A 72,089-nucleotide genomic window follows, 5' to 3' on the forward strand; every position below is an offset into this window, starting at 1 on the left:
TGTTTTATTTGTTGTATGCATGGACATTTTTCGACAAAATCATAACAGATTATAATTTACACAGTCCATGCATGGAAAGAAACAGGATGAATAACATTTATTTTCCCTGCCCCTTAATCACTTCATTTTGAAATAAGAACTAGATGGTCATGGTCTGCCTACAAAAAAATAAATAAGTCTGACCAAAAAAAAAAAAAAAGACACAAAAACACAAATATGCAGGACTGGTAAAGAAAAATGTTTAGAGTGGACATTTCTGTGAAGATGTATGTGGTGTTGTGGGTAGCACTAAGATATTTTCGTGCTTTTCATGCTTTTAAAGCAGAGAGGGAGGGACAGGAAATCAGGGCTTGTAACTGAGCCCATGTAGAACGTGTTCTAGCACTGTTGCCTCTCTGCAAGAAGGTCATCGGTTCGAGCCCTGGGTCTGGGGCTTTCTTGGCTCCCAACAGGTTCTCTGGCTTCTGAAAGACACACACACTTGGCCAGTCTGCACATCATTAGCGTACTGTAAATGGGAGTGTGCATGATAGACTCCAACTTGCACAAATATGTGATATCAGCAACCGAAGGATGATCTGTGTTTGTGTATTGAGTTTGTTTTCCCGAAAACCTGATACTGGCAGCTGACGTGATTATCATTCTTGAAGATGTCATATAAAAATGCTAGAGACACAATGGCAACACACACACACACACTCCTCCCTTCAGTGCTCCTTCAGGAGTTTTTCTCATGGATGTGCACTGCCAAAACTCAATGGCAGCCACAGTACAGTATGTACTCTCTGCCATAGCTGTAGCAAAACAAAGCTGATTATATAAAAGAATCAAACAAAAATATGCAGAAAAACAACTTAAAACATCTAAGTAGTGAGTTAGCTGTTTGTTTTGTTTCTACAAAACTACAGTGCTAACAAAAAAAAAGGTGAGTTATGCATTTGACCAAATAAGTCCACTGTGCCAGCAGATAAACAGTCACAGTCAGCTGCTGATTCACTACATTTATACCCTAACTTCTCCGATAGAAGCCCAGGCTTTTATTTGCTTAAATTGCCGAACTGACCCATCTTATATTTGAGACAGGCATATATATATGGGACAGGCTTTTATTTAATTTTGAACAAATCTTATGCTCAGCAAAGATGGAAAATATATAATATAATCAAAATGTTCTTTTCTTACTGTTTAAAAGAGTTAGAGAAGGAAAGAGACAAATCCAGAGTGGCATTCATTTAGAAGTTTAATCGTCACTGATTAAACCAGCCACCAGCCATAGACTGTAGCTCCGGCTCTTTCCTTGGGTTGGTCAAAGTTCTCAATAAGCTGGGCTGAACAACAAGACCGGATGCGCAGGATTCGGGCCGGAAACATTTACTCCGGTCGGGTTGGACCACGGGCTTCCTTTTTTTTGGCTGCGTTCCACCCTTATTGGGTCAGAGCTTCAACACCCGCGGGTCGGACCGGTTTCCATAGGGTTGTGTTTTAATTTTGAGGCCTGTTTAGAATTTTTTAGGACCACAAAGGAAAGAAAATACAGTCGAAGTGAAGCGCTGGAGCGGCGGACCGATACCCGTCCGACAACAGGAGCCTCGAGAATTATGCCGTAACAAGTAGGAGGGCCGTTGTGGTGAGCTGGGAAGCGGGTGCTAGTGACAGATGCTAGCCAGTACCGCTAGCGGAAGTTAGCGGGACTAGCTGCCCTCCTAGGAGCTCTGTCAAAGGCTGGAGAGAAAACATGGCTCTCTCCACCCAGAAGCTTCCCCATGCACAACAAAACAAAGTAAAAGACCAAAATACAGGTGGGGGGAGGGGCATAGACGGATTATCATGACCACGGGCCCTGGACACAAACTCGCCACGGGCCCCTGCCTACACAAGCAAACAGTGCGCGCGCAAAGGCGCTCTTCCCATTACGCACATAACAACACCGGGCAACACACAACAAAGCAAAATCACTGTCATTTTAGGTCTTTTTTGTTTGGCACCTGCCATGTACAGGACAATAGCTATATATGTTTTTGCCCGTGGTGCGCGCGGGGGGTGGGGGGTTTGTGCACCCCTGAACCGGGCTCTACAAACACTGGTGCGCATCATGCCACGTAGCAATGGATTGGATTATTAATAAGAGCCTATTGCACAACTGAAAAACTGTAAATATTGTAGCGACCCCGCAGTAACGTTCTTGTTATGATGTTTAAGTTCTGTGATTTCTGACTGACTGTCAATGTGTACGGGCAGGTAGGGTATGGTTGGATGAGGGGCCAGTGTGAGTGTGAGGATGACAGAGTCCTGTGTGTGTAGGTGAGTGAGTGAGGAGGAGCAGATGAAGAAGTGAGAGCTGTCAGATAAATTTGTGTTATGTTGTAGTTACGTCGGATCGGACGCTACAATATCAATAAAAACGTGAGTTTACCATCGACGTCGGACGTGAAATAGCTGCGGAGCGGAGCCAGTTTCCTTTCTGCGCCGTTAACAGATTGTGCCAGATGCGCCAGAGCGCGCACCTCTGTGCCAGGCTCGCGCTCTGCAGCGGTTTCTATTTATTCATCTTAACAGAGCGCGAGAGAGATTAACACACACACACACACACACACACACACACACACACACACACACACACACAGCTGAGCTGAGGGACCAAGGCGCTTGCCGACCGGCACGGAGAAATGCGCATCTGGTGGCGTGCCCCCCGGGGTGCTCAACCTGGTCAGTGGGTGCTTGAGCACCGGAGCATCCACGGAATCGGCGCCTATGAGTCGGGGTCAGACTGCACTCGGATGCCGAGTAGCCTACTGGAGTACTTGGATATCGGCTACAGCCTATAGAAACTACTCACTAAAACCACCGGCTTTTTCCTGGAAAAGTCCTTGATAAGGTAGTCCAACTCTCGGATCAGTCTGTCCTCTACGGCCCTTACATAGCGCAGTTTCAGCCGTTTCAGCCTTTTCTTTCCTTTGTTTTCGTCTAGTAGCTAACAGCTGATCCACTGAACGCCCGCGTCTCCATTCCAAAAACGCACTGTACATTTGACCTCAGCGTACGTACGTCATTGTGTCATCACACATTACTGATTTATCATTTCTAAAGCATTCAATTGATTTTATAATCATACTACATTTTCAAAACCACATTCATTCCAATATTTTTTTTTTAAATTGTACAAAAAAAAAAAAAAAAAAAACTCTGAAGGCCAAGGGCCCCTATTGGGTCTGGGGCCCTGGGCACACGCCCACTTTGCCCATGCGGTAATCCGTCTATGGGGAGGGGGCAGACACAGTCACCACCACACAGGAATAGAAGCCCATAGGTGATGATTAAGACATATTTAATTTGTATAGCAAAAACCTCCAGACTCTACCTTTAAAGACAATATAAATAGACCTTCTAAAACCTGTAGCCAGAATTTATGGTATGCACAGTATTATTCACAAAACGTAATGACAAACACAATACAGGCAAAAAAACAACAAAACAACCTACAGTAAACAACATGATGCAAGCTAACAGGGTTGCCAACTTTTGGTCCTGGGCTGGAGTGAGATTCTGTTGGCGGGGGGGGGGGGGGTGTAGTATAGAGGGAGGAGAGCTGTCCATAATAATAATGATAATGATAATAATGTTTTTTCTCTTTCTGTCACACAAATACACACACACCATACCTGCAAACTGAGTATTGGTGGAATAAGTGGTAAGTGGCTGATTAAACCCCTCAAGGGGGGTCTGGGGGCACCCCCCCAGACAAAAAATTGTGATTTTAACATGTAAACTAAGCATTCTGGTGTACTCTGAGAAGAAAATAAGGGAAAAACAACATTTGCCTCAGATAAGAGGGGGGAAAAGCAGATCTGTGGTTCCTATCATTGTATGGCTGGGAGTTGTATAGAGGGAGGAGAGCTGTCCATAATAATAATAGTAATGTTTAATGTAGTTTTTCTCTCTGTCACACACATACACACACACCATAACTGCAAACTGAGTAGAGGTGGAATAAGTGGTAAGTGGCAAATTAAACTCCTCTAGGGGGGGCTGGGGGCACACCCCCAGAAAAAAAGTTGTGATTTTAACATGTAAATTAAGCATTCTGGTGTACTCTGAGAAGAAAATATGGGGGAAAAAAACAACATTTGCTTCAGATAAGAGGGAAAAAGCAGATCTGTGGTTCCTATCATTGTATAAAACTGGTCTAGTGGGGAGCTGTGTTTTTTTGGCCTGGACTGGACCAGCCTTTCAAGGCCCCGTTTCCTCTGCTTCACCATGAGCCTCTTTCAGGCCACACTTTACTGTTCCACCACTTCTGCCCTATTCTCATCTCTATCTTGATGTAGGCTACTGTCAGATGTTAATATATGAAAGAACAGAACAGACATGTCCTGTGATTTTCAGCCTTCTATGAGTCTATTACAGCCTGGTGATATAAGCCAGGTCCTGAAATGTCTACTATAATAGGCTAATATAAAAATAATAATATAGCCTAATAATAATAAAATCGGAGTTTGCAGGTATGACACACGTGCACACACACACACACACACACACACACACACACACACACACACACACACACACACACACACACACACACACACACACACACACACACACACACACACACACACACACACACACCTGTTGCTGTGCTGTCTCTCTCTCCTCTGCTCTCTGGACTGAGCTGCCTGCCTGTGCTTTGGGCTACAGTCTGCATGGACCTCCATGGGCTTTGATTTTAGTTCTCAGCGGACCGGACCGGCCCAACCAGCCCGACCGCAGGCGTCAGTTCGAGCTGCATCCGGTCCGAAAACATAACTCGGTCAGGTCGTGCCTCGCTCTCTCTCTTTTTTTTTTTTTTTTGGCCACCATAGATTCGGACCAGGTCGGGTCCGGGCTTTAACACCCGCGGGTCAGCTTTTAACTTTCAAGTCCGTAGAGCTCCAGCTTGATGCAGGAGCAGGACTTCAGGGTTGCACGTCAGTGCTGCGCTGTCTGACCAACACCGAAGCAGCAGGCGGACGTCACTGACGTAATGACGGTAAATGTTTGCAGCGAATCAATCAACAATCAGAGAAAATTGTAAATAACACATTACACTGGAGTGGTTTAGAGTCGATGTAAAACCAGAGCTGGTTTATAGTCATTCGGAAATGAGTACATGATGAGTGGAAAAATTAACAACAAAAAATAAGTCAGATTTGGCGTGAGATTTCTCTCTTGAGCGTGAGAGCGTGAGATTGAGGCTGAATGCGTGACTGTCACGGCCAATGCGTGAGAGTTGGCAACCCAAGGTCTTTAATAAAGAATAAACGTTATAATCTTTAAAATTAATGCAAAAAACATAAAAACGAAACATATTCGTGCATAGATAATTCACTCACACACACACAAAGCCATGGTGTCTAGTGTTAGAGTAGTTGGTCATTTTGTAAAGTTCTCCTTCAGCTCTTTCACTGGTGTTGCCTTGAGCCCAGCCTCGACTCTGCCAGCCACTTTCTTATCTCTAATTACTTGACACTATTTTCACTCACACCCACACACAGCACATGTTACGGCAGCATTGCCAAGACATAAAAGAAGATCCCCAGGGTTTTCGATGACCTCCGCTGGTTTCATTTCTCGCTTTGTCTCCCTTTGCTATAGCGGAAGATGTATCTACCATCCACAGTGCGTGTCATCCTTTTGGTGGAGACTAATAAATACTAATGTGGTGCACAAAGACTGCAAATAATCCACTTTCACACAATATTTGTTCTCAAGGTGGAATGATGCTGTTTAGAAAAGCTTATTGCGAAGTGACATTTCATTACTTATTCATATTCATTCACCCTGAGCATGTTTTTTCAGCTTCCTTTCACTAGGGCAGGTATTCATCTGAGTTTACCTTGGAGGAGAAAACACAGCGTGTCACAGGTGTGAGTATTTTGTGGGAATACAGATGCTTGAAGAGCACAGTGGCAGGTTGTGGCAACACTGCAGTCTGTTTGGGAATAGGGACCCAAGGGCAACACCAGCCCTCTGTGCTTTGATATAGTGTGATGATCAATTGGTCAAGAGGCCTTTGATGTCACAGCAGCAGGTATGTGTGTGCAGCGTGCATGTTTATGTGTGTGTATGTGAGGGAGTGAGTGTGTGTGCTGGTCAGGAGATGAAGGTGAAGTAGTGTACAGATGACACTGCCTGGCAATAACACACAGGATCAAAGGACAGACAGCAGCACTGAATAGATCCATCTCTTTTTTGTGGAGATGTTCATGATCACATGGAGCAGGGTCAGCGACGACACGTTGATGTGCCTGTACAGTAATGGCTCTACAAAAGAAACACTGCAGAGAAGTTACTGCTGAAAAAAGACCTCTGTCAGCCAGACATGAGGAGATAACGAAAACTGGTAGAATTCTGAGTGCCGTACACTCTGTTGCATCTCTTCAAGTTAGAAAATCCAGTCCAGGGCTCAGTGGATGGATAAAACATTTTGAGTTGAAAGGATAAGGTAGATGTAGCTGAAAACGAAAGAACTGCATTATGGCAGCGTAAAGGCCACAATCTAAAGGTCACTTTTTTTTCCTTTTTTTTTTTTTTAGCTTTCCAGTGTTTTATCTGAAGAGAAGAATATATTTTTTGCGATTATAAGAACTAAAAACCCATCTCAGTGTAGTTTTATATTTCCTCTAAACTGGGCTTGGCTCTTGAGCTCTAGTAACAACAGGTCAGTGCACCAGTCCTGTCCTGACAGCTCATTTAAGACATAGTTCTTGACTTAGTGGTATGAAAAGAAAAGTTAAAAAAAAATCTTTAAAAAGAATTACATTACAGTCACAATCTTGGCTCTATTAGTTCAAATTTGATCCATAAATTCCCAAAAATAATATTCCATCGAGAGCATTCTGACTGGGAACATCACCACTTGGTAAGGTAACACCACCATGCAGGACAAAATGGCTCTGCAGCGAGTGGTACATTCAGCTGAAAGTACCATAGGGGAGCACCTTCCCAGTCTAGGGGACATTTATTTCAAAGGGTGCAGGGTCAAGACCACCAGAAGCCACCCAGGTTATGGATTGTTCTCTCCACTCTGTTCAGGAAAAAGATTCCGCAAAGACTGAGAGACTCAGGAAGATTCCTCCAAGCCGTCCAGTATCAAAATGGCACTGATGCACTTGTTATAGAACTATGCACTCTTTACATTTATATATACTATACTGTATATACATACATATATACATATATATATATGTGTGTGTGTTTTTCAATTCCAGAAGATGTTGTTTTCGTTAAAAAAAAGTTTAATTCATGACTCATACCAATGAGTCAATATAACACACTGAGCCCTAAAACAAACTGTATAGCATCATCTACTCACCACCCTGTGTTTTATGCACATGCTCATGTAAAACCTGTTATGAGATACCCTTAAATAAGTAACTACACATGACTCTGAAATCTCTCCATCATTAGGCAGATCATTAAAAACATATTTTCATCAACTATAAATATCTTCTGAGTAAATGGCCTGATGCGACACCAGAAGACTCTCCTGTCTGTTTCCCAGTGGAAGATAATGACTTAGTTTGGGATATGTATAAGCATACCAACCTCACAAATGAAAGATTCCATGTGAAACATGAACATGAAATATTGTTAACACCCACCTGCATCACAAAGCATCATGTGGTCAGCTGTGATGCCAGATCAGACTTGGCCCAGATGTGGAAGTACATGGGCCAGACTCCGGCTGAGGAGTCAGGACTCATTTGTTGGCCAGAGGTGCAGACGCTGCCAGTTAGTGTGCACACTGTGGAGTAGCAGCTGAAGAAGAGCATTTTTCTCACAGAGATTTAAGAAATATCCCAATTTGAACTTTGGTGAAACAATATGCAAAGCTGTGTAGATTTCTATAAAACCTCTTCTTTCATTGCAATTTCTCCTTATAATGTGGCAGCGTTAACAATATAAACAACCTTAACTGCTGCTTATGTTACCCGCTGCTGTGGTATTTCCATTATGCAGCTTATTTTCTTCTCTTTTCTTTTCTTCCTTTTTTCCCCCAATTTGAGTTCAGCACCCTCTGAGCAGTAAATATGTCTCCCTGGTACAGGCATACTTACAGTACACTTACACGGATTTGCTCAATAAGAAATGGATTGTGAAACCTGAGCTGTGTTGCGATATCAAGCCAGTGGAGACCCATTCAACTATTTCCGTACACTCACCTCAGGCAGACACTTTAAATACGGTATCCAGCAAGGCAAGGGAGACTGCGTTTGGATGTGAGCCATCTCATTGTAATTGCTAACAACCACATGGACAGAATCAACTTGAGCTATTGGACTGATTACACTTTGAACCTGTGTCCACCTCCAACCTGTTAGTGTGATTATTGAATGCTGAAATAAAATCATCTGTCTTCCCCAGAGGAATCTAAGTGTAATGTAGCATAGCACATTGTGTACTGCCAGGTCAAGTACTCAGAATTAATAACTGCACGACATATTATTTGCTAATGAACACAACTGCACATCGTGGTTTCTGCAGTACATGTGCCATTAGCAGGCCCGAAACCAGGGAGCAGATAATTAGCAAATCTTTACTTTCTATTTCATATACTGCATCAACCATTATACATATATTAGTATTTTTGCCAGTTCCCACCATACAATTAGAATTTCACTCAAGACACCACTCTCAAGTAGGAATTATTAAACATAAAAAAAGGCTTATATACATGTATTTATAAGTTATTTTATAATATTAAAACTAGAATGTTAGCAGATATACTTTATTTGTCACATGCTTAGGCTGCACAGTGAACTATAAAGTGAGACACAAAAAATGTGCAGTCTTGTACAACAAAAAGGGACAGATGGTGTAAATACGACAATATTGACCTGCACGGCATTTACTAACACTACAGACTGAAATGAGCAACAGACCATCTGATTTGCATGAAATGAAGCTGAGTAAGATCTGGAAAGAACAGAGTGTTACACTGTGTACGAGAGGAAATACGGTGGATAAAAGCTTGATGCTGCTTTCTTAAAATCTGAATTATAAGAAAATCAATGTTGCAGACTTTTGGTAAACCTCTATACACTTTGATTACACTACAATTATAACTAATGACTGAGCTCTGTCCCAAAGGTGAATCAGTCCATGCTACATTTTATCTTAATTAAACAGCTTTGGAGTAATAGTGATGGTTAAATAAATGACTTGTATCTTGTTACAGGGAGATTGGAGGCTCTCTGCCTTCCACTTAGTGTCTTTTGGCTGAAATCCAACCTTGTAAGATCAGAGCCTCCGACCCGGTGTCCCAGCTCTATAGTCACGGCAACACTACAACACAGACCCTGTGCCCTTTAAGTTGTCATCTCTTGTTTATGACAGGTAAGAGACTACACAAATATACATATCATAATGTGTATGACAAATTATGTTATCTATCTTTATTAATTCCTTTCTTACAGGTTTTGTTGTAAACAAATGCACATGGCCCAGAAGTTGCATAGTTCCCCTTTAATGACAACTGTAGGGAATGATTAAAAAAAAAAAAACATTATACAACTGACCTGTTTGAATTTTCTGACACGTTAATTCAGGTCTGAAAAAAAAGTGGAATATGACACACTCCCCTTTGTACTGTGTGTTTGTACAGTGTGTCGCTGCTTCCTCTGAGCCATTGAGCTGCAAAATATAATCTTCCCCTTTATATAAAGCCATTGACTGGTGATATATAATGTTAATAGTAAGTACTAGTGAATATCCCTATAAAAATGATATTGTGTAAAACATATTCTATGTGTAAAATGTCCTTAGGTATGTCTTTTTGGATTTGAAAGCGTGGTTTAACTAAGTTGTCTTGCCCTTCACACAGGTTAACCAGTCTGAAGCTCACATAGCTGCTGGTACAATACTGATAAGAACAGGCAGGAAAAGTATCATTTGATTTACACATCTCTCTTTCCCTCAAGGACGTTATTAAAAAACACATTCATCAACATCATCTAAATAAATATCCACTTGCAGGATGCCAACAGGAGTGTCTTGTGTTAATTAATGAACATACAATCTTATATACTGGCCTCTGGTTAAAGAGAAACTCAACCCAGCATCACAGTGGTGTCATGAGTTTTGTTTTGTTGTATACCTGACTGCAACCAGCTGTGATGTCACAATGTGCCATATGCAGCCTTGTGCATCCAAAAGTATCCCATTCCTCTGGAGTCTGTGTGATGAATATTCCCACTGGATGTATATTCCCAGTCGGAGGTTGCCAGGCATGGTGGACTGACTCACTGACTACTAAGTACCGGTATCACTGTTACTGATTCCTTTGATTACATGCTTTTATTTTCATTTGAGATTTCATGTTTATTTCCTCTCCATAATAAAACCTGGAGTAGCCTTTTGTGTTGACCGAGACACACACTTACCCACACATAAGTTATACATTTACCATTTGCCTCATTGTTAAATATGATTTCCCAGACTGACATTGCTCTTTACATCCATGTGTCAGACCTGCTACACACAAGGCCACATCATTGTCTAGGCATCTACAGTGGCAGGCATACCAGTCTTTGGTTGCCATAGTTACAATAATAAACACACAGACTACTTTTTGTTGGCCCATTTATCCCAACTTCCTCCTGATGTGGTGTCTTTATAGGCTACTACATCACTACGCCTATCCTTTTTGCTCTTGTCATAATTACTTTGGCCACAAGATGTCGCCTAGCAACAAAACATAGCCGTGGGTCATGATAACTAGCCAAGATATGAAATAGATTGATGAGAAGAGAGTAGGACAAGACACTATGACCACAATCACAGAGATACACACAATAAAGCCACAATGACACTTGCAATCTCCTCTGATAGTGACTAAAAAATGTTAATATTGTGCAGATGAAAATGGAAAAACTCAATTCAATTCCTGCCCTGCCTCGCTGCTCTTGCTGACAAGTGGCAGCAAAAGTGGATTACATCTCCAAACCCTGGACTGTAATGAGAGCCGACACTGCCAACAGAGTCGAGGCTGGCCAACTGACCAGCGGGCAGTGGCCTTTTTCATCATCCATTTAAAGATCAATATGAGGGACCATAAGCTCATCAGCTCAACTTTACTGAAGACAGGATAAAATGAAATGTAATAGCTGTGGCTACATCAGAATGAAACTGTAGCAAAGGTTACATAAAAAAAAAACCCTGAGAATAATAAAGTTGTTTGCAATCTTGGGTCAGGTACAAGGAGAGAGTAGATTGCAGTGCTTCCAGTGAGCAGCACTGAATTCATTATGTATCTCAGGAGAACCAGAGAAGAAAGACCAGACCCCAAGACAGCAGTTTGGGAAAGAAACATTTTGTTACTTATGTTTGTTCTGTTGTGATTTTTTTTGGTGGGAGGTTCAAGGCCAGTCTACATCAATAAACCAACAACATAACTTGACCAAGGAGCCATAGAAACTGTCAACATTGAGAAACTGAGACCAAAAATATCGATTGAACAAAAAACATAATGCAACACTTTTGCTTTTGCTTTGCCATTTAAGTGGAAATGAAAGTTTAAGGAGGCGCCTTTCTCCAAATGTGTTTGAATGGCCGTCATTGTCTGCCCTCATCACCGGTGTGGCCAATCAAGATGCTGATTACGCTGCATGATTAGTGCACAGGTGTGTCCTGGCTGCTCACTATAAAAGACCATTTTAAAGGAGCATGCATTTAAGGAGCATTTACATGTTTTATTTACTTGAGTGTTTTGATATTGTTACATAAACTAGTCAGTTTGTTAAGGCTTGGTATTTTCCCTAGTGTTTCCCTTTCCTCTGTCTTCCTATGCAGGGCTGCCTCTGGCCAAATCATATGGAGCTAAAACAGTCTCATAATGAATAAATGCACACAGAAATGAATAAATGCACAAAAGAAGATTCACAAATGTATTTGGGGATTTATATAGGCCTATAGGTGACTCAAAATACATTTTCAATGCACACACAAATATGTTTCATTCCAGAAGTTTAAAAAAAAAAATCACATATATAAAAAAAAAATAAGATTCATAAACATATTTCAGATGCACACCCCATGTTAACTTATATTTCTGAAGAAAACTCTTGTTGTTTAAGTTAAATAATCAGTGCAGTCAAACGTTTAGCAAGCTGCTCATATTCAATCAGTTGACCTCCCCTCTGTCTCTCTCGGCAGGCTGTGTTAATGGCCCAGTAAGAATTCTCTTCATGGGGCCCAAAATCCCTAGCGCCACCCCTGCCGGTCAGTAAGGGATCGATCAGTTGATCTTCAGGTCTGGAGAAACACTGTGTCATGCCACAGCTGCACCGCTGCAGAGTGTGATGGTCCGTCGGCCGAAGCAGACTGGGCACCTCGGAGGTCACTGAGACTGAGACGTCTTAGGACGAACTTCCAACGTGGCGCAGCACCCCACTCCGCGGCGGTGGCATGACACTGTCTGTCTCGAGAAATTAGATGGTCTACCGAGACCCGAGACCCCCCCTGCTCTACCTGATCGGGTCCATGTTGCTAATCAGAGCAGACCAGAGGTCTTGTTAGATATTATTTTTTTGCTTTGACCACATAACTACAATAGTTCAGGAACATCAACTGAATTAAAACCATTGTTTCTCAGTTCGAGAAAGAAATGTTAATTTTGTGCATTATTGTCACCCCATGTACTCAGGGCTCAGTCTTAAATTCATCAGTTGTTCTTCACATTCATCACAGTAACACAGTTGCTAAATACTGCTGCCAGATTGCTGACAGACTCCATTATAACAGAGACTCCATCACTCCCACCTCTGCACCATGGTTACCAGTCAACTTCAGAACTGTGCTTAAAATGTTATTGTTTTCAAAGAGCTCATCCATAAAGTAGGCTCCCTCTTTCCCCTGAGACTGAGTCTGAAACCACTTTCCCCATGGGCCATCTTTATTCCATAATCCCCCTCTGTACACTGCTCATTCTCTACACGTATCCATATGTATGCACGTCCTTATTTTTTGCACCACATGCTCAGAGGCCAAACTGCTTAGCTTAGAATAAAGGCCAGAAGCTACTGTTAACCAAGGACACTTACCACTCCCAGTAATAATGCAACATGTCTGTTTATATACGGATTAAACATACAAGATATAATGTGTTAATTAATAGGAGCCAGGCAAGCGGTTTTCCAGTCTTCATGCTGAGGTAAGCTAATTGCCTCCCAGCTCTCCATCTGTATGGTTTATAGAAACATTAATATTCAACTCTGAGATCTCTGCCTCGAAAATCCAGTTCCAGTCTGGTCCTGATTTTTAAATAGTTTAAAGTACCCACTCTGCTTTAGGTTAAAGGTTTAATCCATCTAAATGATCAAACATTTCAATTCTAGTGGTAGTCATGCAGACAAAGTCAGTAACTGTAATTATAACGACGTTCTACAAAATGGCTTCAAAATAAATAAATAAATGATTAACATAAAAGAAAATAATTTTAAAAATCTGTTTTTGCAGTTTGGGTGAACTGTCCATTCCAACCTGGTCCTTTTTGTAACTGGAAAATATTTGTGACTGAGAGGATCCAGAAAAAAAGGATTTTACTCTCTTTTTTTTCCCTGAAAAGTGCAATTTCAAGTTCAAGTTCTGTTCATGCATGTTTCCACTTGAAGGGGGCTTTTATTGTGAATGTAAATTAAATGAGAAGAGCTTTTTTTTAATTATTGTCTCAGGACAGAAGGACCCAGCACTAGACACTAGAGCTGCTGAAGACTCAGGTGAAAAAGAAAAATTGCTCTCCTCTGTTCTGTCTGCCTCAGTCTGCATGGAGATTAATTTTCAACTCCACATTACATACTGAACATATTCCATCTTCTCATTATCATGTTTCTACAGACACTATTTTTTTCCTGCACTTTGTCAGGATTAAAATATTTTTTACTTGAAAGACAAATATTACTAAAATATAACTTCGGACTTGGATAATGAATGGCAGAGGAGCTCTGCGGGGGTTTTTGTGCTCATATGTTGAGGTGATACTGAAAAGAGATCTACCCCAGTGAAACCCTTTATCTTCCGTCATGACTGCTGGAGGCGCTGCTCTCTTCAAACAACCATGGTTGAAGGAGAGGGAAACACACACACACCTACACACACGTACACACATGCACACTCAAATTCTTTCAACTCGTGCAAAGTTGAGTCTACGAGTAAACTTTTTTTTTTTTTCCAAATCGTGATCACATCCTCATGTTTACCTGTTTCTGGCCTCATGGGGACACGGCAGCATGCTGTAAACACAACACTGAAATATTAACATGCTATAAAATGACATATTCACAAGTTGCTTGTTTACCTCATGTCTCTAAACAGAGGAATTTTTCTCTTCATGGCATTGGAAGGTTTATGACCGCCAACCATACACCAAGGAAAATCTCTTGCAGGCCATGGAACTGGCCTGTAATGATATAGGTGTGGAGGCATGCCAAGCGTGGATCCGGCATATTACAAGTTATTTCCCACATTGTCTGAAAGAATGTGGCCTGTGATGTGGATGAAGTCCTGTGGCCTGACCCAGCATGTCGACATGACGCTGTTGAATGTACGGTAGATAGATTTTTTTTTTTTTTTTTTAACCAAAAGTGCTAAAGTGCATTTTCCTATTATGAACAATTAAGATTCTTTCTACAGCTATGATCTGATCATTGTGTTTTCCTTTTTTCTATGTTGTGTGTAACGACTGTTGAGTGGTGTTTTTCTGTTATCTGTTTGGTTTTGAGCACTGTTTGAATTGTTTTGAGGCAATAGTTTGGTTTCGTAGGTTTTTGTAGTTTAAAAATTGGGTTTTGTGTTTACAGTTTAGAGAAGAGAATGGAAGGTTTTAAGAAATGTGTCTTAGCAATTGAGAAAAACTGTATTAGTCTGTCAGTGAACTCAGCTGCGGTAGAGTCAATTGTCAGTAGACAGGTTTTAGGTAATTGTCAATTTTTTTAGTGAAACGTGAGCACTAAAGGAGAGGAAGATTATAAACAAAAAAAACAACAACAGTGTTTGGTGCCTGGTGTCGTTGTTAGTGTTCTTTTGCACATGCGGGTCTGTTCAGAACCATAAACAGTTCACACTGGAATCTGATATAGGCCACATTTTAAAAGCTAATGTGAACAGCCAAACAAAAAATCTGATCTGAGCAAAAAACCCGAGCTGAGCATTAAGACCTTGCAGTCTGAACGTAGCCTGAGTGGTTTTGATTAGTACTCAGCATAAGACTGTGGTAGAAAACAGCTTTGGCCACACGACTGAGCTGTGTTACATGTGTTTCATATTCGCTTTGTGGTCTGTGACTTCTCAAGTGTGTAAAGACACTACGTGACCGGAGGGTGGAGACAGCCTGGGGTAAGTTGACATATCTGAGCTGAGGCAAAGATGAAACAGTTCAATCTCAAGACTGAGAGAAGACATCCCACAACTGCCCATCAAAGACAATCATGTCCAACAGCAAATATGTTGAACGTAAGTAGGCTACTTACAACTCTAATGCAGACTTTCATTGTGAAAGGTCTAACATCGTTTTCTTTGGTTAATGAAGTATCTGATTAGGTTTGGATAGAGGGTGACACAGCTTTGATTTCTGACCGCCTTGATTAGTTTTCATGATTTTTTTTCCCCAATATGTAACTCTTTTATGTCTTTCACTGTGAAACCAACATGTGATGTAAAGAGAAATAATGAGTCTGAAAAAACAAAAAACAAGGAAATGCTGTTTGTCTTCAGTGGGGGCTTCAACCCAACCTGTTTGCTGTCTGTTAGCTTTGGTCCCAAGTTCCTGAATTAAGCAATATTACCCTCGAGGGTAATATTGCGATTATACAACAATTAGGCTACCAACAAAATAAAGCGTATAATTAAATAAATATTCATGTTGATGGACGTTTTGCTCTCAAAATGTAAAGTTTTTTGCGAGTGTGCTTCCCGTTTCCATGGAAATAAATGGGGTCTGACTAATAACTGAAACACAATCAGTCACGTCAGTAGACTCCTATGTGTAATGGAACCTAGTTCACCTCTACAGCAAATAGTCCGAACCTTAGTAACGAGCTAGCAACAGAAATGATTTTCTAGTCCCAGATGAGTGAACTCTGAGCTGACGTTCATGTTTTAACGCGGTCTTGGACTTTCCCGAACTAAATCAACACTGCACAAACTCGCCCAAGTTATGACAAAGATGCCGTTTTTTTTCCTTTCACAGATGTAGCTTCTACAACCGCAAACTCTGCATGTAAATGAAGTTGTAGCGCCGTGTCGCCAACACAGCTGATAGAGAAAGCCGAACGATTACTCCAGATTATTTAAAAGCCCAAAAGGCGCAAGCGAGAGAGAGTGGGAGAGAGAAACATACAGGTAATCACCTCCGTTTTATCCAATGAAATATTCAGCTCCAGGCCATATTTTTAAAAAACATATTCACCGCGATCACAACTCGTGTCTCTCCGACTTTGTAACGTTAGACAATCCTCTCGACTGTAACGGGGAAGTTTACAATAACAAAAAATAAAATAACATAATTGTTCTATTTATGTGACTTTGGCAGCTGTCAGGAACAACCTACAAGAGGTCAATGTAGTTTGTGATTTATTTTCACGAGTAATAAATGACGTTTTTTAAAATAAAAGGGGAAAAATCCATGTTGCCATGGAGATGTGTAAACAACATGACATGGCGAAGTAATATTTTCAGTGATGAGTCAGCCGTGCTGTAAGCAATATTTTTTTTCGTAGGATGAGTCCGGGAAAGTCCCGCCTTCCCTGCCTCTGATTGGCTGGATGAATTCTCCTTCGATTGACGTCATCTCACAACAGTACTGTAGTAAACTAAAATACACACAAGTGAAGTATGAAATGTAATCAGACGCCATGGCGTAGCGGTTTGCGTTTTCACCTGCGGTGTGGTGAATCCGAGTTCGATCCCCGCTGGTTTCACATTTCAAAAAAATTTAGTTTTTAAATTTATATTCCAAGTTTACATTTTGAGTTTGAGAGTTTGAGTGTAATTGTGCCATTGGTTAGGTTTAGGCAATGAAGAAAGGAGTTGGTTAAGTTTAGTAAAAAGACCAGGTAGAGGCTAGACAGGCCAGATAAGTAGAGAGAGTCCAAATTTACATTTTGAGTTTGAGTGAGAAGTGTAATTGTGCCACTGGTTAGGTTTAGGCAATGAAGAAAGGAGTTGGTTAAGTTTAGTAAAAAGACCAGGTAGAGTGTAGACAGGCCAGATAAGTAGAGAGAGTCCAAGTAGATCCAGGCACTTATCACGCTTTGCCGACAGCCTGCGTTTCACAGCCGTTTCACAGCCGTTTCACAACCAAAACAAACAACCAATCAGGCGAGAGCCCTTCTAGCCAATCAGAGTCGAAAATGGAGCCCATCTAGCCAATCAGAGGCGGGAACGGCGGGAAAGGCGGGACTTTCCCGGACTCATCCTACGAAAAAAAATATCGCGTGCTGTAATGCTGATTTGAGCACGTTCTAAATGTCTTATTGACCAATCAGATTGCTTGGTCGGAACTACTTGTTATTGTGACCCGTTCCATCAAAATGAGTCGGAAGTCGCAACGTTCTATTTTTAGATAATCAGCTGATAACATGGAAAACCCATAGAAAATCAAAAAAATTTTTTTTACCCTAATTTCAAAGCAATAACATTCAAAAACAATCTCCCAAAGTTTCACAGTCCAGATAATTGAGAAAAGGCATGTAAATGATGATTAAAGTTGACCTGCAACTTAAACCCTCTGAAAATGAGTGTTGCTTCGGTGCAAAACATGAAATATCTTCTGAACCGTTCATGATAGAGACGAGCTGTAAACTGCATCTGAATCGCGGGATTCTCCGCTTTCCGACGGTCATTGAATGTTGCCTCTATGACGAGAAGGGACGGATACAGAAACAGATGCTAAACCGAGTAGCATCGACGCTAACAGAGCGTAGCATCGATGCTAAACCGAACGTAGCATCAATGCTAACCCGAACGTACACACTTGCACATGTTTTACAAAATGTCAACAAAACATGACAACTTCTGAACCGTTTATGATAGAAACGAGCTGTAAAAAGCATCTGAATTGTGAGATTCTCTGCTTTCCGAGGGTCATTGAATGCTGCATCTATGACAACAAGGTACCGTATAGGGTGCGTGTAATCACGTGGTACAGCAACAGATGCCAGAGTCACTGGCAAAAACTTCAACTGCTATTTTCTCAGGTTTTAGAACAGAATAAGAGAGTGAAAGATCGTAATTCAAATGGCCACATCTCGAAAACCATCAAATGTATGACTCTGACTAGGGTATAATTTTAAAGCTTATTTTCTAATCTTTCCATTGATACCAAAATCTCAACTTTGAAATGTGGGTCACTGTGACTCATTTCACGTATAATGAAAGTTCAGTTTACCTGTGAGAGCTGACATATTCTTATTGTACGGTTGTGTCACCTGACCATAAAGTACATCCTGCAGAAGATATAGGAGTGCAATAAAAGCCATGTCCACAGCCCATTAAAGGGATACGCCAACATTTTTTGTGTGTCTTGCCTCACTCCCGAGTCCATGACAAGCAGATAGACACCATCCTTTTGACTGTGCGTGCAGTAACAAGGGAGATACGGCAGAGCTGGCGCACCGCTAATTAGCTTAGCTCAAACGCTGGAAGGGTTAGCCTGCCTCCTACCCGAGCCGAAATCAGCAGTCAGAAGCTGATTTCATTTTAGCTCCAAACTCTGTAAATATATCACTTTATCGACATTTCAAACATTTTTGGACGAGAAAGTAGCCGTTTAGATCAGCAGTTTGTCGCTGATTTGTCTAATTACCAGCTGTTTACATTTTTGTTCAGACGTTCAGCGCTGCCAGTGCTCAAGCTAGCCGTTGTGACCAACGCACTTCCAGTACTTTCACAAAATAAAACGGCCGTTGCCCTTTACATACAGAAAACCATGATGATAGAATTTGTGCTTTTACTTTGAAATAGGAAGCTAACCTACCCTCGATGTAACGAGCTTTAACTAAAATAAACCATCTCTGCTTGAACCCTCCATTTTGACTGATCTCGTCCTGTTACCGGCATTTGACCGCTCAAGATGCCTTACCGGAGAGTTTTGTCAGCTTTGAGACGAAGATCGGCCCGCCGGTTTCCGTTTAGAGTTGCTGAAGAATTTCTCTGATGACTTTAGGTGGAGGCAGGCTAACACTACCTATGCACTTCCAGCGTTTGAGCTAAGCTAATTAGAGGTGCGCCAGCTCTGCCCGTATCTCCCTCGTTACTGCACGCACAGTCGAAAGGATGGTGTCTATCTGCTTGTCATGGACTCAGGAGTGAGGCAAGACACGAAAAAACAAACATGAAACATTAAAGATGTTCTGATTACTCCACAGTTGTAATACTTAACTCAGAGTTTGTTCTTCATAACATTAATGTGTTTTGAAATTCTCCAACCGCAGCAGACTTCAGGATTGTGCTCATTGGGAAAACTGGAACTGGGAAAAGTTCAACTGGAAACACCATCTTAAGGAGGAAGGCTTTCCGGTCTCAAATGTGTCCTACTGCAGTGACCCAAGCGTGTCAGAAGGAAACAGTAGTTAAGCTTGATGGTCAAACACTGGCAGTTGTTGATACTCCAGGTCTGTTTGACAAAAAGAAAAATGAAGTGGCCGTGCAGGAAGACTTCGTTACATCCATGTCATTGGCTGCTCCAGGTCCTCATGTGTTCCTGGTTGTGATCCAGCTCAACAGATTCACACCAGAAGATCAACAAACAGTGAAAATCATACAGAACGTGTTTGGAGAAGAGGCAGAACGTTATACCATGATCCTGTTCACCCATGGAGATGATCTGGAGGCAGATGGAGTCTCTATAGAAAACTTCATTCATCAAGACGAGGACCTCAGGGACTTTGTCTATCAGTGTCATGGAAGATACCAGGTTTTCAACAACAGAGATAAACATCCATCTCAGGTCCGTGCGCTGTTGAAGAAGATCAACACAATGGTTCAGGAAAATGGGGAAAGCTACTACACCAATGAAATGTTCAAAGAAAATGAGAAAGCCATAAAAGAAGAGATGGAACATCTTCAGAGAGAAAATCCTGATATTAAGCCTGAGGAGGCAAGAAAATGTGCAGAGAAGGATAACTGGTTCAAGAAGAATTTACTGGAAGTTGTTACTGCAGGAGTAGCTGTTGAAATAGCCCTTGCAGTAGAGCTTGGAGCAGCTGTTGGAACTGTGGGGGGGCCAGTGGGAGCTGCTGTGGGGGCTTTACTGGGAGTTGGAATAGCAACAGTAGGGTTAGCTATAGCTGCAGCAATAAGGATGAGGAGAGAAAATACATTATAATCTTTAATATCAATTAGTGACCATGAGCAGATCATTACAGCAATGTTGAAATGTAGCGTTATCTGGGTAACAGTGTAACTCTTCTTTGATTATGTTTTCTTTTTCGTGAGGTAGTTTCTGCTGGAAAGAATGATGAAATAATCAACTGCTGAGGTCATCACCAGCATTTAGTTTCACTGATAATCGTATTATTTAAAATGTGATTAAAGGTTGGGTAGGAGATCCTGGCTTTTTCCCAGGATCTCCTAAACTACCTCAAAACTGTTTGAGCAGGCTACATTTTGAGTACAATCGCCTTCCTTCAGACTTCTTTCCGAGGCCATGCCTCCAGAGCACAGGAACACATGCTTGTTCTTTCCTGCCATAACATTGCTGCAAGTGTTGAATCTAGCAAGCTAGCTTAAAGGTACAGTATGTAAGAAATCTAAAGCAACTGGCCGTAAAATCCTCCTAATATCCCAGCAAGCCAAATGACGTCCAGTTAACGTCGAGCTGACGTCATTCGGTGACGTTCCGGACTAGGCCAAATCGGCGATGTTTTAGACGTCATTTCCAGGACGTCTTCACCAGGACGTCACCTCGACGGCTTTTTAATGACCCTGACCGACCACTTACCGGTCAAATTTATGTCGTCGAGAGGACGTCCTGGTGACCACGTCCTGGAAGTGACGTCCAAATGTCCCCCTAATCAGCTGTGATCTGGCCTATTACTAAACGTTGCTGAAAAGCAATAACGTTCGCGTCATATTAAAACATCCAGAGCGAGAGAAAAGTGCCAAATCAAATTTTTCATTTTACACTATCATTGTCCAAGTTAAGGCAATATGCAATAGGCTACGTGATGACCAATCATATTTTACAAAATGTAGCATTTAATTAATTTCAGTAGCTACAATATTTTTGAAAAATACAGTATAAACAATATTGAAGACACAAAACATTCAAACTGAACTATTTATTGTTAAACAAATGAACAGAAACAACCTTGAACACAACAACACTAATGAAACAAACAACATTTTACAAATTCAATTAAAAATACTCACTTGTGTAAAAATATGAAACTAAACATTTATTTTAAAAACCTTCACTTCAACATTATAAAACTTTATTTAACTTTCGCCAGTGTTATGGGGAGAGGAGAGGGTTGCAAATGACGCCATTTAAGGGGTATCAAAAGCCACATTGTTTGCCGGGTTCCTTTTGTCGTACCCCCCTCCATCAGACCTTCCTGGGGCATGTTTTTTAACAGCTGATGACAACAGCTGACTTGTCCCAGTGTTTGATGGCATCTGTAATACAAAATCAATAACAATGTCAGAGTTTGAAAACTTTAATTCTAGTAAAGTAAAAACATTAATAACAAACAATATTGTAATTACCCAAGACAACAGCATGTAGAGCCGTAGGCCGGAAGGCCATCTTAATCCCCCTCCCCCTCATGTTCATGCTAGCCATCAGGCTGTTTGTGAGCAATCTGAAATAGAAGAAAGACAAAACAATATAAAACTCAGAACAAGAGGCAATAACTGGGAAAATGATGGTAAAGCTGAGTTTTCATGTAGCATTGTTTTTATTCAGTTTGCATAAAGAACATCAGAATTTCATGTACTGAAGAGAGAAGAAGCGATTTAAAGACCAGATGTAAACAGCACTTAAAAAGTGCAACGTCAAGCCCGGAGAACTGGTGAGCATGTCCGTCCACCAAAACACCTGACGGCAGCTGTGGCCCAGTTACAATCCACCCCCTAAAGACTCGAGGGTTGAACCCTCACTGACTTATGTGACGTCAGCTCTAAGTGACAGAGTGTGAGAGTGTGTGAGGGTCCAGATGCTGTAAACATGAATGGAACAGCACTTACACACTCTCACGACACATTACCATGACAACAACATGTTGTGGACTGATAATTTACCTTACTTTCAACCCGCACAACGTGTGTGAGGGGGGCAGACTCAAAACAAAATGTTCCTGGATCAGATCTGATCAAATCATCATCAATAATCACAAACTGCACGTTAATACTGACAGTAAACTTCTTCTACGTTTCTTTTTCGCTCCTGTACATTAACAATAAAGAGAGCGGCAGAGCTCTCTGACTGCATTTGTTTATTTACTTTTTTTTTTTTTTTTTTTTAACACTCACGTTCAGAAGGCTGCCCCTGTATTTGACTTCACAACGCTATGAACTGTGGGTAATTCCCATACCGTAAGTCAGCACTGCTGACTTATGTTAAGGGGGCAGAACGGGCTCATTCACTGACTCACTGACTTGATGATCTGACAACGGAACAGCCCTCACACACTCAGGGACTTCCCGTGAACGCGCCTCTAAGTCAGTGAGTCCATGAGGGGTTGGATTGGAATTGGGTCTGTGCCTCAATGGGACCCAAACACTTGAGGTGAGGACGGTCCGGATGCAGCAAAAAAGACAAAGACCACCCAACAGACTAACTACTGCCAGCAATACCACCACCATATACACCTGTCCCACCTGCAACAGGACGCTTTGGCCGTGAAGGATGTCCTCAATATCCAGAAGTTTCCTTATGACTTTGCGTTGAAATTCTGAAAAGTAATTGCAAAGAAAATGCATCTTATTACAACTAAAATGTGTGTCTTTAACATATTTCCTTAAATAATAGCTGGTTTTCATATTAAGGCCAGGTCAAAACAAAGAAACAAAAATAATTCCACCACCTGGAACAAACTGACAAGAATATGATCAGAAAATCTCTCAACTTTTCTGGACTATCTATGAAGACTGACAGGAGTGAAGCTAACTTCATCCTCTGCTTCAGAGAGAGACAGCCTTGCACCGCAGGTCTCTGCTCGGACTGCAGTGCACGCTGTGAAAATGTTCCGATTGACCTGAATGGGAGCAAAGTGCTACAGTGTGCACAACGGAGACAGAGACCTAGTTCCGACCACGCAGCGAGGAGAACAGCACGTGAGAAAGATTAAGATGAGCTACTGAACGATGAGATTAGTCACTGATGTGCAAAAAGAAACTGAGGTATTTAGAAAAAAAGGCCATATATACTGAGCAGTTGTGTAAATAAAGGCCCCGGCTACTATTTGAGGAAGTATGGCAATTCAATATTTTAGTTGAGCACTTGAGTACAATATAAGGATGTAACAGACAACAGATGGGAGGGGATCTCGTTATTGATGCAATCAAATCACCTCAAAAACATTACATTTTTATACAATTCAACTCATTGTATATGCATGGCTATACTTACTTTCTTGGGACACTGGGAAGGCCGGTGCTTTTCGTTGGCCTCTGGCTGCCCCTCTTCCCTGGTGATGTGCCCCCTGGCAAGCCAACAGCCGCCTTCTTCCTTGGTGAGGTCAAGGAAGTGGTTGGCTGCTGGCTTTTCCTTGGGGATCTCCTCACTATAGTATAAGCACAATGTGAAAAGTAATTAATTACATTATATTTTCAGCAAGTATACATTTTTTTTGCATGGGACATTAGAGTTAAATGAAAAGTATAACTTTTGCATGTAGCTACACCCATCTTGCCTTTGCGGTCACTGAAATAAAGTACTACTGTTATGGTACACTGAAAAGGTTTACCCTTCTACAGAAACCTCCATGCTTATTCTTACATACTACTTACATTAGTCAAACGTTGCTTTATTTGACAAAGCACAATTCACAGTTGGACAACAAACAATACACATATTCACATATTGTACCTTATGCAAAAAACAATTTCAAATTAAGCCAGTGTCTGTAATTGTGAGAGGCCATCATGTGAAACTTACATGCCGTCGCTTGAGACACACAGCAGTTCTTTTGACTGTACTGAATAAGTTAGAATCAGTTCATTAAAATGACTCATGAACTGCTGCTGTCAGGGGCAGGAGGCCACACAGTTGAGCCCGAGAGGAGGGGCCCAGTTTGAACTGCAACAAGCGCTAATGCTGTTAGCATCTAGCAGCAGGCCTTCGCCACCTAGTCAACGACCTAGTTTTCGTAATTCGGCGAGAAAATAACGAAATAGTTAGTTATTATGGTGTGTATTTTCTTATCTGCTATTTGGCTTATTTCAACATAAAAAACAGTATAGTCAAGGAACTTACATGACTATTTTCTCAGCCTCGCTGTGTTGGACTGAGTGCGGTCAAATGCTGCTAGCAGGCCTTTGTGGCCTAGTTTTTTTTGAGTGCGTGTGTACTCTTCTTAATTCGGCTACCACTTTCAACAGTATTATTTTTACTTCAATCAAACTCCGAAATCATGAAAAGGTTACTTACAGAGCTGGTTTACTCGCTGAGTTGCTGAATCCTGTTGATCGACGTTCATCGTGCAGCACCGTGTGTGCGTGTTGGAGAATTGCATCACGTGCTGGGTCGTAGGTCAGATGACGCCCACTTCACCTTTTTTTGTATTTTCACCATACATCCATGATTTTCACCAAGAAGACTTGGTTGTGTGCTCCTTTTGTGTGATTCTTTTTATTATTACGCACTCCCTGTACTTCACTGTTGTTTCCGCTTGTATAATGTCATGTTTGTTTATGTTAATAAAGTTTGATTGAAAAAAAAAAACTCGGTCGCAATCAATCATAGACTGTATCAAATATTGAATATCTTTGACTGTATCAAAGACGGTTTATCTTTGACTGTATGTCGCAAATACGTTTTTTACCACATCACATGAATAAATAAATACATTAGCCTAATATATTTAGAGATATGGTGATATAGTCTCTGACTGGTCATTATATGACTCGATCACGACCCCACTCTCAATCCGTGCGCAAGTAATTGGTTGTGATAGGGTCATATTCTGGGCCTGATCGGACTAGTTGTGATTTGACGTCATAACGACCCAATCGGGCTCTCTCGAACAGGTCCGGGTCCGTCCGTGTTTGCTGGGATGTCACAGAGACTCAGGAATAATGTTCATATAAAATGATGAACTCACCAACAACAATAGTACAGCCAGAGTATTTGCATTAAAAATCTTTTTTTGCAGACTGCAAATCATGTTTATGTTTTGAATTTACGTGTTGGCATGTTGCGCCACCTAGCCCTCTCTCCCAGTCACGGCGGCGTCTCGGTTGCCGAGAGTTTCCCAGCCAAAGATAGCAATGTGTGTTCATTCAGTACTGTCGCTGTTGGCATAAATGAGTCCATGTTCAATCTAAAACATGTATCGGGATCAGAAGTTGCAAATGTGATCACATCGCTCAAAGCCTCCAGAGCTAGGGATATGTATGGGTTGGACACTTCCTTACTGAAAGAAATCAGCCCCTCAATAACAGGTCCACTAACACAACACCTCACCGAGTCAGGGTAGATTCCCAGAATCATGGAAATCTGCTGCTGTTGTTCCTGTTTTTAAAGGTGGCGATCCTTCCCTTACCTCTAACTATAGACCTATCAGCATTTTACCCATTGTATCAAAAATATTTCAAAAATTGGTTGCTAAGCAAATTACACACCACCTCAACAACCGTTCTTTTATGCAGCATCAAATGCAATTTTTGGGTTTAGGACTAACCACTCTACAGAAACTGCCACATGCCACTTTGTTGAAAAAAAGTCATTAATGGACCGGAGGGGGGCATTGGGGGCTGTTTTTCTTGACCTGCGGAAAGCATTTGATACTGTTAATCATTCTATACTATTAAACAAACTCTTGACTTTTAATTTTAAACTGATTAAATTGTACTTATCGTCTCGCTCTCAGCTTGTCAAAATTGACAACAGTAACTCCAACTTCCTGCTGTTATCAACTGGCGTTCCGCAGGGCTCCGTGTTAGGTCCACTCCTGTTCAGAATCTACATTAATGATCTCCCTTCTGTGTGTGATTCTTGTGATATCCTAATGTACGCTGATGACACGGTCATCCTTGGCCATGGGGAGACGGTGGGGGAGGTTGCGTCCAAGTTGACTGATGCTATGGTAAGAATTACATCCTGGCTGAACCAATGCTGTCTACAGCTAAATCTCTCAAAAACTGTTTGTATGCTTTTTTCCAAAAATAACAAAACAAACATAGAACTAGAAATTTTTATCGCTGATGAGAGGCTACAAGTTGTCACCGAATACAAATATTTAGGAGTAGCCTACACATTGACTCAAATCTCAGCTCACTTGATAAGTTGCTCTAATGCTCATTCCACTGCTTTAAAACCTTTGGAATCACTTAACAAACAAGCACTTAAAACACTAGACAAGAAACCCTTTAGACATCACCATTGCCATACCCTGAAAAAGTATAAACTTTTGAGCTGGGACAACCTAATTACATACAAAAATATCTGTCAAGTATACAAGATCATGCAGGGCTCAGCTCCTCCTCCACTATCCAGTTTTATTAAGTTTAAATCCTCTGCTATTAGAACTACGCGAGGTGGTTAAGGAACACCACATTCAGCCAGGCTGTGTTCTCATTCAAAGCATCACATCAATGGAACACAGTGCCACAATCGATCAGAGAATCTCCATCATATCACTCATTCCAAGCAAATGTTAAGAAAGATGTGAGCACTGATGTTGTTATTGTTGTCCAAATGTGTATTTATTAACGTGGACATGCATCACCTTGTTGTCGTCAAAATGTGTATTAATATTATATTAATATTTTATTCCATTGTTGTTCTTTTTAAAGGTTGCCTTGTACAATCTGGCAGAAGGACAGTCAATGAAAACTAGCTTTTTAAGCTAATTCAGGTGCATTTACATGTGTGTTTTTGTATACAATGTTTATTAATGTGCATTGTCCCTTTTCAAATAAACTCAACTGAAAAACTGATAAACTGATGGTCGCTGATTACGATTGAGTGGATTGTGTTGTCTTGGATACGTTGAGTGAGTGAGTTACTTACAAGGAAAAAAATCAATTCTAGAGAAGGATTGGATGGACCGGGGAAAAATATGAATATTATTTTACTAATGGATTTCTTCCTCTCCAACTATCGCAAAGTCTGTAATCATTCATGTTTTATTATATCTGTGGAGTGCCATTTTCTTAGGTTGCCTGATATATTAGAGCGATCTATTGAGGGGTTGATGACCGTGTTGAAGTCTCCAGCCAATATGTTATTTGTGGAGTCACACAGTAAGGGGAAGAAGCTATGAAAATGGGTTGAATCGTCACTGTTGGGGCCATAAATGTTAGAGCTAGGGTGAAAGTAGTGTGGTTGAGAGATACTGTACATTAATGATGATAAATCTTCCTTCATTCTGGGTCAATGATAGATGAGTTGTGGATAAGAGGAAAATTCTTACTTACTAAAATTGAAACACCTCTTTGTTTACTGTTATAAGCTGATGAAGCATATATGTTAGCCTTCAATTTAATGAGATGATTACGGATTTTTTTTTTTTTTTGCTTGATTACAGATACCACTTACATTGCATGTTACCAAGTTGAGAGTTTGCATGATGAGAGATATGTAAGTCTTATTTTGTCACTTTACATAGAAAAGAGTGGTTTGAACATAGAGTGCAATAAACAAAAATAGTAACGCAGACTTACGCAGAATACAAACATAGACATATAAATGTTGAGGGAAATTGTGGAATGCCTTATTGAGCATTAGACAATTAATTTGTTTTGGATAGACTGGAGCGTGAGTTATGCAATATTTCAATTGATGTTAAAAATAGATATTGCAGTAGTCCATTCATTGTTAATAGTTCAGTTCATTATGTTTTTCTTTTCATTTAGAAAAGCCATGGTGTGATTTTTTTTTGCTTTTTCTTCGATATATAGTCTGTCAACGACCAGTGAAGTGAACGTGTGTGTCATTGAGTTCCCTTACTTTGCTTTTAACCAGTTCTTTTTGTTTAAAGTGTTCAAATTTTGCGATATGGGTCTGGGTCCGTTTTCTGGTCGTTTGCCTAGGCGGTGAGCTTGTTGAAATGTTATTTTTTGAACAGCGTCAGGTGGGAATTTGAGCTGAGTAATCATGTCTTTGATTTCGGATTCTGGATTGTCGGGAGTTTTTTCAGGGATGCCGGAGAAGATGAGGTTGTTGCGCATGGATCAAGTTTGTATGTCCAGAATGTTTTGTTTCAACATTTTGTTTTCCTTTGTGACGGTGCACATCTGTTCGGAGAGTGTCTTGTCCGTAACTCAGGGTTTGTTTGTTGCAGGGAAATTATGTTATTGTGAGCGAATTCTAGGCTGATAGGGTATGTTGGTCACTTTTTTGTGTAGTGACATTAACTTAAAATGTTGGTTTTATGAATGTTGGTCTAATGATAGCAGGAGCCACATCTGAACGTGCCTGTGGACTTGGGGAGCCAGGTGGTAGGCTTGGAAGGTGGGAGGTGGCTACTCACCAGGCCACTCACTGTATTCAAGGCTGAGGCTGATGCTAGGATTGGTGGTGTTAAGGTATTGGTGGAAATCTTTCAGCTGTTGTTCAGAGCCTGAAAAAGTGAAAAACAGGTCGTCAATGTATCTTCTGTACCATTTAATATTGGTCCGAAAGGGATTTGTGTTTCCATACATGTACCTCTCCTCCCAGAGACCTAGGAATAAACCGGCATAGTTAGGTGCGTAGGCCACGCCCATAGCTGTTCCTTTTGTATGTCTGTAAATTGTATCCTGGAATAGAAAGACATTGTTCTTTAATGTCCAGCTCTTGAAATCTATAAGTCTGTGGGGGGGGGGGGGTGATGCAGGGTCTGATCTTAGTAGAAGATAGTGAGAACAACAATATTACAATTCATATTTGCTGAGAGTCACATTAAGTCCCAAACACTCTAAGTTTATGCTCAGATCAAGGTTAAAACATCTGTGGGTCCCGCATTGGGCGGCCCTTTCCTGCGTGTCGTTCCCCCTCTTGGCCTCCCCGTTTCCTGTTTCTCTCTCCACTATGCTGTCAGTTGGAGGCAATAAAAAGCCCCAAAAATATACAAAAAAAAAAAAAGTTGTGCTGAATGACAGAGCGCTGAGTCCACCGCAGATCCCCTGTGCACTAGCTGCCACGTTAGCCCAGCAGCTTCCATGGCATATGTAGATCCTGGCTATCAGGTGGATCAACCCCAGTGACGGCGGCCGATTGGATCTGCTCACCTGTCCGTGTCTCCTGCAGATGGGACGTCACTTCAACCGCTCGACCCCCAGAAGTAGTGCTTGCGCCGACCCCGTCAACACAGACGCCTCCTGGCGGTACCGGAGCCCAAGGAGTGGGTTGGAGGATTGTTACAGATGCCAATGCAGGTTGGATGGATTCAATCATTGGGAATGAGATCTGCGTCGGAGTGATGCCTTTCGTTGTGGCGAGACATTCCGCTTGTTGGAAAACAGGCCCAGGGTTTAGGTGAACATTCCCTGATAGAAGAAGCAGTAACAAAAGCATTTTGTGAGACGTGTGGTTACGTGGAAGCTGATGATGGAGGCAGCTCTTTCCATCTATTACACTTGTATCACACACTGTGTGACCAGAGGTCCCGTAGACCTGTGTCGGCAGTCTGTGAACTTCCTCCTCCTGTCTAACATACACTCTCAGGAGATACTGTATCACCAGCATTACAGTAAACTCAACTAGTTCATATGAGACGTGTTCCTCATGTGGAAGCAGAAGATGGAGGCAGCTCTGTGGTTTCCATTTATTACACTTATTCTTTAAGTCTTCCTCTGTATATGACTGGAGGTCATACTATAGACCTGTGTCGGCACTCTGTGAACTTCCTCCTCCTGCATATTTTCGTCTGACATACACTCTCAGGAGATACAGTATCACCAGCATTACAGTAAACTCAACTAGATTATGTGAGATGTGTGGTCATGTGGAAGCAGATGATGGAGGCAGCTCTGTGGTCTCCATTTATTACACTTCTTATTTAAGTCTTCCTCCTATGACTGGAGGTCACATAGACCTGAGTCTGAAGTCTGTGGACTCTCACACTGATGATCCGCGTTGTTTCCCTTCCCTTCCCCTCTCCCCCAGACTCGAGGTTGCCAGATAGTGACATGCTAAATTCTGCTCTGATCCAGCTTTGTGGCTGTGGTACCCCGAGAGTCACTCACACAGTCGGTGTCCAGACGATCATGCCTCTCTATAGACTGCATTAGTTATTACCTGCAGTCAGAGGGATGAAGCAGCAGTACATCTGTTATTACAGTCAAATATCTCTGATGTGTTCACATTTCTGTAGTTTGAGCAGGTTGTTGATGAATATTTAGCTTTTTACTCTGACTGTTTTATTACTCTGACTCACAGTAACTACAAGTGGAGTTCACATCAACTCAGGTGATCTGCAGGTTATTGTTTCACTTAACCACTCAGACACTACACACACACACATAGACACACACTGTTACCCCGCATCTACAGGAGCTTTAGTCCACGTTTTCACGCCATAGATGAGCTAATAATAAAAATCGAGTTTTATTGTGATCTCAACTGGAGATCACTTTATCTCCCAGCCGTGGCTGCAGCTCAGTGGTAGCCTAACTAGCAATTGGGAGGCAGAAATGCCACTGAATCAAAACATAAACATGATTTGCAGGCTGCAAATAAAATTCTAAAATGTGAATATTCTGGTTGTACAATTGTTGTCAGCAGTGTTGGGGAGACTTAAACTACATAGTTGAACTACATAGCTTAACTACAATTTATTGTAACTTGCCGATAGTTTAAACTGCATTCATATTTTGTGTTCCAACTACTTTTTGGGTCTTTTTTGTAGTTTAACTACTAAATTTACAAACTACAATTTTGGCTAAATACCGTATTAATATATAATATAAATTTAAATGTTATAAACTCTTTTTGAAAAAAAGGCATCAATCATGTCAATGACACGATGTTTTTAGTGCCAAACGGAACCAGCTGTCTGATAAAAACTTTGAGAGACTGCTCATGTGTCATGTCAACAAGTGTTTCTGCCCTGACATCTAGTGTTAGTGCCTCTGAAGTTCCTGTCATGGTTTTAAACATTGTTGTTCAAGACACACCAATCTAGAATATGTCTACCTCTTTGTATTTTGTATTAACGCACATTTTCTTATAATAAAGCCTTGTTGGAATGGTGGGACATTCACATGTTGGAATAGCGGTATGTCGGAATGGTGGTATATGGTGGGATGTCGGAGTGGTGGGACATCGGAATGGTGGGATGTCGGAATGACAGCATGTAACCTGTGATTTTAATTAGTAAAGGTGCTCAGCATCAGATTGTGGTAGAACTCAGGAACACAGTGAACTTTCTTAACTCTGCAGAGCTGTGTTACATGTGTTGCATGTTTGATTTGTGGTCTGTGAGCTCTCAACTGTATGAAGACACAACGTGATCAAAGGAGGAGACGTGTAAGTTAACATAAGAGATGATGTGAAAATGAAACAGTTCACTCACAGAGAGAGACAAGTACCACAACTGTCCATCAAAGACAAACAGCATGGGCATGTCCACCAGCAAATACCGTGAACTGAGTGAGTAAAAATAACTTTAATGCTATCTTTTATTGTCAAATATGTAACAGTTTTCTTTGGTTAATGAAGTATTTGATTAAGTTTGGATAGAGGGTGTTGAGGCTTTGATTTATGACCATGAAACTCTGATGAGTTTTTATTATTATTATTATTATTATTATTATTATTATTATTATTATTATTATTATTATTATTATTATTATTATTATTATTATTATTATTATTATTTCCAGTACGGAATGAGTTCATATCTTTCACTGTGAAACCAACATGTGATGTAAAGAGAAATGCTGAGTCTGAAAAAACTAAATACAAGGAAATGCTGTTTGTCTTCAGAGGGGCTTCAACCCAACCTGTTTCCTGTCTGTTAGCTTTGGTCCCAAGTTTCTGAATAAAAGTTCAGTTTAGCTGTGTGAGCTGACATATTCTTATTGTACGTTTGTGTCACCCGACCATGAAGTACATCCTGCAGAACATACTGAAGTCAAATCCTTTTCTAATCTAAAGACATTTCCACAGCCCATTAAAGGAAATTAACACTGACGTCTGTGTCGCACAATTTGGTCTGAGGGAAGGCTTTCCGGTCTCAAATGTGTTCTACTGCAGTGACACCAGAGTGTCAGAAGGAAACAGCTGAATTTGATGGTGTAACACTGGCAGTTGTTGATACTCCAGGTCTGTTTGGCAAAAAGAAAAATGGTGTGGACGTGCAGAAAGACTTTGTTACATCCCTCTCATTGGCTGCTCCAGGTCCTCATGTGTTCCTGGTTGTGATCCAGCTTAACAGATTCACACCAGAAGAACAACAAACAGTGAAAATTATACAGAACGTGTTTGGAGAAGAGGCAGAACGTTACGTCATGGTCCTGTTCACCCGTGGAGAAGATCTGAAGGAAGAAGTAATCTCGATAGAAACCTTCATTTGTCAAAACAAGAACCTCAGGGTCTTTGTCCGTCAGTGCAATGGAAGATACCAGGTTTTCGACAACAGAGATGCTGATCCATCTCAGGTCCGTGCGCTGTTGAAGAAGATCAAAACAGTGGTTCAGAAAAATGGAGGAAGCTACTACACCAATGAAATGAGACAAGCCAAGAGAATGAGAGAGCCATAAAAGAAGAGATGGAACGTCTTCAGAGAGAAAATCCAGATATGACGCATGAGGAGGCAAGAAAATGTGCAGAGAAAGATAACTGGTTCAAGAAGAAATTACTGAAAGTCGTTACTCTTGGAGGAACTATTGGAGCACCTGTTGGAATAGCTGCAGGAGTAGCTTTTGAAGTAGCTATTGCAGCAGAGGTTGGAGCAGCTGTTGGAACTGTGGGAGGGCCAGTGGGAGCTGCTGTGGGAGTTGGAATAGCAGCTGTAGTGGTGAGGAGAAACAATACAGAGTGATCTTTAATATCAATTACTGACCATGAGCAATTCAGTGTAACTCTTCTTTGATCATGTTTTCTTTTTCATGAGGTAGTTTCTGCTGGAAAGGATGATGAAATAATCAACTGCTGAGGTCATCACCAGCATTTAGTTTCACTAATCATCTTATTATTTAACATGTGGTTAAAGGTCAAGTATTTCGCACCCACCACAGCACAGAAACAGCTCTTATTAAAGTCACAAATGACCTATTGCTTACTGCTGATACTGGGGCCTGTTCAATCCTAATTTTACTAGATTTAAATTCTGCATTTGACTGGAAGTTCTGGTGTCAGTTTTGTTAGAGTCAGATTTTTTTTTAATTCTTCAATTTCAGTTTCCTTCTAGGCCAGCATAGTCCTTAATGTCAGCAGCTATTGCTCAACTTCCACAGCTCCAGTGACGGATGCTGGTCCAGATGATCTGGCACTTACTCTGGCTGCTGTTGCCCATGTGGCTGTTCATCCTCTAGCGGCATTGCAAATAATGTATGGTTTAAAATGGATGAAGGAAAACATAAAGTTCTGGTGCAAGCCATATGTCACAAACCAACCAGCAGTAAAATGATTCAAACTAAAGTGTACACTTGATAGAGCACATAACAAGTAAAACAATGAAAACTGTGTAGCAATGGAACATAAATGCTTTTAAAATTTGGAAGAGAAAAGGGAGTGTTACATAGCTTTACGTTTGTAATTAATTTGAAAGAAGGGAAAAATCAATGATTTACTATGAATTGACTAAATATCATGTCTTAATTAGCAATTGTTTTCTCCCCCAGGATGACGACGCAGGTTGGCCTGCTGAGCACGTCAGCAGACCGGCTGCTGCCTCTGTGATGTCCCGGTCACTGCTCACCACCACCGCTGCTGGTTGCCGCGAAATGCATTCTGGGAAACTTGTACAGTATGTTGTATACTGCGGTGTGAACGGCGTAGGTCTGCGGAAATAGCATACTGAATCCCACATTCAGTATGCAGTATACAGTACATACTAACGCACTTATGTAGTAGGCATTACGTTAGTATGCAGCCTGGAAGTCTATTTTCGGAACGGCAGGGTTTCGGAAAGGCGGGATGTAACCCAAAAGACATTTCCACAGCCCATTAATGGAACTGAACTGAAAACTGCATTTGATTTCAATGGTTTATGTGTGAAACAATAAAGAGGATCTGATGATTGACCAGAGGTAGTATTTACGGGAAGATTTAAAGGGAATTTGACACTTCTTCTTTCAGTCTTACTCTGTATGTGACTTGAGGTCACATTGGCCTGAGTTTCTAGAAGAATTCCCTGACTTTCTGTCAAATTTAGCAATGAGCTCAGACAAAGTCATTATAGTAGGTGACTTTAACATTCATGTGGACGTCGATGATGATTGTCTGGCTACTGCATTCAAGTCACTTTTGGATTCAGTCGGCTTCTCTCAGAGGGTAAACAAACCCACTCACACTTTTAATCATATCCTTGACTTAGTACTTATGGAATAGAAGCTGACCATGTCACAGTTCTTCCTCAGAACCCCGTCTTGTCTGACCATTCTTTAATAATAATAACATTTGAATTTACATTTGAAATTATATCCTACCTGGGAAAAAATCCTGCTACAGTAGATGTCTATCTGACACTGCTGTTTCTAGATTTAAAGAGCTTATTCCAGCAGAGCTTGCTGCCACATCCTGTAACAATATTATGGGCAGTTATGCTGATTTCACCCCCACACAGGTGGACTATCTTGTGGATAGCACTGCAGCAGCACTCCTTGGGACACTTGATGCTGTAGCTCCCCTGAAAAAGAAAGTTATCAACCAGAAAAGAATAGCTCCCTGGTACAGCCCAAACTTGCGCGCTTTGAAACAGAAGACCAGACAGCTGGAAAGGAAAACACATTCCAGCCAACATGAGGAAGACCGTCAAGCCTGGAAGGATAGTTTATTAATATATAAAAAAAGAACTCCGTAATGCTAGAAGCAATTACTATTCATCTTTAATAGAAAAGAATAAGAACAACCCCAGGTTCCTTTTCAACACTGTGGCCAGGCTAACCAAGAACCATAGTGTCGTTGAGCCATCCATCCCTCCAACTCGCAGCAGTTATAATTTCCTAACTTTCTTTACCGAAAAGATAGTTAATATTAGAACAAAAATTGCCAGTAATGGAGCACAGATTACGGTACCCACAGAAGCACCTCCCAGACTTGGTACACACTTGGACAGCTTCTCTCCCATCGACCTGTCAGACTTAACTTCTGCAATTACTTCTTCCAAGTCAGCCACATGTCTGTTGGATCCAGTCCCGACAAGACTACTTAAGGATGTCTTCCCCTTAATTAACATTTCTTTTCTTAACCAAATCAATCTTTCCTTAGCCACAGGCTACGTGCCACAGGCCTTCAAGGTGCCTGTCATTAACCCTTTACTTAAAAAACCTTCTCTTGACCCAGATGTCCTAGCCAACTATCGGCCTATATCCAACCTTCCTTACATCTCTAAGATCCTTGAGAAGATTGTCCTGGAGCAGCTACATGAACATCTGCACAGCAACGAGCTCTTTGAAGCTCTCCAATCTGGATTCAGAGAACACCATAGCACTGAAACAGCACTTGTCAAAGTCTCTAATGATCTTCTTATAGCTTCAGACAGAGGTCTCGTCTCTGTACTTGTACTTTTGGACCTCAGTGCTGCATTCGACACCATCGACCACAGCATCCTGCTGCAGAGACTAGATCATGAAATTGGGATTAAAGGACCTGCCCTAAAATGGTTTAAGTCATACTTACCGACGGGTTTCAATTTGTTAATGTTAATAACGACCATTCAGAGTATAGCAGAGTTACGTATGGTGTACCGCAGGGTTCAGTCTTAGGGCCAATCCTCTTCATTCTTTACATGCTCCCATTAGGTGGCATCATCCGGAAGCACTCAATCAATTTTCACTGTTATGCGGATGACACACAACTCTACTTGTCCATGGAGCCAGATGACAGAAGCCGCCTCATCAATCTGCAAGACTGTCTGAAAGACATTAGATCCTGGATGTCCTCTAACTTCTTGCTACTGAATTCAGATAAAGCTGAGGTCATTGTGTTTGGACCTAAACATCTCAGGGACACTTAGGGCGTTTTCACACCTGCAGTTGTTCCGATTCAGCAACTAAACCGATACAACTGTTGCGTTCTTTTTTCTGGGCCGTTTGTGTTCACATTGCATGATTCTAAAGCGGTACAGCTTTAGTTCAATTTAAAAAAAAGTTCAATTTAAAAAAAAATGCCCAAGCTGACTGGTTTATGGCTGGGGCGAGACCTTGAAGTGTGCCTATAATGTGCTATAGCTACAAATGTAGTCTAATAGGCTACATTATTATTTATTATTATTATTATTATTAGCTAGTGACCAAGGGCCGGATTTACTAAGATCCCAGATAGCGGGCGCTATATTGTTTGCGCCCGCTATAATATTGCGTGTTTGGTTAGTGCACGCAAAACAGGTGATCTACTAAGAGTAACCCGCTAAATGAAAACACGTGCAAACCGCAATATGTAAATGAGGGTTTTGCGCGTCGTAATCGTTTCCGCCATGGAGAGAGTGGACAGAGAGCTGGACGGACGAAGGGACAAAATGACATTTGATCCGATGCATACAATGACAGCATGTGTGTTCATCTCTCTCGCGCTCTGTTTAGATAAATAAACAAATCGCTACAGGGCCCAACTCGTCATATAGTGACGAACAGGCAGCAGCTGCAGCGACAATCACACACCTATAATATGTGTGTGTGCCGCCCATGATCCAGTGGATTAATAGAGAGCTCAGGTGGGACACACGGATCTAAACGCTCTGACCACTGAGCAGAGGGATCAAAGACGGGCAAAGGCAGCGGTGACGTGTCTCATTCCGGGACCGGGACTGAGAGACGGAGCTGAGCAGCCAGGTGAGAGGAGAGGAGAGGAGAGGAGAGGAGAGGAGCGCACTGCAGGACAGACGTGCCCCGTGCGCAACGGCGCGTAATGACTTTTAACACGGCTGAAAAACTGTTACAGGATTACCCAGACGGGAGGAAATGCAGAGATGTAAGATCATGGGGCTCTGACAGGTATCAAATCAATAAACACATACGTTTTGGCAAAGTTGTATCAGTTAGTACATGGTTTTCAGGCGTGGTGAATAAAGACGCAAAAACAGCCACCGCAATCTCTTCCTGGTTTGGTAAATCACATTGCGTGCGCTAAATAAATCTATTTGCATCTACTCCTCCCAGTATTTTGCACGTTCTGGCTGAAACGCCCATATTTACATATTCATCAAGGCAAACACGCTAAATGGATCGCCCGTGCTATTCTGCCCGTGTGAGGGACGCAATCCTCGGTGCGTCCGGTTAGTAGATCAGGTTGCACATGTGTTTGCGCGTGCAATCACGTTTGCACACGTTTTAATACACGCAAACCTTTAGTAAATCCGGCCCCAAGCGTGCTGTCCGCTGTCTCAGTGCTGACACGTGAATGAATGACAGAGCGTGTCACTGCCCGTGAGAGAGAGAGAGAGAGAGAGAGAGAGAGAGAGAGAGAGAGGGAGAGGGGTGGTCAGGTTGTGTTGGTCAAGCTGTGTTTTCAGTTTCAGGTGTCATAGTTATGTCAGATGAATTGTCCTCTAACACAGCCATTCTCAACCTTGGGGTCCCTCCCGACCCCAGTTGATGTGGCTGGAGGGGACGAATGAACGACATGTTTCTTGGCATGCATTGCTGACCTGGGCATTGTTTCTTAATAAATTAGAAAAACTTTTCTTGTCATTCCCCTTTTCCGTGCATGGTTGAAGGAGATTGGCTTGCATCCACGCTCCACTCGCTCCTGCGCCGACAGGTCCTCGCATGTCACATAAACCAGCCTGGGTGTGTGGACACCGCATCAACTCGCCACCCGCATCTATTTAATCTCCGTCACTTTGTTTTGTTCTTTTGCCCTGATGAAAACCTCCAGGTCGGAATATTGGCCATGGAGACAAAACTACAGCAGCCAATTATTTTTTTTAAGTGCAGGGATCAAGAACTAAAAAGGCAAAAAAAAACCACCGCGGACAGCGCTGCGCTTTATCCAACATGCGTTCACACCGGCGTGTGTGTGTTTGTGTGTTGGGGCGGGGGGGGACAGCAGTGCATGTGAAATTGGGGGTCGCGACTCAAAAAGGTTGAGAACCACTGCTCTAACACACCCTACAGTTTGACTCTTTTTTTCTTCTAGTAAACGGGCAGCGTAGCATATAGTTATAGGGGTTGTTTGCGGAGCTCTGCCCGGTGCTGATCGCTGCGGGTCAGCTTGGAAAGGCTGGTGGACTCATGGCTAGAGTTTGCGTGTTTCTTTTGGCCACCGGCTTTCCTGTTTTGTGTACATTATGAAAAGGCCAAGACGACACGCTGCTGATGCTCCATTATGTTTTTGGGGCAGTTGCCCGTGGTCCTCCTCCTCCGGTTGCCAGGTAACCAGTCAATTTGTTCCGATACATGTGTCGGTTGCGTTCTCACTACAAACGAACCGCTCCAGGGCTCGGATGGAAACGAGCCGAGACCGCCTCTCCCAAGCGATCTCGGCCCGCTTGTTTTGTTCCGCATCGAGCGCGATTGCTGTGTTCACATCTGACCAAACGAACCGATATATGACGTAAACGCTCCCTGTTTCGGAACAAATGGTCAGGTGTGAAAGCGCCCTTAATCTAATCAGATCGCTACTCTAGATGGCATCACCCTGACCCCGAGTACAACCGCGAGGAACCTTGGAGTCATTTTTGACCAGGACCTTTCCTTTAGCTCCCACATAAAACACGTGACTAAGACCGCCTTCTTCCATCTGTGCAGTATCACTAAGATTAGGAATATCCTCTCCCAGGGTGATGCTGAGAAACTAGTGCATGCATTTATCACTTCTAGGCTAGACTACTGCAACTCTCTCCTGTCAGGATGTCCGAAAAACTCTCTAGAGTCTCCAGCTGGTCCAGAATGCCGCAGCAAGGGTTTTGACAGGAGTTAGGAAGAGAGAGCACATCTCTCCCACCTTAGCTTCTCTCCACTGGCTTCCTGTAGGATTTAGAATAGACTTCAAAATCCTTCTGCTGACTTATAAGGCTCTTAATGATAAAGCTCCAACCTATCTGAAAGAACTAATCATTCCTTACTGTCCTACCAGAGCACTCGGCTCCCAGAACGCAGGTCTGTTAGTGACTCCCAGTATCTCTAAAAACAGACTGGGAGGTAGAGCCTTCAGTTACCGGGCTCCTTTACTGTGGAACCAGCTCTCTCCATGGGTCAAAGAGGCAGACACTCTAACTACATTTAAGTCTAGACTTAAGACCTTCCTTTATGACAGGGCTTTTAGTTAGGGCTGGTTCAGGTAGCTCTGAACCATTTTATAGCTACGCTGCTATAGGCTTAGACTGCTGGGGACACATCTGGTTACACAGAGCCCTCTCCTTTCCCCTCCTCTCCTCTCCTCTCCTCTCCTCAGTATATTTTTGAACTGTCATTTTCTGTTGTACTTTGTAGTTTGGCCTTGGTGTCTCGCACTCTCTCTATGTTTCCGCAGATCCACCGGAGCTCCATCTCTCTGCACCAGCTGCCGCCTGCATCGCCCCCCTCCCACCCTTTCCCCTGTTGTTAGACCGGCCTCCCCCCCCTCCCATGGACCAGTCTACCCCCCCCCCCCCCCCCCCCCCCCCCCCCTTAGAGTTCTCAACAGGCCTGAAAATTACAACCCGAACCGACCCGACCCGCGGGTTATTAAGCCCGGACCCGACGGAGCCCGACACACCAGCATTAATTATCTGTCCGAACCCGGCCCGGCCCGAAAAAAAAGAAGCGGCGTGCTTTCTTTGCAGCAGGACGTGCCGCTGCCGGTGACGCAGCACTCGTCTTCTGCCTCTCATCTGGCCCCTCCGGTACCGGGCGGGACTTAACGTACTACTATAGGCTACACTTGCCCTTTGATCAGCAGGCAGCGGGCGCAATTGATTACATTTCCGCCGCGGGAACGGTGCGCCTTTGTGGAGATTTATCCACCAACCAGTGCGCGTGCCGTTGACGCACAGCTGCAGCTGCAGGAGTAGGTACATGCCTATGGTCGGCATTTTCAGGCAGTGATGTTTCAGTGGTTCTGCCCACAGCAGCACAAGATGCAGAGTGGGATATAATTGCCTGAGACTCACACGTAAACAAACAACAATTTACATCATTTCTCATAAATGTGTTTTATGAGAGAGAAAAAAGGAAGCCCGAGGTCCGACCCGACCCGAGTCACTTTCATATTTTTTCAACCCGAACCCGGCCCGAACCCACGGGTTCCGTCGGGTTTGTCGGGCTGGCCCGGCCCGTTGAGAACTCTACCCCCCCTCACCAGAGACTGCCTTCATCAACTCCTGCTAACATTTCCATATTTCCCACATTCTGTGACAAACTGTAAACTGTTTTCTTGTCTGTAACAACATCTATTGCACGTCTGTCCGTCCTGGGTGAGGGATCCCTCCTCTGTTGCTCACCCTGAGGTTTCTCCGATTTTTCCCTGTTAAAAGGGTTTTCCATGGAGTTTTTCCTCAGTCGATGTGAGGGTCTAAGGACAGAGGATGTTGGTATGATGCCATGTAAAGCCCTTTGAGACAAACTGTTTGTAAAAACGGGCTATACAAATAAAATTGCCTTGCCTTGTATCTGCAGTCTGTGGACTTCCTCCTCCGGCTTATACACCAACAAAAGGTTTCACATCTTTACATAGATTTGATAAATTTCTTCCAGCTCTGTTTAGGGATTGACTGATGTAGCCGCGCCTAAGAAGATAAGTGCCAACATAACCTACGCTCTGCAGAGTTATGTTACATGTGTTTCCTGTTATATTTGTGGTGTGTGAGCTCAAAAGACAAACATGTGACCAAAGGGAGGAGACAAGAATAAGTTCATATATAGAAATGAGGTGAAAATGAAGCAGTTCACTCACAAGACAGAGAGAAATCGCATAACTGTCCATCAAAGACAAACATGTCCTACAGCAATTATATCAAACTGAGTGAGTACATTTACAACTCTAATGCCAGCTTTTATTGTGATTCTGATTAAGTTTGGATAGAGGGGGACAAAGCTTTGATTAATGACCATGAAACTTGGATTCGTTCTTTATTATTATTATTATAGTTTTATTATTGTATAGTTTTTATTTTATTTTACATTATTTCCAATATATAACTAATTTATGACTTTCACTGTGAAACCAACATCTGTTGTAGAAAGAAATTTACAGGTGAAAAAACAAAGAAATGTGTTTTCCTTTGTCTTATCTATAATCTCTTCTCTATAATGGGGTAGGGGTGTCACGATTTCAATTTTTTATCGAAATCGATCGAAATTACGTCACGATCTCGAGCATCGAAGTCAAAGAGAGGATCGACGATAATGTGAAACATTAAAGAGGATCTGATGATTGTACAGAGGTAGTATTAACCGTATAGTTCTTTATAACATTAATAATGTGTTTGTGAAATTCTCTAACAAAAGTAGGGGAAGAGGAACCAGAGGAAGAGGAACCAGGCTTCAGGATTGTGCTCATTGGGAAAACTGGAGCTGGGAAAAGTGCAACTGGAAACACCATCTTAAGGAGGAAGGTTTTCAAGTCTGAAATGTCTCCTTCCACAGTGACACTAGACTGTCAGAAGGAAACAGTTCAGTTTGATGGTCGAACACCGGCAGTTGTTGATACTCCAGGTCTGTTTGACACTGCTAGATCTCAAGAGGAGATGCAGGAAGAATTAGTTAGATGCATCTTGTTGACTGCTCCAGGTCCTCATGTGTTCCTGGTCGTGATCCGTCCAGACAGATTCACAGAAGAAGAACAACAAACAGTGAAAATCATCCAGAATGTGTTTGGAGAAGAGGCAGAACGTTACACCATGGTCCTGTTCACTCGTGGAGATGATCTGAAGGCAGAAAAAGTCCCTATAGAAAAATTCATTCTTAAAGACAAGAACCTCAGGGACTTCGTCCGTCAGTGCCATGGAAGATACCAGGTTTTCAGCAACAGAGATGATGATCCATCTCAGGTCCATGAGCTGTTGAAAAAGATCAACACAATGGTTCAGGAAAATGGAGGAAGTTACTACACAAATGAAATGTTACAAGAGAGTGAGAGGGCCATAAAAGAAGAGATGGAACGTCTTCAGAGAGAAAATCCAGATATGACGCCTGAGGAGGCAAGAAAAAGGGCAGAGAAAGATAACCGGTTCAAGGAGAAATTACTAGGAGCTATTGGAGGAACTGTTGTTGGAACAGCTGTTGGAGTCGGTGTTGGAATAGGTGTTGAAGTAGCCATTGCAGCAGAGGTTGGAGCATCTGTTGGGCTTGTGGGAGGGCCAGTGGGAGCTGCTGTGGGAGCTGTACTGGGATTTGGAATAGCAGCAGCAGGGTTAGCTATAGCTGCAGCAGTGAGGAAGAGGAGAGGCAATACAGAGTGATCTTTAATATTATTACATGGCCCTATTGAATGCTGTATTCTGATTGGTCAATCACTGCATTTTAAGGATTGGTATTTATGTAAAACAGATCATTACTAGAGACGCTGCTCTGAAACACAGACATCACTTTTAACATCAACATTAAACATCCGCCCATCTCATTTCACTATGGAAAACGTGTAGTTAAAGGGATAGTTCACCCAAAATTGAAATTTCCATTATCTACTCACCCTCATGTCGACTAAGGGCTGGGAGAAGTTTCAGAGTTATCCGTGGCTTCTCTGAGTTACAGGGGGTCTCGGCGTAGAAGTGCATGTCCATATAACCGTATTTGGGTGTTTTTTGGTGTGTCTTTTTGTTACGAAGACAGTTGGTATCCATTTGCAACCGTTATATGGACATGCACTGCTACGCCGAGACCCCCTGTAACTCAGAGAAGCCACGGATAACTCTGAAACTTCTCCCAGCCCTTAGTCGACATGAGGGTGAGTAGATAATGAGTGAAATTTCAATTTTGGGTGAACTATCCCTTTAAATATGATTTATCAATAAAAGTATCCATCAACTCACCACTGATCACCTGTTGCAATGTGTGCAGATTTAGGCTTGTTCAACCGGACAGTCTTTTTTTTCTGAGGAAATAAGATCAAATTTTAAACAAATATTTGTCTCAAATTATTTATTTCACTAGTAAGCCATGAAGTAAGTGGGATAATGTAGAGTGACATTACCCCTTACCCCTACCGTAACATGAGAAGTTCATTACAGCAATATTAATCTGGAAATAATCTTGGTAACGGTGTAACTCTTATTCTATTGTATTTTATGTTTTCATTTTTTGTGAGATAGTTCCTGCTGGAAAACACAATGAAAAAAATCAACTGCTAAGGTCACATGAAAGTTTCATCAATCAACATTTAGCTTTAGATTAGTCAAAGCAATCCATATATTATCTGTAATACTTGATTAAATGTCTCAGGAGATTCTGGATACTGAACTTGATTTGCTTGAATGAACAATAAATCAAAAAAAGTTTAACGTTTATTAAAGTTTGTATATCATGACTTGGATATCACATGTGCTTGTGCTGTTCTTACTTTTTAATAAATATACACATTTTTGTTTTCAACAACGGAGATGATCCATCTCAGGTCCGTGAGCTTCACTTAATTGGTAACCAAGAGCAGTTCATTACAGCAATATTAAAGTAAATGCAAAAGGAAAGTAATCTTAGTAATGGTGTTGTATTTGATCTTTTTGTTCTTTGAGAGATAGTTTCTGATAGAAAAGATGATGTAAAAAAATCAACTGCTAAGATCATCATGTGCAATTTTGTTTAATAAATAAACTAATGTTTTAACATGTGATTATACAGACATTGATGATTAGTCAAAACAATTCATGTTATAATCTGTAACAACTGATTAAATTTCTCTGACACACTTAAATTGATTTCCTTGAATGAATAATACATCAAAAAGTTTTAATGTTTAACAAAGTTTTTATATCATGACTTGTACATCACATGTGCTTAATGTGTACTTAACGATTTAATATAACTTGGCAAATGATGGTGTATCAAGACTACATTTATTTGAAGTATCAAAACCTGGACCACATCACACTTCTTCTTTAAGTCCTCCTCTGCGTGTGACTGGAGGTCATATAGACCTGAGTCTGCAGTCTTTGTAGTTTCTCTTTATGTTCAGACACAAACATAAGGTTTCATATCCTTACACAGATTTGATACATTTCTTCCAGCTTTGTTTAGGGGTTGCTTTATCAGTGTGTAGGATATATACGTATATAAGGACAGGAGCCGATAAAGACAGGCCATTCTTTTTTTCTTTCTTTTTTACTTTACTAATTATATACCGTATATGACCAAGTCGCCTACGTGCAAATACACGCCTGTGCATAACAGGTTGCTGGGGTCCGACCTCATTCAGCATATTAAACGTCCGGGTGATTAAGTGTTTACCATAGTCTTGCACAAAAAAGTGTTTCCAGTAGTCGGGGAAAGCTGCATCAAACATGAACTTTATATACAGTACTTTATTACTGTAATGGTTTAAAATCGGGTGCACAATATAAATCAATGAATGTGTATACAGTATATACTATATTATAAATGTTGTTTATTTGACCAGTTTGAATGTAATTTAAATTACATTTTGTTCCTGAAATCTACCCTGAATCAATGTATTTATTTGTATTACTAATAAGAACAGTAACAACATGAAGCCTGGATCACTGTGTCAGTATGATCTATTAATAATGATCTAACACAGCCTCTGTCTGACTCGGTTCAAATGTGCGTAGACCTGGTTTGACCTGCCATGAGATTTTTGCGTACCCTACGCTCACGTTAAGATTGATAAATGCCTATCTTTGCAGGAGACTTGGTTTACACCCTTTTTGTTTGGTGTATGCACATGGGCCAATGTGTGCCATTTAGGGATGATGGAGGCCCTGTGCTCTTGGGACTAGCAAAAAAGAACCCCACCAAAAAACAGTATCCATTATATTATAATAATGCACATAATATGTACAGCCTGAACCTTATGTTAGAGTCACACTATAGTGTCTTTTTTTAAATGTAAATTCAGCCCAGTTTCCAATTTGTGATGGAGAAAAGATTGGTATATGTGTGCCTGAGCGAGCAGTATTACTTTTTGGTGCACAGACAGATATTTTTTTGCAAGCACACATGAGCAAAGAAACAACCTCAGTAAAATTGAACTGAACTTAACGTAGTTTATAGCCGACCTGCTTATGGAACATGGTTTGTGATGTAAGGGTTGTTTTGGCCTCGAAGCTGGCAATAGTGTCACATCCTGGATGCAAGCCTCTGTTGTTGGAATCCATGGAGGTAGAAGAAGTGTTTTTTTTATTTTACAAGTGACTTGATGGGTGTTACATGGTCCCCCTCTGCTGGTGTGGTACTAACCTTTCTCTGTGCTCCTTCCCTTCGATACGTGTAATTGCTGAGTGTATACAAGGACGGAGTTTCAGCTCGCCTTTCTCTCTCTCTCCTCCCTTGACCCTGCGCTCCACCATGAGGCCACTCCTCCCACCCGAGGAAGGCTGGCTCTGTCCGACTTTGGTTTTGCTTTCAGTTATTGCTTTAAAGGAATATTACAAGGTTTTTGTGTAGTTTTATGGACATTTTTGTGTTGGGCGCTATTGACTCTCATATAAAGATTGCATTGGACTACAAACCCTCCTCCTGGGTCTCTAGATGAACTATTCCTTTAAGGTTTTAGGTTGGGTTTTGTTGGGTTTTAAAGACCGGGTAAACCAAGAATAAATATGTGTTTTAAGTTTATAATACCACAGGAAAATATATTATTAACCACTCTGTCAAATTTGGAGGACTAAAAAAGTCGTTAAGTATATAAAATTCTGCATCAAAGTTGTCAATAAATGAGCAATTTTCTCTGCTTCCGGACGGTGGGGGCGTGTCACGATATGGTCGTGCTGCAGGCAAAGAAACCACGCCCCATGGCAGGAGAGCTGGACTTCACTGACCGTCTCTGATACACGACCTAAACGTGACCTCAAACACACTCCACCACACAACCCAGTCCTCAGCACTGACACAGCTGATAAAACATCAGGAAATATTTCTTACCTTCACTCTTGGTGTTTAAAACAGTCCCAGCTGCAGCAGCAGCAGCAGCCATCCAGCTGCAACAGGTTATAATCCACCATGCTGCTCCTGTTTACATCTCGTTACCGGTCAGCGTCTTTCATCCATTTGCATTGTGTGAAAAAAATAAATAAAGTTTTTAGCTAACGTTAGCTTAGCTTTAGCTTCAAGTGTCCTGACAGGAGAAGCAGTAGCAGAGACAATGAATCATCTCTGGACCTGGTACCGAGTCCAGACCCGGTCCAGACCGGACACCGCGTCCGAGCAGAGCAGCAGCCGTGTCCCGGTGGGAGGAGACCGGGGAAACAACACGGTGGACCGGGATCAGGAAAAGACCGGGCGAAACAACACAGTGGAGCCGGGAGGCTACGGCTGCTACCGCGGCTAAAAACTTTTTTTTCTCTTTCACACAATGCAAACGGAGGAAACGGGCAGACCGCGAGTAACGATCAAAACGGGAATAATATCGATCGGTGGATTATTAACTGGATGACTGATACTGCTGTTAATGAGGGAGACTCTGGTCAACAGACGGTGTTGTAGCTGCTGCTGTGTCTGTGTGTGTGTGTGTGTAACGTTGTGAGGGGTGTGTGACCGGGGGAGTCAGCCTCTCTCCCCGCGGTGACAGCTGTTTATCACGGTGTGAATACGTTAACATTAGCGCTGTAAACTCGTTATATGAAGGAACAAGACAGTAGTGGTCTCCCCTGTGTGTGAACATGAACTACGTTTAGTTAGCTGGCTGTTGCACGTGTTTCTGCTAGACTCAAGAGCAAGTGGGACGGAAAACCTCGGAAGTCAGTTGGCTGACTGTATTTATACGTAGAGCAGAGCAGGGGGCGGGTTTATGTAAGTATGACCGCTTTACGTAAAGCGGCCATCGATTTAGGCCCGCCCATTCAAAACCTGCACACAGAACAGTCTCTGAGGCCTAGCTCCTCAAGGAAATGATGAATGGGAAAAATATTTTTTACATGTTTTGAGGGACACATTTAAGGCCTAATTAATATGATAAGAAGAAAATTACTGAATTTGGTTTACCCGGTCTTTAAGGCCAGTGCCAGGTCCGACGGCCCTTTGTGGGCTGGCAACGGTGGATGTCCTTTCCTTTTTTTCCTTTCTTTTGCTCTACCAGACCAGTCGCCCTCGTTGCTCCTGCGTGTAAAACATTATCCACTTCACTTATAAATTAAAAAACTCTTTTACCTTCAAGCAACTGTTTCTATGTTTATGTTAACCCTCCCATTGGGAACGTTTAAATTGTGAAGGGGGTCATAACAACAGGTGACAAAACAGTAAATCAGCATTACTTTCTCTGACTCTGACTTTCTCTTGGCTCGATTTGTGAAACATGTATAACGTTGTGTTAAGTTGGGTGGACGTGCAGGCAATTTTGAGAGCACACAGAGATACAGAACGGGGATATGAGATGAAATGACCACTAATCACTGATCACAGCATCTAGGTATTTTGTGGTTTTGATTAGTAAAGGTCCTCAGCATTAGACTGTGATAGAAAACTGGAGACAGGAACATGGTGAAATTTATTCAGCTTTGGCCACATGCCTAAGAAGACAAGTGACAAAACTCTACAGAGCTACATGTGTTTCATGTTACATTTGTAGTGAGCTCTCAATTGTGTGAAGACAAACGTGTGGGTGGGAGGAGACAAGAGCAGGTTGGCTTATAGAGATGAGGTGAAAACGCAACAGTTCACTCGCAAGACAGAGAGAAGACTGTATAAAACAAACATGTTCAACAGCAAATACAGTAAACTGAGTGAGTACAATGAATGAATTGAATGAATGAATTTGGTACATTTACAACTGTAATGGCAGCTTTTATTGTGAAATATCTAACATCCTTTTGTATGGTAAATGAAATATCAGATTAAGTTTGAATAGAGGGTAACAAAGCTTTGATCATTGATAATTTATTTAACATTATTTCCAATATGTAACTATTTTATGAATTTCACTGTGAAACCACCAGCTGATGTAGAAAGAAATGAGTGTGCCAAAGTGCCAACCTAACCTATTTCCTGTGTCATAGCCCTAGTCATAACTTCCTGAATGAAAGTTTCACTTTAGCTGTGAGAGCTGAGACATTCTTATAGTAAGGTTGTGTCACCCGACCATAAAGTACATCCTGCAGAACATACTGCAGTCAAAGGGTGCTGTTAAGCTCAGTGCGTAGAGCAGGCAGTGCAGTGCAGCAGGAATGTGCGGAGACTACAGTCCTCTCTGCAGCCCGGTTTGAATCCTGCATTGGGTGGCCCTTTTCTGCATGTCATTCCCAGTCTCTCCGCCTCCCCGTTTCCTGTCTCTCTCAACTAACCTGTCAGTTAAAGGCAAAAAAAAGAAAGAAAGAAAAAATACACAAAAAGTCAAATCCTCTTTCCTAATTAAATACATTTCCACAGCCCATTAATTTGGATTTGGTCTGAAAACTGTTTTAATTTCAAAGGTTTATGTGTGAAACATTAAAGAGGTTCTGAATATTGTTTAACTTGGAGTTTGCTCTTTACAACATTATTAAAGGAGCATTATCGCAAATACAGCAGTAATAGCATAAAATAAGCTGAAATATGCAAAAGATAGGTCGGGGGGAGCCATAACTAAATTTACAAAAAAAATCGCCAACAGTGTAGTGTCCGTGGGGCAAATGCAGCATTTGTCTTTGTTATGATCCAAGCCGGCCCGGTGCTTGCTGCGTTCGATTGCACTCGGAACTCACAAATCCAACCTCCGAACCGGAAAAATGCAACAGTAAATAGTAATGTAGCAGTGTTAGGCTGCTTACAGTCACTGAATCGCTTGGTAGAACACTTTGTCTCCACGTCCCGTGTCTTTCTTCAGCTGTCCTCTCAGCGTTATTAAGGAGGAGGAAGTTGCAGTTGCTGTTGTTGTGGTTGTGCGCGACGTAGAGCTGCCGCTTCCACTAGCGAGTTTTCTTTTTCCCGCGATTGCACGTTCATTCAGCCTGGTGAGGGAGGAGGAGGAGGAGGAGGGGGGGGGCGGGGGGGGGACTAAACGAGGCTGCTCTCTCTCTCTCTGACAGCTGCCCACTTGTTTATATCTGATAAACTCCGCCTGGCTCCATCTAGTGGCCGAATTAAGAATTTGGATTTGCGATAATGCTCCTTTAATGTGTTTGTGAAATTCTCCAACAGAAGCGGAGGAAAAGGAACCAGAGGAACCAGACCTCAGGGTTGTCCTCATTGGGAAAACTGGAGCTGGGAAAAGTGCAACTGGAAACACCATCTTAAGGAGGAAGGTTTTCAAGTCTGAAATGTCTCCTTCCACAGTGACACTAGACTGTCAGAAGGAAACAGTTGAGTTTGATGGTCGAACACTGGCAGTTGTTGATACTCCAGGTCTGTTTGACACTGATAGACCTCAAGAGAAGGTGAAGAAAGACTTTGTTACATCCATCTCATTGGCTGCTCCAGGTCCTCATGTGTTCCTGGTTGTGATCCAGCCAAACAGATTCACACCAGAAGAACAACAAACAGTGAAAATCATCCAGAATTTGTTTGGAGAAGAGGCAAAACGTTACACCATGGTCCTGTTCACCCATGGAGAAGATCTGAAGGAAGAAGGAATCTCTGTAGAAACCTTCATTGATAAAAACAAGAACCTCAGGGACTTCGTCCGTCAGTGCCATGGAAGATACCAGGTTTTCAACAACAGAGATAAACATCCATCTCAGGTCCATGAGCTGTTGAGGAAGATTGACAAAATGGTTCAGGAAAATGGAGGAAGCTGCTACACCAATGAAATGTTCAAAGAAAACGAGAGAGCCGTAAAAGAAGAGATGGGACGTCTTCAGAGAGAAAATCCAGATCTGACGCCTTTGCAGGCAAGAAAAAGAGCAGAGAAAGATAACAGCTTCATTCAGAAATTACTGAAATGTCTTTCTATTGGAGGAGCTATTGGAGGATATGTTGGATCGCCTCTTGGAATAGCTGTTGAAGCAGCAATTGCAGCACAAGTTGGAGCAGCTGTTGGAGTTGTGGGGGGGCCAGTGGGAGCTGGAATAGCAGTAGCAGGGTTAGCTGTTGCTACAGCAGTGAAGAAGAGGAACGATTCAAAGAAACAAAAAAACAAAGACCATGCACAGTGATCAAATGCTGAATTCTAAGGCCTCTTAAACAGACAGTTGGTCAGTTAGTCAGTTTGGCAGTAGTGAAAATGACAAAGACAGTGAAAATGCATTGTAATAGAAAAACCAAAACCAAAACCAAAAAAATAAAAAAAAACAGTCCAATCATGCATCAAGTGCCTACAACCTGTGTGTGGTCAGTGTACTGTCAAGATCTTCAATGTTTGTGGTATTGAGCAAGCCGAGCGAAATAGGCCTGTGGTTGCCAAACATGTTTTGACTAAGGCTCTCTTTCTTTGTAAATATTTTCAAATTCATTTTCATTTCTCACGAAAGCAAGGGACTGTTATTATTGTAATGTTCAATGTTAATTTCTTTTTATTTTTGACACCTGTTTTATCCGTTTGACAGCTTTACAATATTTTACTACATGTTGTGGTGGCAAAAAATGTTGTTCCTTCACCAAAGTATTTAAAAAAGGATAACTGGACACGTCAGCTGTCTTTCTTGAGTTTTAATAAAAGGCATTCATGAATGGAGTCACACAACACAACTGAACAGGAGCACAGTCAGTGAGTGAGTGAGCTGAAGAGGCTCACCCGGGCGCTATCTTTATAGTTCCCAAAACACATTTGAACAACAGACAAAATATATGGCTGTGATAGCTGTGCCTGGCTTCACCGCCAGGACACAACTCCCCTTGTAAATTAACACAGAGCACCGGTCTGACCTTTAACCTGCTCTGTGTGGATTCAGTGATTTGTGTCATACAGGTATCAGAAAAGTATTAGCTGAGTGCCACTTTCCACAAGGTGAAAGGAAGTTCACTTAGTTAACATGGTTATGAAACCCTTGTACAGCATACAATGGGTTACACCAAAATTTCCCATTACAATGTATTTTTCAATTGATAGTTCAACTGAATTGAATTGTATTCTTCTTTTGCTAAAATGAAAGAAAAACATTAATACAATTAGGGATATGTTATTTCTGTCATTTTTACATGCTATTTTGAAAAAAAAAAGACCAAATATTCCAGTAACAGATTTGTAATTATAAAGCCTGGAGTTGGGGCGAGGTCAAAATGACACCATGGTGGTTCTAGTGTTAACATCAACATTCCCCCGTCTCATTTCACTATCACTGGCAACGTCCAGTTAAATGTGATTTATCAATAAAAAAAATCACTGACTCGCTGCTGTTCAGCGGCGCAGATTTAGGCTTGTTCAACCACTGCAGGCATTTTTTTTTTCATAGGCAATTTATAGATCAATAAAATCACATTTTAACCAAAGATTTCACTAGTAAGCCTTGAAATAAGCAGGATAATGTAGAATGAGCTCATTCGCTCAATAGCCCTTACTTAACTGGTAACCATGAGCAGCAATATTAAAGCGTATTAAAGTAGATGTAAAAAGAAAATAATCTTGGTAACAGTGTAACTCTGTAAATGTCTCAGGAGATTCTGGACACACTGAACTTGGGTCAAAAGGTTTAATGTTTAATAAAGTTTGTATATCATGACTTGTACATCACATGTGCTTTTGCTGTTCATACTTTTTTAATAAATATAAGTTTGGCAAATGATGCTGTATCAAGACTATTATTGCATTTATTTGAAACAGCAAAACCTAGAACACACTACACTTCTTTTTTTTAAGTCTTCCTCTGTGTGTGACAGTCTGTCGACAGTCTGTGGACTTCCTCTTTCTCCTCACACGCAAACATAAGTGTAGTTCCTCACAGTCAGCAACCGACCTGTGAGACCTGAAGAAAAAAGAAAAGTACACAAATAATCAAGTAATTAAATACGCTAATGCATGGCTTGTCGCTTAATGCAATTACACAAATACACCAATAAACATACCTTGTAGGCTGCACACTACCATAATGGCTTAATCTTGTCTTTGTCTTCTTTCTTCATCGGTTTTGTTTACATTTTAAATGAAATACATGTGTTGAACCTCAGATCACTTTGAAACATGTTCAGGACCAAAATGAACAAACTTTCTGAATTGACTTTTCAGCAATCAGTTCATAATCAGATCAGATTGTACATTTTATTATAATAGTGAAACCTAGAAGATGTGAAACCTCTCTCTCTCTCTCTCTCTCTCTCTCTCTCTCTCTCGTTGCACCATTTAAAGTTGCACACTATTTGGTTGTATTTTTGTAATGCAATGATAAATTCTTTCTATTCTTTTCTTTAGCACTCCCTTGCCCTTGTGCAACAACTACAACCACAGCAGACACTCTGTGCTTGGCCAATATTGAAGCTGCCAATAATGGCAACAAAGAACTTATACAGTCACACAGTCATGCCTCTAATACCATAATAATATAAGGGAAGGGTGCTTCATAAGTTGTGCTTTGTGTTCTAGGTCTGGGCCAAACACTAACTTTGATGAAATTTAAATGCAAACATCTGAAGTTGATCTCTAGTCTAGATTTTTCCATATGATGTGAAGGTGTTTGGCATCTTTATATTAAAGGTTGAATATGTAGAATATTTATTAAAAGCTATATTTTTTCAAAAATAATACATCCAGGGGGCCTTTAGAGGGGTACAGAATGAAAGTATTGCTTTTCCACAAAAACATTTTTTTTTAGTCTAAATTATTATTTTTAATTTTTCTGACGGGCTCGACAACTGACTTTCTGTCAACGTTCTGTTTACATTCGTACCTGCCCGTAGCCGACATGTGGCTCAGTTCTCCGCTGTTTTCCTGCCTCCTCCCGGTCGTATGCGTTTGTTTCCAACCAAGCCTTTTTAATAATCAATCGGTGGATCAATGGATTGTCATATACTTGTTAGGATGGGTGTATTTGTGTAGTCTTATCTGTCATAAACACGTTTATCGTCGCGGACTTTCGGTGCCATGGAGCTCCTTTTTTTTTTTTTTTTCCAACTTGACGGGAGCAGTGACAGCGGAGGCTCTGAGCAGCAGCGGTGTGGAAGGCAGAGAGCCTCCACTGTCCCTGTAACAAGCTACAAGTCATTTATTATGCTGTTAATGACGGTAAAAATGAAACATAAGGTAAATATCCTGCTTAGTCCTCCTCCTCTGATCAGAGCGGAGTCCCTAGCAACGGCCCGTTTTACCTAGCAACGGTCTGGCAATCGACTGCTGGAATTCTTTTTCTGTTGTTGTTCTTGTAATTCTACATAGTCAACCTTTAAATATTTCACACAATAAAAGCATTTTAAAGCTTCAGTGAGGAATTAGAGCAAGCAGAAATTGAATAGGGTGAAATCACCTCATGACAGAATGTGGGATGATAATAATTTTCTTCTTGTCCATTCTGAGAAGAGACAAATAAGGCATGGTTCAAGAGGGTAAGTAAGAGGAAAGAAAAGAATGTTTCCCTCGAAGTTTGAGCTGAACCAAAAAATGAGAAGCCAACTTCATCTAACAGAGGAGAAAACTGAAAAGCCATTTCATTTTAACACATGTTTAAAACAGAGCGGTTTACAGAAATGGGTCTCTAAACTTTGCAGAGCATAACAGGTGGGGAGAAAAGGTCCATTTTTCATTTTAGATTCAAGCTGCCAATACAATTGACAGAACACAGACGAGCCTGTTCTGCCCCAGGTACATGAGGAGAGAAGAAAGAAAGGGAATGGAATTAAGTGCAAATTTTAAAGTTGTCGGTAAGGCGAGTGTGTTGGCAGCAGTTTTGTCCATTCAGCCATGGTATCTGGCTATCTGTTAATGCCAGGTTTAACTCCCATCTCCGAGGCCTCATACACTGGTCAGCCGCATACCTGCCACCAACTCTTCAGACTTCAATCAATCAGAATTTGGCACTCAATAGAGCAGAGCACCGTGGTCTTTTTTTTCTTCCTTGGGTTAGTCTGCAGATGAAGAAACAAGGCTGGGAAGATTGAGAGGGGGTAGAAGAAAAATAGAGGGAAGGAACAGAGTGGGGGAGCAGAGGAGAGTCAAACAATGAAAAAAAGGATGGGAGGAAGTGTGTGTGTGTGTGTGTGTAGTGCGTTGCAAAAAAGATGTATGGCGCTTTTTTTGCATATGAATTGATAACATGTTCTAAAGATATGAATACACATCCTGCAGCAGTGTTTATCCCCTCCGCCTCCGATCCGTCACAGACGCAATTTGCCACACACAATCACGCCTCTTATTCCCAGAGTCATGACACAGACATATCAGAACACACAGGAATCATAAACCACCAGTGGCAAGCAGAAAGCTAAAAGAAAATACACCTCAAGTAGAATGTTACCAAAGAGGAAGCCAGTATCTCACAATAGTGGTCGCCCTCCTGTAGATGATTGCATCAGGTGCATCTTCCATCATTGCAGGGCTGTCCCATTGATGAAGGCTGATGACTTACAAATGCACAATGGGGGCATCAAGTGACTAGCAAGCTACACACAAAATAATCCAAGAAGGCTTTAGACTAAATACATTATGTAAATAATAAATACTCTTATCTGAGGTCTTTTCCGTAAACACGACGTTTCAAGATTGCAGCTGCAGAAGCTGTAGCCGGTCTCGGTTGGAATCCCAAATCTGGTGGCCCTTTCCTGCATGTCATTTCCCCTCTCTCTGCCTTCCCATTTCCTGTCTTTCTCGACAAGGCAAAAAGCCCCCCCCCCCAAAAAAAAAAAAAAAATATATATATAAAAGAAGACTGAGACTGAGAGCGGTGCCGGTTATACAGTCTGATATTCACATCATATTTAAAGCCCAGGTTAGAGAGGTGGGGCTGTGACATTGTTAAAGAAAAACTTGTCTTTTGGTTGTTCACACGAAAATGTAGCATTTTGAGATTTATTCACTCTGGGACTAGTTTTCACAAAGTACCATTTTAGGGCTCCTAAAATCTTGGTTCCATGTGGATAAAATGTCAATATGATTTAAAAAAAAAAAAAAAAAAAAAAAAAAAGCTTGTAACTATGTGGAAGGGCCCTTAGTGAAAGTAAAAACTGGCAGTGTTAGTTTTGATTCTTAGAAGGTAGAAAACATTGACTACCTGAGTACCACCACCACCACCCTATGTGTCTGACCCTCTTGTAAAGTTTTGTGTGCGGTAAGCTTGGCCACAACTCCTGGAGCCCATGGCTCAGCAGGTAGAGTGGTGGATGTCCACTAATTGGAAGGTTCGATCCCCAGCCTTTCCAGTCAAAGTGTCAGAGTGTCCTTGGATAGTGAAGGCCGAATTGTTCCTTATGGGTCTATGTGTAAATGTAGCAAGTACTCTGAAGTGCTTTGAGTGGCCGGAAAGACCAGAAAAGTGCTGTGTAAATGTCGTCCATTTTACCTCTTCACTGTCTGCAGCCTGACTGGAGCAGCACCCGATCGACCCAGTGCAGTTTGCAACAGTAAGCCTGGCCAGCCTGTGACTGAGCAGCATATTTTGTAGTTGTTGAGCTCATGTCAGTTGTTCAAGTAACTTTGTGTCTCAGTTCCGAGTCCTCCTGTTAGGTCATTAGGCCAGACTCAGAATTAAAGTAGAACTGACAACACAAGTTTATGATTTTATTTTCACTCTTGGTGTTGTTTGGCTGCTACTCAGGATAGATTTGCTATAGAGAGGTTTAATTTTCAGTTTTGTTTTCCCTCAGAACTCTCCTTTATCTGGAGTCCTCTTTCAATTTTATTTGGTTCATTATTTTTAAACAGCATCCATTTGCCCTATTTCCCTTGTTAGTTTCCCTCATTCATTACTTTTACAAGCTCCCTACAAATAAATTTCTTTCTTTTACAAACTACGCCTTCCTTTTCCCCAAACAACCTGGGTTGTAATTATTTTTTATTATTTACATTTCCCATTGCTTGAATGGAGCTGAGTCCCTGTTATTATCTTGATGCTATAAACTTAAATGGAAGAAAGAGATGGCAGGACGATTAGTTTCAATGTCTCTCTTTTTATGCAGTGAATTTATGAGTAGTAACATGAATTGAAAGACATTTTCCCACAACTACAGAAGTTATAAAAAAAAATATATATATATATATTTTTTTTTTTTTTATTGTAAGAACTTCACTGTCTTAAAGGGACATTGTGTAGGAATTAATCTAGCGGTGTGGTTGTATATCGCAAGCAACTCTTTATGCTGCATTCACATGGAATCGGGCAGACGGATGACAGCCGCTGCATGTGAAAGATGGTCTACAGTATATGAATGATATGAACGGCAAATTCAAAGCTTACCAGAACACTTCAGTTTGTTGACGGGGTTATTACTGATTAATGAAACACATACTTTTGAACAAAATAGTCAATTTTCATGAAAAGACAACGAGAGAAGCGACACAATGTCCCTTTAAGCTGTCTGCTTATGGTCTCAGTTTAGTGAGTCTATTTCTGTCTTTTTTTGAATCAAGTACCACTAAACAACATTATATACACATGATTTAAACATAAATAAATATACTAGAAACAATGATTTAATAATAAACAATAAATAAATCATTAGAAATAAGAAGCTGTATGTACCAGAGTGTGTTACAAATGGATACAATATGAGTTTTGTTGTTTTGAACATGGCAATAAGAGTTTATTTGCCAAGTCAGATAAGAGTCTCTCCTGATCGAACAGTAAAATAAAGATATTTTTAAAAAATGATCACAACATATACATACACACAAAAACATACACTGCACATGTTTACTCCTGGTCTTAGTATAGTTGTGGTACAGGTGTCTGTCAGTCCTCCTCATCCTCCTCCTGTCAGATGCTGTCACCTGGGGGAAGGAGCAACTCCACAGGGACTCATGGACATGACGGGATATATAATGATCCATTCCAACATTTTCTGTAAAATTATATACAAATTCTAATGAAAATAGACCAGGTAAAATAATTAAAACGTTATTCTGTGCCATATTATGAAACAGATATGCAATATAGCATCAGGTGGAGTTGTCAAATGAGGAGTTCTTTTCCAAAACGCTATAAATCCATTTTAATAGTTTTCCAGAAAATGACATTTTTTACCTAGACCCACCCATTTTGTTAATATTCAATTTATCCTGTTAAAATGATTGTTGGCTCAGTCTGAACATGTTGAACAATGATTATTAAATCAAACAACAATATTGTTGATTAAAAACTCAAAGTTTATTTTATTTTTTCTCAAAACGCTATAAATCCACATTTAAAAAAACAAAAATTGATGGTTTCTGTCTTGAAAAACAAACCAACATGACATGAGAACATCACTGAGGTGCGTGCGTGTCTCTCTCTCTCTCTCTGTGTCTCTCTCTCTCTCTGTGTGTGTGTGTGTGTGTGCGTGCGTGTGTGTGTGTGTGTGTGTGTGTGTGTGCGCGCACGTCGGGGGGAGGGAGGGGGCGTTGACGGTAATGATGTCTGTCTCTTTACATGTTAAACAAAGAGAACTATGGACTATGGAAGTTTTAATAGTCAAAATACAGACGCTATCATGATGTGAGCACATGTTGCTGTAAACAAAACTATGTCTTTGCTGTAAAAAAAAAAAAAAAAAATCGATCGTTGATACGGAGGACACCCGGCGTTACAGGCGGGGGCGGGGCTCGTACGGTATGCGGGGGCTGTGGGGGTATACTTAACGGCCCAGTGTCCACCACATAAACAGATACAGTAATTAACACAGAACCCAGAAACTACTGAATGAATGACTGAAAACAGACCTGGGTTCAGCGCACCGCCATGTTGGACTGCATGGAGCCCTCATAGAATTCTGAGGAGAGGGAGGAGATGTCGCGTTTTGGCTAAAAATAGACTTGGCGCTTATCGCGGTTTGGAGGAGAACGGCATCTTGCGGTGCCTTTTAAACAGGGAAATGTAGCGATTTGACGTGATACGTTGATGGAGCAGTTAATAGGCTTAGTACACAGCAAAATGGCGTGACAAACTCATTTTTTTTAAATTTGGCGTTTATCGCGTTTTGGAAAAGAGCTCCTCAAATGCTACTACATTAGTCATAACCACATGGTAAACCAGCATTCTATTCACATGTCTTGTAGCTGACACATGCCTCACACACACTCACAAACCATGTACTTGTCATGAAGAGAGATGGTATTTGTAGACGTGAGCGCCTACAGGAAACAAAGTAAGTGTGACAAGAAAAACAAACAAACACATACTATTAGTTGAATAGTTGAAAATCCCCTGCCAACGCCGGAATTAATTTTGAGTGTCAACCAGATCTTTTTCTGTGAGATAATAGCCTGCTTTGTGTTACACCTCATTTTATCAATCACCCATGCATTTGATTTCCCACAAGTCACATGAGAAACAAATGAGAAAAAAAGACAATCTCCCTGTTTAGTCGAATAGAGTCCCATAAGGATAAGGAGAAATATGTGTCTCTTGAATCTGCATGGATTAAGAAGTGGATATTTACCACAGTGTGCAACAGCGATTCACAGCGTAGTGATGAATTGTCTTGGGATGAGGTGTGAAGTGGTTGGTCTGGGCTCTGACCTCTGCAGATATGTAAGGGGGAGGTGTCTGAGCAAGCAAGCGTGTGTGTGTGTGTGTGTGTGTGTGTGTGTGTGTGTGTGTTGGGGAAAAAATGAAGCATTAATGCAAATGAGTTATTTTCTATGGTGGGTTTAGTAGTGTGGCTACTTCAGCTCAGAGTGAATAATGGCATCATAGTGCCACCACACTCCCTTTACTACTGCAAGTGGCTGCGAGTGGCTCTTACTGTTTTCACCTTGTAAGTCATGAACAAATGTGCTCCTGGATATACACTACCAGTCAAGGTTTGGACACCTCATGCCATGGTTTTTCTTTCTTTCTTTCTTTCTTTCTTTCTTTCTTTCTTTCTTTCTTTTTTTTCTTTCTTTCTTTCTACATTGTACATTCCAACTGAAGACATCAAAACTATGAAGGAACACATATCAGAATATGTAGTAAACCAAAGAGGGTGTTCAACAAAGCAGACTATGTTTTGGGTTTTAGATTTTTTGAAGTACTGTAATCACCTTTTGCTGTGATGGCATGTTTGCACACTTTCAATTCTCTCATCAGCTTCATGAGGACGTCACCAACTGTTTTGAAGGAGTTCCCAGAGGAGCTGAGCACTTGTTGGCTGTTTTGCCTTCACTCTGTGGTCTAACTCATCCCAAACCATCTTCATTGTGTAAGCTCCTGTTAAGAGTTTTTTTTCTCTTTATCTACTGATTAAATCTGAGCATTATGATTACTGATTAAACTGAACGGTTATGTCTGCACTGATGATTACTGATTAAAACTGAGCAACCGAGCTTAATGTTTATTGATTAAATTTTTATTGATTAAGTTACCCTATAAATAATGTGATAATTGAGCTGTAGTGACCTGACCTGAAGCCAGGACCCTTCTTGATTTTGATTTGTCAGTGTGGGAAAAGTGACATCACCGAGCACTGTGCTATTCTAAAAGTTAAACAAATTTCAACTCGAAGCACTCTGAGCGCTAGCCTGACTCTCGCCAGACCCTTGTAGTTCCGCAAAGCTACGCTGAGCTCCACACAAGGGTCTGGGACTGCTCCATAGGCGATTCATTTCAGAAGGCGGGGCCTTGTAAAAAAATCTTGTATGTGATTGGATAAACCACTTGTCCGTTATCTTGAATGACGTGCTACTTCAGCCACTCACTGCGAGCCGCCATTGTTGTTTGACTCAAACAGTCGCTTCAGCGCTACGTCACACCTCAGAAAGTCCCGCCCGGCGATCCTGATTGGTTCATTATTTTTTGCTCCGGGGAAGAAGTTTGCATTGGCCTCGAGTCCAGACCCTTGTGTGAAGCTGAGCGTAGCGCCTCTGGTGGAGCTTTGCGGAACTACAAGGGTCTGGCGAGAGTCAGGCTATCTGAGCGCTGCAACAAAACGGAAGCGCCAAGAGCATTTATTCCGCCAAGGGCGCCAAACTCCATAGGATCTGAATGGAACGTAGAGCGCTAAAAGTGCATTGGTGGACACGGCCCCTAACAGTGGAGCTCACTGTGATTTCCCAAACAGAGAACGTCCTTGTACAAGTTTCGTTTTTAAGATCCAATTTAATAAATGGTAAAACGGTACGTCGTAGTCTGTCTTCTCTCAAATCAACGAACACGTCTGACACTTCCATAATTGAATATGTGTTTCTTTATAGTTTTAATGTTCTCAATATGAATTCACAATGTAGAGAGCAAGAATAGTAAAGAAAAACAACTGAATGAAAATGTATGTCCAAACCTTTGACTGGTAGTGTTCATGCTGTAGCAGTATCTACCACAGAGGTGGCTTTATGTTCTTTGGCAGGTGTTTCTACATTTATCTGTTGACAGCCTCACAATCTGTAAGATACACAAACAAGTATGTAGTTCAGTTCAGCCAAGCCTGATTCATTAGTACTTGTGTGATAATGCAACAATGACAGTGACCACTGAGTCAGATTGTCAGTATGGTGAAGGGCGTCACGACTGGTGTGATCCACCAATGCCTGTTTGATTTAATCAGGCTTAAATATAAACCCAAAACCATCTCAGTGTGGTTATTTGTAGCTCTAGTAACAACGGGTCTTTGCCAATCAGAAGAAAAGCTGTGATTCTCTCTTCTGATTGGCTGACTGTTTACTGAGTGATTTAATTACAAAATAACAGATGTAGGTAAACACTCCTAGAAACTGAAGCCTTTGGGCATCACTCAGAGTGGTGACTCATCTCTTGTGACATCACAAAGTTACAGAAGTCTTGACAGCTGATTCTATGACTCAGTTTGCATTTCTTTGTGTACTGATGCTTTGATATTTCGAGAGTAATAATAAAGAACCTAGACCTGCTTTATAATCAGAGAACACACAGAAATCTTTATTTATACAGAACCTCTAAACCTTTGATCTTCATCACTTCATTAAGTCTCACCCTGTCAAGTTTTGTGATGCATCATTATTGACACCAGTATGAGAACACAGACTGCAGCATCTAATCATAATGTACTGCGCCACCGAGCCTTTCCTCAGTGAGAGTGATGGACCTGGCCTGTAGCCTGGGTGAATAATGTGTGCAATAGATGAACAACCATAGATCCCAAGCTGGATCTTTAGCAAAAAAATAATTCAAACAGATGTAAAGTGGGGTCCAAAAGTCTGACACTACTTCCCCATGTGAGATCATTAGTGGCATAATTTCAACTGAGGATAAATAATCACTTCACTTTTGATTGATTTTGATTATTTTTCTCTTCAGATCAGTGTGATCCCAGTTTAAAGCAGCAGCCAGGACCACTGGCACAGAAGGTGAATGATGGCCCGCTGTGGACGGGGTCGGCAGTTAAGCAGCCCATTCTCTTTACTACAACTATTTGAATTACTGTATTACTACCCCATAAGTGCATATGTTCGGCTGTCTGAGTCAGACAAAGCTAATCAGCCAAGGAATAGAGTGTGTGCCAAGGGGGTGCTTGGGCTTGGTAACAGGGTACTACAGTGATTACTGTCATGGATCAGTCAACTCCAGCCAGTTGCAAGTGCGTACAAACATTCAAGAATGCACCTATTTGGAAATTAAGACGTACTTGGTAAGAAAATAATATCACCATTCCAAACCTATGGTTTGAAAAAATGATTGGCTGTGATGTGATTTGTAGTAAATTAAATTATTATTATTATTTGATGCCTTAAAGGGATAGTTCAACATTTTGGCAAATTGGCCCATTGCCATAATCGCTATAGTCATAGCAGTAGGTTCGTTACCTTTAATTGTCGGTGTAAGCTATTTTTAGAACGGAGGAGCGGAGCGGCAGGCTGCTCAGGGCTATGCTATGGAGGATTTTGTATTTGATGAGTTTGGTGAGGGAAACCAAGAAATTCCTTTAGCCTCCATAGCGTAGCTCTGAGCACCTCGCTGCTCCGCTCCTCCGTTCTAAAAATAGCTTACACCGACAAATAAAGGTAATGAACCTACTGCTATGACTATAGAGATTATGGCAATGGGCCAATTTGCCAAAATGTTGAACTATCCCTTTAAGAAAGGTCTGTGACTGAAATGTTGGCTTAATAAATGTTTCAAGTGAGAAGAAAATGTGGGAGTTTCTCTATGCTCTCCTCCTCCAACAATGCCAAACCAAAATGGTAACAAGGTATCATTTGTTGTGTTTTCTTATGTCTTTTAGAAATCATCAGTAACTTTTTTACTCTTAATATGTGGACAGTGTATAGTAAAGAATTATAACGCTGAATGTCTCAATGGTCAATTCGATGTAAATACTGATTTGTCCTATACTTAATTTTAATATAAGTGTTTTAATTACAGTTTATAGTTAATCAAGGTTTAGTTATAGTGATTGTGTTTGTGATTTGTGTATACAGTTATTGATTTGTATATATCTTTGTTTATAGTACAGCTATTAACAGTGTTGATGTTGGCAACAAGGATCCATGGTTAGAATGTTGAGGTCTATGTAATAAACTAAAACGGCTAAACAACATCAGTGCACAACAACCATCTGTTGACTGGGGATTACTACATTAAAGCAGATATCAGCCTCGCGGCCGTTTCGGCTAATGCTGCGTTCAAGGCAGGCTTTTGAAACCGTAAGTTACAGCTTCAAGTCACAACTACGACTTGGTAGCGTTCCAGGTAACCCGTAGCTCGTGTTTTTACCATCCTGTTGTCTGTGAAAGTTCCCTATAACGGCCACTCGTAACTTCCGACCCGTGAACTCGTACCAGATCGAACTGGTATGACTTCACAGGAAGGAAAAACACAAAGTACGAGTTTCTTTGAACGCACCATGAGTTAGCAGCCCCCGCCCTTGTCAGGCATCAATTGGTCCTCGTGCTACGTCACCACATTCACGCGCATCCCTTGGCTGCACACACAGCCCTTCATGCCGTTCTCTCTCCTCATTGGATAACACTTGTATCCCACAAGGAAAATTTTCTCCTCGGGTTACAGCAGAGCAGAGTGACGGAGAGACTCGTGTTTAGGCTGAAATACTTCATGTAAGTGATTGCTGACGGAAAATAGGACTATTTAGGACTTATATTAACAAAAACATTCCACTGATATCTGCTTTAAGAAAACATTGCAAAAGTTTAATACAATCTTTTATGAAACATGAAGAAATCAAACAGTCTCAAAGTGAAGACCATTGAAACCGGAACAGTGCAGACCCGGCTGCAGAAACAAATTAAAGGGGGGGCATTACATTTTTTCAGGGGGGCGCACTTTTGCAAACTATTTATTGTCTAATGTAGTGTAGTTTAGCTTATTATTATGAATCTCCATAAATATGGATTATTACTTTCACACACACCATAGCCTACTCACAAACTTAACCACTGGGGGGGGGGGGGGGGGGTAACACATTTGAGGCATCCTGGTTGTACTCTGAGGAAAAATAGAGGGAAATGACAATATTGCTTCGGATTTTTTATTTTATTTTTATTTTTTAAAGCAGATTTACCTACTGACTTAGGTTCCTATCATTGTAATTGCAAGAATGGCTGAAGTGTGTGAAACTGAACTCAGAACTGGTCTAGTGTGGAGCTGTGGCTGGAGAACAAAAACAAAACTCATTTTTTAAGTCTTTCGGCCACTAGCCAGTGACAAGCCTTTCCTCTGCTTCACCATGGTCGATCTTTCAGGCCACACTGTCTTCTTCCACACTAATCTGCCCTATTCTCATCTCTATCTTGATAGCTGGGGCTACTGTCAGATATATATATGAAAGAAGGCCCACACATGCTTTAGCTTTACACTGCTGAATAGTTGGAGCAGCAGACATAGGCTACTGAGATTTCCAGCCTTCTATGATTATAGAATTAGCCTATCTTTTACAGCAGACACACACAGACATGCACACACAGAGACACAGAGACACACCTGTTACTTTGCTGTCTCTCTCTGTTCCTCTTTGTTGCTCTCTGGACTGGGCTGCCTACCTAGCTGTTCTTTTTTTTAAGTGAGCATGGACGGTCCAACTCGACCGGTGTGGACGCGCTGGTTTTTTTTCAACAACCTCGGGTCGGCCCGTTACAGGCTTGATGAGCAGGACCTCAGAGACTCAGTCAGTGCAGCGGTGATGATGGGCTAGGCTTTGGGCTGTGTGCATCAGAGAGTTGAAATCCTACACAACGAGCACCTGCGGTCATCGTCGCTAATCAAGATAGGACTAATAGACAGTTGGCCACTCCGAGGTAAAAACCAAAACCCAAATAAAACAAACAGCTTCCAGTCCAGGGGGGGCACAGCTGACTCCGTGGGCGGAACAGTGTACAGCAGTCCAGCGGATTCACCCGGTGGCACACGCTCATCCTAAACATTGTGTCAAGGCCAGGAAAGCCTGCCAACCCTCCTGGCCATGGTGTTGCTTATTTATGGTAATTACACTAATACCTGAAAACTAATGTGGTGATTATGATTGATTTTTTTTAAACGTTGCATGCTGCACCATTAAGATGAACATTATCACTAAATTGCTGCAGAGGCCAGGATTGACTCTGACCTTTCCCATAATTGCTTCACCCATTGTCTGCCTAAACGATCTACCTACCCTCCCTACACACCACCACCACCACCACCACCACCACCATCAAGACAGGCTCTGAAATGAGCGCACCATGGGAAGCCGTCTACTAGCGTACTGACACTTTCATGTTCTGTGTGTTGGAATAGTATGTGCATCGGTATAGGAAGCTGTTGGGATTTGAGATTTCACAGAGGAGGCACCCCTGTGTGTGTCTTCCCGCAGATGTCGTCATCTCTGTCAGCGCTTGAGTAAATAGTCTCCTCTAAACTCAACTTAAAAAATGAATATTTTCCAAAGAGTGCAGCTACATTGGGAGGTTGCTTTCCTTAGCCAAGCATCATTTTTGATGTCAGCTTCTACTTTTTTTTTCTTTGTGTAATCTCAAAATTGCTTTGCGCAGAGTAGCAGGTTTGCGACATTTGCTCTGCTGTTAAAAGCCTTGCTTGTTCTTTTCTCCGACATTTTTACTCATTTTATCATATTACAATTTCTCAAGTTAAAGAGTGAATTCATGAGAAACAGAGAGCAAACAGCTTCAGAGATGCAGCAGAGGAAGACAGAGCAGCAGAGGTCTGATGCTCGTGCTTCCTCTTTCTTGCTGCCTGCCACATGTCCAAGGAGAAGCCTCAAAGGACGGAATGAAAGAGACATAATGCTTTTTCAGAACGCTTCTTCATAAAGGGTCTTACCACCTAAATACCAGAGGAAGTCATTTGTAATCATATAGGCAGAGGTATCTGAAGCAGTGAGTACATAAAAAGACAGGTTTCATACTACCAGGTGTGAGGTTTTTTGTTTTTCTTCTTATGTTTAGGCCTTTATTTAGACAGGCAGAGAATATTCCCATATACTGAGAGGTCAGAATCTAAAGAATGAACTGTGGTATAAGTTGTAGTGAGTGACGGGTAAAAAAGAAAATGGTACTCAATAGACAGGAACAGTATGTTGCAGTTCATTTTGAGTGTTTGTATTTCCATAGGCTTTTATTCTATGTTTATTGGATTTCTTTAAAAACGGACACAGTGACGGCACCAGTACTGGCAACAAATTCACATAGGCTGGGAAAGTAACAGTAGCAGACAATTGCTCTTCTCAACCAGAGTACCAGTACCACAAATCCTACATAATGGGGCTTTAAGTTGTCTGTCACCCACAGTTGTTTTTTTTTTTTTTTTTTTCATTTTTTCAACAGCGCCATAGTTATTTGCCTCTTGTTGCAGAACAGCGCTGCACAGAGTCTCCCAAACGGAATTGATTATTCATTTCTGAATAAATGGATACATCACTTTTTTTGGGGGGGAACATTGGAAAACTGGACGAGGCTGGCCGGCCGTGCGGCTCAGCACAGGGCGCTTCAGTGTGGGTGAGATGAGCAGGGAGACCGGGCTTGAGCTCGGTCTGTAGAGCTTAGCGGAACTGTGGTGTACCAGGACCACAGTGGCGCTGTGTTCCTATTCGAATAAGAAAGTTACAGAGTGCAGTTTCAGACCTATAGGCTGTGGCGGCAGCATGATTCATGATTCATTAAATAGGTTTAGAAACATTATTTTGCTAGTGATTGGAGTTTTAAATGTAGCACCTTTAATGATCTGCTTTGTGAGATCCATCTAAAAATATGTCACAAAGATTCTCCATGACATGAGATCATTTAATCATTAATCCACACTGGGGGTGACCCTCCAACAACACATGTCCAACACAGACTTTTCCTCATGACAGTCAACTGCAGCCATCACTGCTCTGTGTATTCTTTTGCTGCATGCATGCAAACATCTGCCTGTCACTGCTGCTGTCAGCATTTCAAAAGCCTCACCCCTGCATCCAACTGTGAGCTCTATATCAAGCTCACCTGCGGGAGAAGTGTGCATTGTTGCCCCCCACCCCCTGTTGAGTTGAGCTTGACGTTTCCCTGTGGGGAGCAATTAGGTCAGAACCACAAAACATTTATTCTGTACGTAACTACATTAGCTTAATAATCCTTTTCCAGAATTTTTTTTTCTTTCTTTTGCCTAAGAGCTAGGCTATATTAAATGAATTTGGAATGGATGCAGAGTCAGAGCTCTCTGCTTTTCACATCAGTCTTACTTCTTTTTTTTTTCAACAAATACAGTATTACGCCACCATTGTGCTCTCAGCGGCTTCCTACTGTGCATACTGGCCCTGGAATACACAAGAGTACAAAGGTACTTGTAGTTTATAAATGCTTGAGAAGAGGTGAACAACCTTCACTGTTGAAGATGTTTGAAAATGTTCAAACTAAAATTGTTCATACACAAAACCCTTTATCTGAAATATACACCAGTATAATAATGTACAAAAGGTGAGGTGATTTTTTAAAGAAGCTTTACAGTTACATGCTCGCCTCTGTAGACAAACCACAGCAGGAAAATGCAGCTCAGAGAGCAGATGTAACGTCCTTCAGTCCCATAAGCATTTTCAGTTTAGAGGTGGGAATTTGTTTCCTTAGATGTGTGTGTTTATAAAGTTTCCTTTCATTTCCCTGCTCTGACACTGCCAACATATAGAAAAGATGCAGCAGAGGGCACCGTGAAGGTCATTTTAGATGCAGTAACCGTGGAGTTGGAAAAAACTTGGGCAAAATTCATAAATACCAAGTCACGAGCAAAAGCAGAGAAATAATGAAAAGAATGGGGCGTCTTTGTTAGTCATGAGGATGATCACTCTGTCAGAAAGACCATATACAGGCACACTCAGAATATGGTCTGTGCCTACACTGCTGCCTTCTTATATCTAACATCTGCACAGATGGTAAAAGGAACTTCCAGCAGCTTCATTTGCATTAAGAAAGTGGGGTGGTGTAAATTTAATTTGCTCTCAGTCACACAGTTAGATGTTTAACACTTTGTTGTCTTCCGACATACTATGTTAAACCTTCCTCAGTATGTCAGCACGGTTGTAAGGATACATGTTAAAGGTACTATCCCGGGCGGCTCATTTTGTGGCAAAAATATAAAAATCTGAGTATATCGGTTAAGTATTAGACAGTAATTGATGCTATTAGTGGTTTGACATATCAATGACGAAATTTGGTCATCTGTGTAAGGAGTAGGGACTAAAATTTGGCCGACCAATCAAATTTGTCTCAGACAACTTTGGTTGGATGGCCCGTCTGTCAGTCAACGTGAACGCTGTTCTGCGCATGGCTCTAGTATGCAAGCACTTTGATTGTAGCTACACTTTTTCACAGTACATCACAGCCAGCCAGCCAGCAGCTAGAAAGCTAGGAATTCGTCATGGCACAGCTAAAGGACCAGCCGGATATCCAACCTCCAACTGCACCTCCTAGTCAACCACCACCCAAAAACCTAACACTTTTATTGAAAGTATGAAAGACCGACAGAAGTTACCGACAGAAGTTACACTCAGTGGAGTGGCTGCTGCTGCTGCTGTGACAGCTGCCATGGTCCCTGTACTGGGGGCTCACACAGACTCTGCACTTCTCCCAATTTCCTAAGAAAGGTTATAAACTGACCACAGACTCTGGATTAAACTGTGACGTGTTAACAGTGTTAAAGCCAGAATTAAAAAAGCTTTTAGCAGCTTTATTGGCTGTCGGTTGCCACAATGCTAATTTCTGTTAGCCCGTCTATGAGGTTTTGCATTATACGTTAGCATTAAGCTAGCGGGCTTTATGCTTAGTTGTAATACTGGCTGTGTGTGTTTTGAACGTTGTTTAAAACTATGTACATCTTTGATTCTTAAATATATATATTACCGCTTAATACTCCTCTTTTATTTTATGTATGCTGCTCTTTTTTTATGCAGCTTTACAGTCGGTTGTCGCGGGCTAATTTCTGTTAGCCCGTCTATGAGGTTTTGCATTATACGTTAGCATTAAGCTAGCGGGCTTTATGCTTAGTTGTGATACTGGCTGTGTGTGTTTTGAACGTTGTTTAAAACTATGTGGGTTTGATTGCATCTTTGAAGCTTAAATATATATATTACCGCTTAATACTCCTCTTTTATTTTATGTATGCTGCTATTTTTTATGCAGCTTTACTGTCGGTTGCCGCGGGCTAATTTCTGTTTGCCTGTCTATGAGGTTTTGCATTATACGTTAGCATTAAGCTAGCGGGCTTTGTGCTTAGTTGTGATACTGGCTGTGTGTGTTTTGAACGTTGTTTAAAACTATGTGGGTTTGATCGAACATCTTTGATGCTTAATTATTTTCACTTAATGTATTGCTTTACTTCTCTTTTTATTTTATGTAGGTATTTTTTACTGTTAGGGCAGGCTAATTTTGACAAATAAAACCTTGAAGCAAAAAGATTTTGCCTTTTGTTTGAGAACTGACATTTATGTACAATAATTCAGTAACAGTTGTAAATGTACCTTTGTACAATTTATTTTTTAATATTTTACCGTTCAAAAGCAAGCTCAGTGCTGTCTGTCCCATAGAAGAACATGACAGCGGCAGCCTGCTGTAGCCTCTCTGCTTGTGGTGCAATACATACAACAGTCTCCGGCTGCAAGGAACACGCGCTGGAGCCGAGCAATGGGGGCGTGGTTTTTGTGATTCCTGATTGGACGGAGGGGCGGGTGTGCGATTTGAAAAAGAAATCGTTAGTCCAGTAAATCCAGCCGCCCGGGATGGTACCTTTAAGGGTTTTTCCCAGAAAACTTGTTAAGCCCGGTGGCAGGGTGGCCCACCAGCAGCCATGATTGTTTTTTTTTTGTGACGGGGGCCTGATCCTAACCACTGACTGATGGCAGAGCCCAATAGGTAACAGATTTATCAAAGGAGTACAAGAATAGAAGGTGTGATTCCATAAGGCCTTGCATTAGATCAATGTTAAAAGGTGACTGGAAATTTGAAAATAAGACTAAAGGTAAAGGTATACTTTATTGGGCGCCAGGCCACTGCATTGTAGCCTCGTAAACCAGCCTCTCACGGAAATGCATTTCATTTCATTCCCAGGGAGAGTCTGGCCTCATTGCCGCTGTAAGCGTTTGGCCTGAAACCCTCAGAAGGCCAAGCCAATCAGCGTCGCCGCTGTGATTGACACAGCACGTTGGCCAATCAGGGACCGACTGGTGCAAAGCCCCGTCACTACACCAACTTGCTGATTGGCTGAATGGGGTTGTCTGTCAACGCTACTACTCCCGCCCAGCTCCCGCCCACCCTAAACGCTTACAGGGGGAATGAGGCCAGACTCTCCCGAGAAATGAAATGAAATGCATTTCCGCGAGAGGCTGGTTTACGAGGCTAACTGCATTGCACACATCTATCACAATTAAAATACATCATAATACATTGAACTATCAGGAGGAACATATGGGAATCTCAATATACCAACTCATGATCCAAATGTAGTTGCAATAAAAAAGTAATACAGCAATGTAATGTTAAAGCGCTGCTTGAGGTTGTTCGAGGACTATGTAATTACAAAAAAAAGTTATTACAAGATATTTATGTAACATATTTAAACACCAGCTATAGCATATTGTTTACAGTTTTTCCTTGGAGACCTCAATGTGTTCCCAAGTGAAATATATAATCATTCTGGTGTGTTTACCCTGGTGTCTCCCGACAGCTGTTGGCCCAGGAAAACCCCAGAGGAAGGTGCCAGAACAAACCGAACTGGCTCTCCTAGAATTTGGGCTTCTGCAAACTTTCCACAACCAAAACAGAGCTCGCTCATTACTCCTGACTTGCAGGTCCAGGAGAATCATTAAGAGCTGTGAGCTGATGATGTCTCTGAGTCTGATGAGGTTTTCAACTTCGAGGCATCACAAGTACAGCTTTAATAATTACCCCAGCATTTGCAGCATCACTCAGTTCAAAGCTGTCCAGCGTGACTTTACACTGTCTATCCAGCCTGAGGGGAAACAATGAAGCTGGTTGCTTACATTTGTGTTTATTAGATTTAAAAAGTAAAGTCACCTCCATGAAGTAGCACTCCAAATTGACTTGTCATTGAGCTTTTTTTTTTTTTTACAGGAGTGAATTTTGGTGCCATCTATGGTCCACGATCTGACAGTTTAAATTTAGGTCAGAGGTGTAATGTAATTTTTTACAGCGTGTTCCTCTCTGGTAGTTTTTTCTGTTGTTACGGCCCCAGCCCATGGCTGTGTCCTGTCTGTATGGTGTGTAGCCTATGCTGTGTGGGTGTGTCTTACAGGTTGCTGATTGTGGGCCGGCTGGAAGCGCCTGTGTATGGCTCCCTGATTGGCTTGCTGATATAAACCCCTGCCGTGGGCTGCCTCTCTCTCTCACTCATCCCTGAGACCTCCATCCTGCTGCACTTCTTTTTGTTATGTTCTGCACCTGACAACATGCACCACACATACTACATACCACTCAAACACCCTCACACACTACTGACGCTCACTTCCACACTCCATCGCACATTTCCTTTGTTGTCCAACCAATAAAGCACATTGTACTTTGCTACATCGCGCTGCCTTTCCTATGTGTTGTTGCGGCGTTAATGTGTAAATTAAATCCCATGTGGTACATGGAGAATGGAGGCTCTCTACCTTCCACGTAGCGTCTATTGGCCGACACCAACCTTGCAAGATCAGAGCAACACAAACACGCCCCAAAACAGAGAAGACTACACAAGTATACACATGGGAACATCGTATATGATATGTAACATTATCCACCGCTGGATTGCTTTCTTGTCGGCTTCGTTGAAAAATGCACATGGCCAGGAGGAAGGTTAGCAAAACAGAGGAAAAGCGACTGGACATGCATAGTTCCCCTGCCCTGCAAGCCAGTGGGGGACCGCGAGGGTAGGGGCTGGGTTTTCGGGACGTATTTTTTCATAAATACGTCGGGTTCAGGCCGGGCTCGATGAACCCAAGTTATATAGTTAATAGCTTTCAAAAGCAGATCAGGCACGTCTTATTTACAAGGCCATGTTGATGACGTCTGTGTCAAAGTCAGCACCAGTGGTGATGCTGCTGGTGCAAGCCGACAGTTACCGATTTCTGACTTGTTACCAGACCCCACAAGTCGCAGAGAAGTGTGTGGATTCCTGCTGCGAAGACATCCGACCAATCCAAACAGGAGGAGGATTTATAAAGTTAGCTCAGGAACTAGTTAACATGGGTGCAACATGGTCGCCTGTCTGCAGAAAAGTTATTGCCTGATCTCTCGTAGATGTCGTGAGAAGGCAACAACAAAAAAGAGAGGCGATTGTTGCTGACATGTGGACTGATGACTACCAGATGGTCTGTTATGTGAT

At 41.6% G+C, this 72,089-nt stretch overlaps 2 protein-coding genes across 2 annotated transcripts; both read left to right on the forward strand.

Moving 5' to 3' along the window:
- Positions 1-15,461: 15,461 nt before the first annotated feature.
- On the forward strand, positions 15,462-32,883 carry LOC311000029 (GTPase IMAP family member 9-like; the record flags this gene model as incomplete). Its single annotated transcript, XM_083990666.1, has 4 exons — positions 15,462-15,486; positions 19,467-20,131; positions 29,429-29,522; positions 32,447-32,883. 4 exons carry the CDS (start codon positions 15,462-15,464, stop codon positions 32,881-32,883), a joined length of 1,221 nt encoding a protein of 406 aa, XP_083846792.1.
- On the forward strand, positions 26,205-50,441 carry LOC311000030 (GTPase IMAP family member 8-like; the record flags this gene model as incomplete). The annotated part of the gene is made up of 5 exons (XM_083990667.1): positions 26,205-26,282; positions 29,429-29,522; positions 32,447-32,863; positions 41,746-42,651; positions 49,489-50,441. The coding sequence occupies 5 exons, from the start codon at positions 26,205-26,207 to the stop codon at positions 50,439-50,441; spliced, it is 2,448 nt and encodes an 815-aa protein (XP_083846793.1).
- Positions 50,442-72,089: the final 21,648 nt, after the last annotated feature.

This window comes from Trachurus trachurus (assembly GCF_905171665.1).
Source record: "Trachurus trachurus genome assembly, chromosome: 17".
Classification (NCBI taxonomy): Eukaryota; Metazoa; Chordata; class Actinopteri; order Carangiformes; family Carangidae; genus Trachurus; species Trachurus trachurus.